The sequence below is a fragment of the Zea mays genome, chromosome 10, assembly GCF_902167145.1.
Source record: "Zea mays cultivar B73 chromosome 10, Zm-B73-REFERENCE-NAM-5.0, whole genome shotgun sequence".
In the NCBI taxonomy this organism is placed as follows: domain Eukaryota; kingdom Viridiplantae; phylum Streptophyta; class Magnoliopsida; order Poales; family Poaceae; genus Zea; species Zea mays.
The window spans coordinates 117,973,797-118,045,885 of record NC_050105.1 but is presented as its reverse complement, the minus strand read 5'-3'; the positions used below and the strand labels follow the sequence as shown (position 1 = coordinate 118,045,885).

Sequence of the window (72,089 nt, the reverse complement as noted above, 5' to 3'; positions counted from 1 at the left end):
GGGACCCCTAGGCGCATGGAGGAGACACACAAGCAACCTTAGAGCATTCTTGATCATCCACACTCAGTCTTTGTGCATTCGTTTGTCATTCTAAGTGATTCGAGCTCCGTTCTAGTAAGAACTTTGAGATAGTCTTTGAGCTTGATTCTTGGTCGTGTGTGTGCGCATTTTGCTATGGATTTGTGTGTGTTGCTTCCCTTCCTTACTCTGTGATTCTTTGTGAACATCAAAAGTGTAAGGGCGAGAGGCTCCAAGTTGTGGAGATTCCTCGCAAACGGGATAAGAAAAGAAAAGCATAACACTGTGGTATTCAAGTTGATCATTGGATCACTTGAGAGGAGTTGAGTGCAACTCTCGTCCGTTGGGACGCCACAACGTGGAGTAGGCAAGTTTTGTACTTGGCCGAACCACGGGATAAATCACTGTGTCTTCTCTGTGTTGAACTCTTTGTGATTATCGTATTATGCAAGACCTTCTCTCTAGCCACTTGGCGATTATTGTGCTAACACTTAACAAGTTTTTGTGGCTATAAGTTTAAGTTTCACAGGATCACCTATTCACCCCCCCCCCCTCTAGGTGCTCTCAATTGGTATCGGAGCCGTTCTCTTCAAGAAAGGGACTAACCGCCCGAAGAGATGGATCCTAAGGGCAAGGGGATGGTGATCAACGACAAGGAGAAGGAGACCTTCGTCAACGAGCTCAATAATGACAAGCCCACCGACTCAGGCTCGGGCCACAAAAGAAAAGACGGGAGGAAGAAGAAGACAAGGCGCATCAAGGAAATTGTCTACTACGACAGTGACGAATCTTCCTCCTCCCAAAAGGACGACGACAACGACTACAGGAAGACGGTCAATTCGAATTTTTCATTTGATTATTCTCGTATTCCACATAGTTCGAATTCGCATTTGCTTTCCATTCCTCTTGGCAAACCTCCACACTTTGATGGGGAGGACTACGGATTTTGGAGTCACAAAATGCGTAGTCATCTATTCTCTCTTCATCCAAGCATATGGGAGATTGTAGAGAATGGAATGAAGTTTGATAGCTCGGATAGCCCTATGTTTATTAATGAACAGATTCATAAAAATGCACAAGCTACTACTGTGTTGCTAGCCTCTTTGTGCAGGGACGAGTACAACAAGGTGAGCGGCTTGGACAACGCCAAGCAGATATGGGACACCCTCAAGATTTCTCACGAGGGAAACGACATCACCATGCTCACTAAAATGGAGTTGGTGGAGGGCGAACTTGGAAGGTTTGCAATGATAAGGGGCGAGGAGCCAACCCAAACATACAACCGGCTCAAGACCCTCATCAACAAAATAAGGAGCTATGGAAGCACGCGATGGACGGACCATGACGTCGTCCGACTATTACTAAGGTCCTTTACCATTCTTGATCCTCATTTGGTGAATAATATTCGTGAGAATCCCAGGTACACCAAAATGTCGCCCGAAGAAGTCCTAGGAAAATTCGTCAGCGGGCGAATGATGATTAAGGAAGCAAGGTACGTGGACGACGCCTTGAATGGACCGATCAATGAGCCGCAACCTCTTGCTCTCAAAGCAACAAGAAGCAAGGAGGCGCTACCTAGCAAGGTGGCACAAATTGAGGCGGCCGGACTTAATGATGAAGAGATGGCTCTCATCATCAAACGCTTCAAGTCGGTGCTTAAGGGTCACAAGGGGCAGCCAAGCAAGACCAAGACAAAAGGGAAGCGCTCATGCTTCAAATGCGGTAAGATTGGTCATTTTATTGCTAACTGTCCCGAAAATGAAAGTGACCAGGAACACGGGAGCAAGAGGGAAAAGAAGAAAAATTACAAGAAGGCCAAGGGCGAGGCACATCTAGGAAAGGAGTGGGACTCGGATTGTTCCTCCTCCGACTCTGACAATGAAGGACTCGCCGCCACCGCCTTCAACAAGTCATCCCTCTTCCCGAACGAGCGTCACACATGCCTCATGGCAAAGGAAAAGAAGGTATGTACTCGAGACGGTACTACTTATGATTCCTCTAGTGATGATGAATCTAGTGATGATGATGAGATAGATTACTCATGCTTATTCAAGGGATTGGATAGAAATAAAATTGATAAAATCAATGAATTGATTGATGCATTGAATGAGAAGGATAAACTCTTAGAGAAACAAGAGGATTTATTGTATGAAGAGCATGATAAATTTGTAGAAGCTCAAAGATCTCATGCTCTAGAAGTTAAAAGAAATGAAATGCTTTCTTGTGAATTATCTTCTTGCCATGAGACAATTTCTAAATTAAGGAGCATTAATGATGATATGAACGCTAAGTTAGAGATTGCTAGTAAATCTACCTCTTGTGTAGAAAATGCTATAACGTGCACTAGGTGTAAAGATATTAACCTTGATGCTTATAGTGAACACCTAGCGTGCATTTCTAAACTAAATGAAGAGGTAGCTAGTCTTAATGCCCAACTTAAGACTAGCAAAAGTGATTTTGAAAAACTAAAATTTGCTAGGGATGCCTACACGGTTGGTAGACACCCCTCAATTAAGGATGGACTTGGCTTCAAGAGAGAAGCCAAGAACTTAACAAGCCATAAGGCTCCCATTCCCGCCAAAGAGAAAGGGAAGGCCCCTATGGCTAGTAGTGTGCAAAAGAACCATGCTTTTATGTATCATGATAGGAGACAAACTAGAAATGCTTATAGGAATTATAATGCTTATGATGATTTTGACTCTCATGCCATGTTTGCGTCTAGTTCTTCCTATATGCATGGTAGAAATATGTCTAGGAGAAATGCTACTCATCATGTGCCTAGAAAGAATATTATTCATGCTCCTAGGAAAGTAGTGAATGAACCTTCTACAATTTATTGTGCTTTAAATGCTTCCTTTGCTATTTGTAGAAAGGACAGGAAAATAGTTGCTAGGAAGTTAGGGGCAAAATGCAAGGGAGACAAAACTTGCATTTGGGTCCCTAAGACAATTGTGACTAACCTTGTAGGACCCAACAAGAGTTGGGTACCTAAGTCCCAAGCCTAAATTTGCCTTGCAGGTTTATGCATCCGGGGGTTCAAGCTGGATTATTGACAGCGGATGCACAAACCATATGACGGGGGAGAAGAAGATGTTCACCTCCTACGTCAAGAATAAGGATTCCCAAGATTCAATTATATTAGGTGATGGGAATCAAGGCAAGGTAAAAGGGTTAGGTAAACAGGTGGGAGGAGCACATCACAACAAGAATGTGATGACCACATCAAGGCCCCTGGAGCTGCTACATATGGATCTCTTCGGACCCGTCGCCTATCTAAGCATAGGAGGAAGTAAGTATGGTTTAGTTATTGTTGATGACTTTTCCCGCTTCACTTGGGTGTTCTTTTTGCAGGATAAGTCTGAAACCCAAGGGACCCTCAAGCGCTTCCTCAGGAGAGCTCAAAATGAGTTTGAGCTCAAGGTGAAGAAGATAAGGAGCGACAACGGATCCGAATTCAAGAACCTTCAAGTGGAGGAGTTCCTTGAGGAAGAAGGAATCAAGCACGAGTTCTCCGCTCCCTACACACCACAACAAAATGGTGTGGTAGAAAGGAAGAACAGGACACTCATCGATATGGCGAGGACGATGCTAGGAAAGTTCAAGACCCCCGAGTGCTTTTGGACGGAAGCCGTGAACACGGCTTGCCACGCCATCAACAGGGTCTACCTTCATCGCCTCCTCAAAAAGACCTCATATGAGCTACTAACCGGTAACAAACCCAATGTATCTTACTTTCGTGTATTTGGGAGCAAGTGCTACATTCTAGTGAAGAAGGGTAGAAATTCTAAGTTCGCTCCCAAAGCTGTAGAAGGATTTTTGTTAGGTTATGACTCAAATACAAAGGCGTATAGAGTCTTCAACAAATCATCGGGTTTGGTTGAAGTCTCTAGCGACGTTGTATTTGATGAGACTAATGGCTCTCCAAGAGAGCAAGTTGTTGATTGTGATGATGTAGATGAAGAAGATGTTCCGACGGCCGCTATACGAACCATGGCAATTGGAGAAGTGCAGCCGCAGGAACAAGATGAACGAGATCAACCTTCTTCCTCAACTATGGTGCATCCCCCAACTCAAGACGATGAACAGGTTCATCAACAGGAGGCGTGTGATCAAGGGGGAGCACAAGATGATCACGTGATGGAGGAAGAAGCGCAACCGGCACCTCCGACCCAAGTTCGAGCGATGATTCAAAGGGATCATCCCGTCGACCAAATTCTGGGTGACATTAGCAAGGGAGTAACTACTCGATCTCGATTAGTTAATTTTTGTGAGCATTACTCCTTTGTCTCTTCTATTGAGCCCTTCAGGGTAGAGGAGGCCTTGCTAGATCCGGATTGGGTATTGGCCATGCAGGAGGAACTCAACAACTTCAAGCGCAATGAAGTTTGGACACTGGTGCCTCGTCCTAAGCAAAATGTTGTGGGAACCAAGTGGGTGTTCCGCAACAAACAAGACGAGCACAGAGTGGTGACGAGGAACAAGGCTCGACTTGTGGCAAAAGGTTATGCCCAAGTCGCAGGTTTGGACTTTGAGGAGACTTTTGCTCCTGTGGCTAGGCTAGAGTCCATTCGTATCTTGCTAGCATATGCCGCTCACCATTCTTTCAGGTTGTTCCAAATGGATGTGAAGAGCGCTTTCCTTAACGGGCCAATCAAGGAGGAGGTGTACGTGGAGCAACCCCCTGGCTTCGAGGATGAACGGTACCCCGACCACGTGTGTAAGCTCTCTAAGGCGCTCTATGGACTTAAGCAAGCCCCAAGAGCATGGTATGAATGCCTTAGAGACTTTTTACTTGCTAATGCTTTCAAGGTTGGGAAAGCCGATCCAACTCTTTTCACTAAGACATGTGATGGTGATTTGTTTGTGTGCCAAATTTATGTCGATGACATAATATTTGGTTCTACTAACCAAAAGTCTTGTGAAGAGTTTAGCAGGGTAATGACGCAGAATTTCGAGATGTCGATGATGGGCGAGTTGAACTACTTCCTTGGGTTCCAAGTGAAGCAACTCAAGGACGGCACCTTCATCTCCCAAACGAAGTACACGCAAGATCTGCTAAAGCGGTTTGGGATGAAGGACGCCAAGCCCGCAAAGACTCCGATGGGGACTGACGGACACACCGACCTCAACAAAGGAGGTAAGTCCGTTGATCAAAAAGCATACCGGTCAATGATAGGGTCTTTACTTTATTTATGTGCTAGTAGACCGGACATTATGCTTAGCGTATGCATGTGTGCTAGATTTCAATCCGATCCTAAGGAGTGTCACTTAGTGGTGGTGAAGCGAATTCTTAGATATTTGGTTGCTACGCCTTGCTTCGGGCTCTGGTATCCAAAGGGGTCTACCTTTGACTTAGTTGGATACTCAGACTCCGACTATGCTGGATGTAAGGTCGATAGGAAGAGTACATCGGGGACGTGCCAATTCTTAGGAAGGTCCCTGGTGTCATGGAACTCTAAGAAACAAACATCCGTTGCCCTATCCACCGCTGAGGCCGAGTACGTTGCCGCAGGACAGTGTTGCGCGCAACTACTTTGGATGAGGCAAACCCTCAGGGACTTTGGCTACAATCTGAGCAAAGTCCCACTCCTATGTGATAATGAGAGTGCTATCCGCATGGCGGAAAATCCTGTTGAGCACAGCCGCACAAAGCACATAGACATCCGGCATCACTTTTTGAGAGACCACCAGCAAAAGGGAGATATCGAAGTGTTTCATGTTAGCACCGAGAACCAGCTAGCCGATATCTTTACCAAGCCTCTAGATGAGAAGACCTTTTGCAGGTTACGTAGTGAGCTAAATGTCTTAGATTCGTGGAACTTGGATTGAATTGTAGCATACATGTATTTATGCTTTTGATCATGTTCCTTTTTGCATTTTGTTGCTTATTATGGTGCTCAAGTTGTACAAACACTTCCTGGACCTCACAAGTCCGTTGCAAAGTGATGCACATGTTTAGGGGGAGATGTGTTACAACTTGACCCTTTGAGACTAACCATGTGCTTGAGTTGATGATTTAGTCTCGAAGGAGGATTGAAAGGGAAAAGGTGGACTTGGACCATGAAAGACTTCCACTGCACTCCGATGAGAGGGTAACTTATTCCAAGTTCATCTCATGAAATCTTATTGCCTATTTGCTCATAATTGAAGATTTTGGTGAAGCAATGGGGTTAAAGGGCCAAGATTGATCCTGTTTTGGTGCTTGATGCCAAAGGGGGAGAAGATAAAGGCCAAAGCAATAAATGGATCAGCTACCACTTGAGAGATTTGAAAATAGTAGAGTAGAGCTTTTGGTTTGTCAAAACTCTTTCTTGTCTCTGTTGTCAAAAATTGGCTTCTTGTGGGGAGAAGTGGCGATTATGGGAAATAGGGGGAGTTTTTGAAAATCTTTGATCAATCTCTTTTGGAATGACTCTCTTTATGCTTCAACATGTGTGTTTGACTTAGAGATAGAGATTTGAGTTTGATTTGCAAAAACAAACCAAGTGGTGGCAAAGGGATGATCCATATATGCCAAATTGAATCAAAATAAATTTGAGTATTCATTTGAAGTGATATTGCACTTGTTCTAGTTGCTTTATGTTGTGTTGGCATAAATCACCAAAAAGGGGGAGATTGTAAGGGAAATGTGCCCTTGGGCCATTTCTAAAGTATTTTGGTGATTGAGTGCCAACACAAGTGCATAAGTGTGAATCTATGCCCATGGATGAACAAAGTGCAAATCAAGAGCAAAGGTATGTTTCTAAGTCTTAGTACATTGGTTTTGTGTACTAATATACTTGTCTAAGTATTAGAAACAGAAAGAAGAAGAAAAGAGAAGAGTTGGCTGTGTACAGCCAAGAGGCTGTTTTGGTCTGGGGCACCGGACTGTCCGGTGGTGCACCGGACAGTGTTCGGTGCGCCAGGCTGCCTCGAGCGAAGTGGCCGCTCTCGGGAATTTGCCGACGGCGTACGGCTAAAATTCACCGGACTGTCCGGTGTGCACCGGACTGTCCGGTGAGCCAACGGTCGGCCGGGCCAACGGTCGGCCGCGCGATCTGCGCGTGACACGTGGCCGAGCCAACGGCTAGAAGGGGGCACCGGACTGTCCGGTGTGCACCGGACATGTCCGGTGCGCCAACGGCTCCAAGTCTGCCAACGGTCGGCTTCGCCAATTAAGGAAGGAAATCGGGCACCGGACACTGTCCGGTGTTCACCGGACTGTCCGGTGCACCCGACGACAGAAGGCAAGGATGGCCTTCCAGATTTGCTCTCAACGGCTCCTAGCTGCCTTGGGGCTATAAAAGGGACCCCTAGGAGCATGGAGGAGACACACAAGCAACCTTAGAGCATTCTTGATCATCCACACTCAGTCTTTGTGCATTCGTTTGTCATTCTAAGTGATTCGAGCTCCGTTCTAGTAAGAACTTTGAGATAGTCTTTGAGCTTGATTCTTGGCCGTGTGTGTGCGCATTTTGCTGTGGATTTGTGTGTGTTGCTTCCCTTCCTTACTCCGTGATTCTTTGTGAACATCAAAAGTGTAAGGGCGAGAGGCTCCAAGTTGTGGAGATTCCTCGCAAACGGGATAAGAAAAGAAAAGCATAACACTGTGGTATTCAAGTTGATCATTGGATCACTTGAGAGGAGTTGAGTGCAACTCTCGTCCGTTGGGACGCCACAACGTGGAGTAGGCAAGTTTTGTACTTGGCCGAACCACGGGATAAATCACTGTGTCTTCTCTGTGTTGAATTCTTTGTGATTATCGTATTGTGCAAGACCTTCTCTCTAGCCACTTGGCGATTATTGTGCTAACACTTAACAAGTTTTTGTGGCTATAAGTTTAAGTTTCACAGGATCACCTATTCACCCCCCCTCTAGGTGCTCTCAGAGGCGTGATTGTTTCACCTGTTGGTGAGGACAATCCTAGGTTGAGCAGCACAGTCAACCTAGCCGCCGTGCTAAACACGGAGTTGGACCATGCATTAGACGAGCTGAGTAGGGCTCATGCTAAGATCGCCCTGCTGCGGGCTGAGCGCGTGGAGCGTCGTCACCTGGATGATGGTTCCCCCGCTCCCGTCGGGACTCAGCACCCATACCGCTCACCTCGGCGTGGACACCAGCCTTACGGCAATCCCGACTGCAAGACCAAGATAGACTTAGAACCATAGATCATTAGAGTCGGATCTTGTAATTAATACGAAATATATACGTAGAAGCTATAGCCTTAGCGTTAATCTCGTTCTTAGTCAGTCTTAGTTATACAAGTAGTTTGCTTATCCTATGCATTTATGTTTGTCATGATGAACTATGTTTGCTTTGGATCTTTGTAATGACTGTCACCAGAGTGTGGGTATCCCCTGCATTTTGGTTTACCTGTTATATATTAACGAAGTTAGTTATCTAGTTGGGAAGCCTTTTACTCCACTTTCCTCTTTATCTCTGAGAAGCTGTGTTGGTCTGTGTTGGAGATCAGTGAAGATGCTCATCTGTTCAGTGTTGTGGAGAATTCTATACTCTTTTCTTATGCTGCAAGATTTGCAAGATCAGTTCTGATGTGTGGTTGCATTCTGCAGATGTCAGAAAACAGGCGCAGAGGAGGAAGGCGTGCTCAGCAGGAGCAAGCCGCTTAGCAGGAAGAGGTACCCCAGCAACAGCAACTGCCACCCCCGCCCCCGATGTCCATCGAGCAGATGTTCCTAATGCAGACTCAGGCAGTTCAAGCCATCGGTCAGACTCTGGCCGCCATTCAGCAGCAGCAGCAACAGCCACCACCTCAACCTCAGATGCCTCAGATGCCCAGAGACAAGCATGCTGAATTCATGAGAGGTCATCCCCAACGTTTGCTCATTCTTCTAACCCCATGGATGCTAAAGACTGCCTGCGCACTGTGGAGCGAGAGTTGCATACCGCTCAGTGCGATGACAGGGAGAAAGTTTTGTATGGTCCCCGTCTGTTGAGAGGAGCAGCTCAGTCATGGTGGGAGTCTTATCTCGCCACCCATGCCAACCCCGACACCATCACCTGGGAAGAATTCGGAGGTAGCTTTTGTTAGTACCATGTTCCTGCAGGTCTGATGACAGTGAAGAAGGAGGAGTTCCTGGCCCTCAAGCAAGGGTCATCGTCTGTCAGTGAGTGCCGTGACAAGTTTCTGCAACTGTCTCACTATGCTCCTGAAGATGTCAACACCGATGCCAAGCGACAGTACCGTTTCCTGAGAGGCTTGGTTGACCCTCTACAGTATCAGCTGATGAATCATACCTTCCCGACATTCTAGCATCTGATTGACAGAGCAATCATGATAGAGAGGAAGCGCAAGGAGATGGAGGATCGTAAGCGCAAGATCAGTGGACCCCAGCCTGGGAGCAGCAATCGTCCTCGTTTCTCAGGCAATCAACCTCAGCAGTTCAGGCAGAACCAGCGTCCACCCTAGCATCAGCAGTTCCAAAAGCAGTATCCTCAGCACCAATATCAGAATCGTCAGAACAACCAGTCAGGAGGAGGTTAGTTCTAGAGGCAGAATCAGCAGACACCTCGTCTTCTTGCCCTAGCAAACCAGCAGAACAGTCAGGCAACACCAGCTCAGGTTGGAAACAGGGCATGTTTCCACTGTGGAGAGCAAGGCCAATGGGTGATGCAATGTCTGAAGAAGGCAACCCAGCAGCAGTCAGGCCCCAATGCCCCAGCAAAGCAGAATGTGTCTCAGCCTAGAGCAGGCAACCGCTCTCAGCCACGTCATAATCATGGGAGACTGAACCACTTGGAGGCTGAAGCAGTTCAGGAGACCCCCGACATGATAGTAGGTATGTTTCCAGTCGACTCCCATATTGCAGAAGTGTTATTTGACACTGGAGCAACGCATTCATTCATTACTGCATCATGGGTAAAAGCACATAATCTTCCAATAACTACCATGTCAACCCCCATTCAAATTGACTCAGCCGGTGGTAGAATTCGAGCCGATAGCATTTGCTTGAATGTAAGTGTAGAAATAAGGGGGATAGCGTTTCCCGCTAACCTCATAGTAATGGGTACTCAGGGAATAGATGTCATCCTAGGGATGAATTGGCTAGATAAGTATCAGGCAGTTATCAGTTGTGATAAGAGGACAATCAAGTTGGTGTCCCCACTAGGAGAGGAAGTGGTGACCAAGTTAGTCCCGCCTGAACCAAAGAAAGGAGGTTGTTATCAGATGGCTGTCGATAGCAGTGAAGCAGACCCAATTGAGAGTATCAAGGTTGTGTCTGAGTTTCCAGATGTGTTTCCAAAGGACTTACCAGGTATGCCACCAGAGTGGAAAGTTGAATTTGCCATAGAGCTTCTTCCTGGCACCGCCCCCATCTTTAAGAGAGCTTACAGAATATCCGGACTAGAGTTGGTTGAACTTAAGAAACATATTGATGAGCTATCAGAGAAAGGTTACATCTGGCCAAGCACCTCGCCTTGGGCCGCCCCTGTCCTATTTGTGGAGAAGAAAGATGGCACCAAAAGGATGTGTATCGATTATCGAGCTCTGAATGAGGTCACAATTAAGGACAAGTACCATTTGCCCAGGTGAGAGCACCTAGAGGGGGGGGGTGAATAGGTGATCCTGTGAAACTTAAACTTATAGCCACAAAAACTTGTTAAGTGTTAGCACAATAATCGCCAAGTGGCTAGAGAGAAGGTCTTGCACAATACGATAATCATAAAGAGTTCAACACAGAGAAGACACAGTGATTTATCCCGTGGTTCGGCCAAGTACAAAACTTGCCTACTCCACGTTGTGGCGTCCCAACGGACGAGAGTTGCACTCAACTCCTCTCAAGTGATCCAATGATCAACTTGAATACCACAGTGTTATGCTTTTCTTTTCTTATCCTGTTTGCGAGGAATCTCCACAACTTGGAGCCTCTCGCCCTTACACTTTTGATGTTCACAAAGAATCACGGAGTAAGGAAGGGAAGCAACACACACAAATCCACAGCAAAATGCGCACACACACGGCCAAGAATCAAGCTCAAAGACTATCTCAAAGTTCTTACTAGAACGGAGCTCGAATCACTTAGAATGACAAACGAATGCGCAAAGACTGAGTGTGGATGATCAAGAATGCTCTAAGGTTGCTTGTGTATCTCCTCCATGCGCCTAGGGGTCCCTTTTATAGCCCCAAGGCAGCTAGGAGCCGTTGAGAGCAAATCTAGAAGGCCATCCTTGCCTTCTGTCGTCGGGTGCACCGGACAGTCCGGTGTACACCGGACAGTGTCCGGTGCCCGATTTCCTTCCTTAATTGGCGAAGCCGACCGTTGGCAGACTTGGAGCCGTTGGCGCACCGGACATGTCCGGTGCACACCGGACAGTCCGGTGCCCCCTTCTAGCCGTTGGCTCGGCCACGTGTCACGCGCAGATCGCGCGGCCGACCGTTGGCCCGGCCGACCGTTGGCTCACCGGACAGTCCGGTGAATTTTAGCCGTACGCCGTCGGCAAATTCCCGAGAGCGGCCACTTCGCTCGAGGCAGCCTGGCGCACCGGACACTGTCCGGTGCACCACCGGACAGTCCGGTGCCCCAGACCAAAACAGCCTCTTGGCTGTACACAGCCAACTCTTCTCTTTTCTTCTTCTTTCTGTTTCTGATACTTAGACAAGTATATTAGTACACAAAACCAATGTACTAAGACTTAGAAACATACCTTTGCTCTTGATTTGCACTTTGTTCATCCATGGGCATAGATTCACATTTATGCACTTGTGTTGGCACTCAATCACCAAAATACTTTAGAAATGGCCCAAGGGCACATTTCCCTTACAATCTCCCCCTTTTTGGTGATTTATGCCAACACAACATAAAGCAACTAGAACAAGTGCAATATCACTTCAAATGAATACTCAAATTTATTTTGATTCAATTTGGCATATATGGATCATCCCTTTGCCACCACTTGGTTTGTTTTTGCAAATCAAACTCAAATCTCTATCTCTAAGTCAAACACACATGTTGAAGCATAAAGAGAGTCATTCCAAAAGAGATTGATCAAAGATTTTCAAAAACTCCCCCTATTTCCCATAATCGCCACTTCTCCCCACAAGAAGCCAATTTTTGACAACAGAGACAAGAAAGAGTTTTGACAAACCAAAAGCTCTACTCTACTATTTTCAAATCTCTCAAGTGGTAGCTGATCCATTTATTGCTTTGGCCTTTATCTTCTCCCCCTTTGGCATCAAGCACCAAAACGGGATCAATCTTGGCCCTTTAACCCCATTGCTTCATCAAAATCTTCAATTATGAGCAAATAGGCAATAAGAGTCTAAAGATGAACTTGGAATAAGTTACCCTCTCATCGGAGTGCAGTGGAAGTCTTTCATGGTCCAAGTCCACCTTTTTCCCTTTCAATCCCCCCTCGAGACTAAATCATCAAACTCAAACACATGGTTAGTCTTCAAAGGGTCAAGTTGTAACATATCTCCCCCTAAACATGTGCATCACTTTGCAACGGACTTGTGAGGTCCAGGGAGTGTTTGTACAACTTGAGCACCACAATAAGCAACAAAATGCAGAATGAACATGATCAAAGGCATAAACACATGTATGCTACAATTCAATCCAAGTTCCGCGAATCTAAGACATTTAGCTCACTACGCAACCTGCAAAAGGTCTTCTCATCTAGAGGCTTGGTAAAGGTATCGGCTAGCTGGTTCTCGGTGCTAACATGAAACACTTCGATATCTCCCTTTTGCTGGTGGTCTCTCAAAAAGTGATGCCGGATGTCTATGTGCTTTGTGCGGCTGTGCTCAACAGGATTTTCCGCCATGCGGATAGCACTCTCATTATCACATAGGAGTGGGACTTTGCTCAGATTGTAGCCAAAGTCCCTGAGGGTTTGCCTCATCCAAAGTAGTTGCGCGCAACACTGTCCTGCAGCAACATACTCGGCCTCAGCGGTGGATAGGGCAACAGAAGTTTGTTTCTTAGAGTTCCATGACACCAGTGACCTTCCTAAGAATTGGCACGTCCCCGATGTACTCTTCCTATCGACCTTACATCCAGCATAGTCGGAGTCTGAGTATCCAACCAAGTCAAAGGTAGACCCATTTGGATACCAGAGCCCGAAGCAAGGCGTAGCAACCAAATATCTAAGAATTCGCTTCACCGCCACTAAGTGACACTCCTTAGGATCGGATTGAAATCTAGCACACATGCATACGCTAAGCATAATATCCGGTCTACTAGCACATAAATAAAGTAAAGACCCTATCATTGACCAGTATGCTTTTTGATCAACGGACTTACCTCCTTTGTTGAGGTCGGTGTGTCCGTCGGTCCCCATCGGAGTCTTTGCGGGCTTAGCGTCCTTCATCCCAAACCGCTTTAGCAGATCTTGCGTGTACTTCGTTTGGGAGATGAAGGTGCCGTCCTTGAGTTGCTTCACTTGGAACCCAAGGAAGTAGTTCAACTCGCCCATCATTGACATCTCGAATTTCTGCGTCATCACCCTGCTAAACTCTTCACAAGACTTTTGGTTAGTAGAACCAAATATTATGTCATCGACATAGATTTGGCACACAAACAAATCACCATCACATGTCTTTGTAAAAAGAGTTGGATCGGCTTTCCCAACCTTGAAAGCATTCACAATTAGAAAGTCTCTAAGGCATTCATACCATGCTCTTGGGGCTTGCTTAAGTCCATAGAGCGCCTTAGAGAGCTTACACACGTGGTCGGGGTACCGTTCATCCTCGAAGCCAGGGGGTTGCTCCACGTACACCTCTTCCTTTATTGGCCCGTTGAGGAAAGCGCTCTTCACATCCATTTGGAACAACCTGAAAGAATGGTGAGCGGCATATGCTAGCAAGATACGAATGGACTCTAGCCTAGCCACAGGAGCAAAAGTCTCCTCAAAGTCCAAACCTGCGACTTGGGCATAACCTTTTGCCACAAGTCGAGCCTTGTTCCTCGTCACCACTCCGTGCTCGTCTTGTTTGTTGCGGAACACCCACTTGGTTCCCACAACATTTTGCTTAGGACGAGGCACCAGTGTCCAAACTTCATTGCGCTTGAAGTTGTTGAGTTCCTCCTGCATGGCCAATACCCAATCCGGATCTAGCAAGGCCTCCTCTACCCTGAAGGGCTCAATAGAAGAGACAAAGGAGTAATGCTCACAAAAATTAACTAATCGAGATCGAGTAGTTACTCCCTTGCTAATGTCACCCAGAATTTGGTCGATGGGATGATCCCTTTGAATCATCGCTCGAACTTGGGTCGGAGGTGCCGGTTGCGCTTCTTCCTCCATCACGTGATCATCTTCTGCTCCCCCTTGATCACACGCCTCCTGTTGATGAACCTGTTCATCGTCTTGAGTTGGGGGATGCACCATAGTTGAGGAAGAAGGTTGATCTCGTTCATCTTGTTCCTGCGGCCGCACTTCCCCAATTGCCATGGTTCGTATAGCGGCCGTCGAAACATCTTCTTCATCTACATCATCACAATCAACAACTTGCTCTCTTGGAGAGCCATTAGTCTCATCAAATACAACGTCGCTAGAGACTTCAACCAAACCCGATGATTTGTTGAAGACTCTATACGCCTTTGTATTTGAGTCATAACCTAACAAAAACCCTTCTACAGCTTTGGGAGCGAACTTAGAATTTCTACCCTTCTTTACTAGAATGTAGCACTTGCTCCCAAATACACGAAAGTAAGATACATTGGGTTTGTTACCGATTAGTAGCTCATATGAGGTCTTTTTGAGGAGGCGATGAAGGTAGACCCTGTTGATGGCGTGGCAAGCCGTGTTCACGGCTTCCGTCCAAAAGCACTCGGGGGTCTTGAACTCTCCTAGCATCATCCTCGCCATATCGATGAGCGTCCTGTTCTTCCTTTCTACCACACCATTTTGTTGTGGTGTGTAGGGAGCGGAGAACTCGTGCTTGATTCCTTCTTCCTCAAGGAACTCCTCCACTTGAAGGTTCTTGAATTCGGACCCGTTGTCGCTCCTTATCTTCTTCACCTTGAGCTCAAACTCATTTTGAGCTCTCCTGAGGAAGCGCTTGAGGGTCCCTTGGGTTTCAGACTTATCCTGCAAAAAGAACACCCAAGTGAAGCGGGAAAAGTCATCAACAATAACTAAACCATACTTACTTCCTCCTATGCTTAGATAGGCGACGAGTCCGAAGAGATCCATATGTAGCAGCTCCAGGGGCCTTGATGTGGTCATCACATTCTTGCTGTGATGTGCTCCTCCCACCTGTTTACCTGCTTGACATGCTGCACAAGGTCTATCTTTTTCGAATTGCACATTAGTCAAACCTATCACGTGTTCTCCCTTTAGAAGCTTGTGAAGGTTCTTCATCCCCACATGTGCTAAGCGGCGATGCCACAGCCAGCCCATGCTAGTCTTAGCTATTAAGCATGCATCTAGACCGGCCTCCTCTTTTGCAAAATCAACTAAATAAAGTTTGCCGTCTAATACACCCTTAAAAGCTAGTGAACCATCACTTCTTCTAAAGACAGACACATCTACATTTGTGAATAGACAGTTATATCCCATATTGCATAATTGACTAACCGATAGCAAATTATATCCAAGAGACTCTACTAAAAACACATTAGAGATAGAGTGCTCATTAGAAATTGCAATTTTACCTAACCCTTTTACCTTGCCTTGATTCCCATCACCGAATATAATTGAATCTTGGGAATCCTTATTCTTGACGTAGGAGGTGAACATCTTCTTCTCCCCCGTCATATGGTTTGTGCATCCGCTGTCAATAATCCAGCTTGAACCCCCGGATGCATACACCTGCAAGGCAAATTTAGGCTTGGGACTTAGGTACCCAACTCTTGTTGGGTCCTACAAGGTTAGTCACAATTATCTTAGGGACCCAAATGCAAGTTTTGTCTCCCTTGCATTTTGCCCCTAACTTCCTAGCAACTATTTTCCTGTCCTTTCTACAAATAGCAAAGGAAGCATTTAAAGCACAATAAATTGTAGAAGGTTCATTCACTACTTTCCTAGGAGCATGAATAATATTCTTTCTAGGCACATGATGAGTAGCATTTCTCCTAGACATATTTCTACCATGCATATAGGAAGAACTAGACGCAAACATGGCATGAGAGTCAAAATCATCATAAGCATTATAATTCCTATAAGCATTTCTAGTTTGTCTCCTATCATGATACATAAAAGCATGGTTCTTTTGCACACTACTAGCCATAGGGGCCTTCCCTTTCTCTTTGGCGGGAATGGGAGCCTTATGGCTTGTTAAGTTCTTGGCTTCTCTCTTGAAGCCAAGTCCATCCTTAATTGAGGGGTGTCTACCAACCGTGTAGGCATCCCTAGCAAATTTTAGTTTTTCAAAATCACTTTTGCTAGTCTTAAGTTGGGCATTAAGACTAGCTACCTCTTCATTTAGTTTAGAAATGCACGCTAGGTGTTCACTATAAGCATCAAGGTTAATATCTTTACACCTAGTGCACGTTATAGCATTTTCTACACAAGAGGTAGATTTACTAGCAATCTCTAACTTAGCGTTCATATCATCATTAATGCTCCTTAATTTAGAAATTGTCTCATGGCAAGAAGATAATTCACAAGAAAGCATTTCATTTCTTTTAACTTCTAGAGCATGAGATCTTTGAGCTTCTACAAATTTATCATGCTCTTCATACAATAAATCCTCTTGTTTCTCTAAGAGTTTATCCTTCTCATTCAATGCATCAATCAATTCATTGATTTTATCAATTTTATTTCTATCCAATCCCTTGAATAAGCATGAGTAATCTATCTCATCATCATCACTAGATTCATCATCACTAGAGGAATCATAAGTAGTACCGTCTCGAGTACATACCTTCTTTTCCTTTGCCATGAGGCATGTGTGACGCTCGTTCGGGAAGAGGGATGACTTGTTGAAGGCGGTGGCGGCGAGTCCTTCATTGTCAGAGTCGGAGGAGGAACAATCCGAGTCCCACTCCTTTCCTAGATGTGCCTCGCCCTTGGCCTTCTTGTAATTTTTCTTCTTTTCCCTCTTGCTCCCGTGTTCCTGGTCACTTTCATTTTCGGGACAGTTAGCAATAAAATGACCAATCTTACCGCATTTGAAGCATGAGCGCTTCCCTTTTGTCTTGGTCTTGCTTGGCTGCCCCTTGTGACCCTTAAGCACCGACTTGAAGCGTTTGATGATGAGAGCCATCTCTTCATCATTAAGTCCGGCCGCCTCAATTTGTGCCACCTTGCTAGGTAGCGCCTCCTTGCTTCTTGTTGCTTTGAGAGCAAGAGGTTGCGGCTCATTGATCGGTCCATTCAAGGCGTCGTCCACGTACCTTGCTTCCTTAATCATCATTCGCCCGCTGACGAATTTTCCTAGGACTTCTTCGGGCGACATTTTGGTGTACCTGGGATTCTCACGAATATTATTCACCAAATGAGGATCAAGAATGGTAAAGGACCTTAGTAATAGTCGGACGACGTCATGGTCCGTCCATCGCGTGCTTCCATAGCTCCTTATTTTGTTGATGAGGGTCTTGAGCCGGTTGTATGTTTGGGTTGGCTCCTCGCCCCTTATCATTGCAAACCTTCCAAGTTCGCCCTCCACCAACTCCATTTTAGTGAGCATGGTGATGTCGTTTCCCTCGTGAGAAATCTTGAGGGTGTCCCATATCTGCTTGGCGTTGTCCAAGCCGCTCACCTTGTTGTACTCGTCCCTGCACAAAGAGGCTAGCAACACAGTAGTAGCTTGTGCATTTTTATGAATCTGTTCATTAATAAACATAGGGCTATCCGAGCTATCAAACTTCATTCCATTCTCTACAATCTCCCATATGCTTGGATGAAGAGAGAATAGATGACTACGCATTTTGTGACTCCAAAATCCGTAGTCCTCCCCATCAAAGTGTGGAGGTTTGCCAAGAGGAATGGAAAGCAAATGCGAATTCGAACTATGTGGAATACGAGAATAATCAAATGAAAAATTCGAATTGACCGTCTTCCTGTAGTCGTTGTCGTCGTCCTTTTGGGAGGAGGAAGATTCGTCACTGTCGTAGTAGACAATTTCCTTGATGCGCCTTGTCTTCTTCTTCCTCCCGTCTTTTCTTTTGTGGCCCGAGCCTGAGTCGGTGGGCTTGTCATTATTGAGCTCGTTGACGAAGGTCTCCTTCTCCTTGTCGTTGATCACCATCCCCTTGCCCTTAGGATCCATCTCTTCGGGCGGTTAGTCCCTTTCTTGAAGAGAACGGCTCCGATACCAATTGAGAGCACCTAGAGGGGGGGTGAATAGGTGATCCTGTGAAACTTAAACTTATAGCCACAAAAACTTGTTAAGTGTTAGCACAATAATCGCCAAGTGGCTAGAGAGAAGGTCTTGCACAATACGATAATCACAAAGAGTTCAACACAGAGAAGACACAGTGATTTATCCCGTGGTTCGGCCAAGTACAAAACTTGCCTACTCCACGTTGTGGCGTCCCAACGGACGAGAGTTGCACTCAACTCCTCTCAAGTGATCCAATGATCAACTTGAATACCACAGTGTTATGCTTTTCTTTTCTTATCCCGTTTGCGAGGAATCTCCACAACTTGGAGCCTCTCGCCCTTACACTTTTGATGTTCACAAAGAATCACGGAGTAAGGAAGGGAAGCAACACACACAAATCCACAGCAAAATGCGCACACACACGGCCAAGAATCAAGCTCAAAGACTATCTCAAAGTTCTTACTAGAACGGAGCTCGAATCACTTAGAATGACAAACGAATGCGCAAAGACTGAGTGTGGATGATCAAGAATGCTCTAAGGTTGCTTGTGTATCTCCTCCATGCGCCTAGGGGTCCCTTTTATAGCCCCAAGGCAGCTAGGAGCCGTTGAGAGCAAATCTGGAAGGCCATCCTTGCCTTCTGTCGTCGGGTGCACCGGACAGTCCGGTGTACACCGGACAGTGTCCGGTGCCCGATTTCCTTCCTTAATTGGCGAAGCCGACCGTTGGCAGACTTGGAGCCGTTGGCGCACCGGACATGTCCGGTGCACACCGGACAGTCCGGTGCCCCCTTCTAGCCGTTGGCTCGGCCACGTGTCACGCGCAGATCGCGCGGCCGACCGTTGGCCCGGCCGACCGTTGGCTCACCGGACAGTCCGGTGCACACCGGACAGTCCGGTGAATTTTAGCCGTACGCCGTCGGCAAATTCCCGAGAGCGGCCACTTCGCTCGAGGCAGCCTGGCGCACCGGACACTGTCCGGTGCACCACCGGACAGTCCGGTGCCCCAGACCAAAACAGCCTCTTGGCTGTACACAGCCAACTCTTCTCTTTTCTTCTTCTTTCTGTTTCTGATACTTAGACAAGTATATTAGTACACAAAACCAATGTACTAAGACTTAGAAACATATCTTTGCTCTTGATTTGCACTTTGTTCATCCATGGGCATAGATTCACATTTATGCACTTGTGTTGGCACTCAATCACCAAAATACTTTAGAAATGGCCCAAGGGCACATTTCCCTTACACCAGGATAGAAGATCTGTTCGACCAGTTGAGAGGAGCCAGCGTGTTCTCCAAGATAGATCTGAGGTCAGGTTATCATCAGCTCAGAATTCGATCTTCAGACATTCCGAAGACGACATTCATTACCAAGTATGAGTTGTATGAGTTCACAGTGATGTATTTTGGTCTAACCAATGCACCGGCCTTCTTTATGAATCTGATGAACAGTGTATTCATGGATTATCTTGACAAGTTTGTGGTGGTATTCATCGATGACATTCTGATATATTCTTGAAACGAAGAAGAGCATGCAGATCATTTGAGGATGGTATTGCAGAGATTGCGAGAGCACCAGTTGTATGAAAAGTTGAGCAAGTGCGAGTTCTGGATCAGTGAAGTCCTGTTCTTGGGTCATACAATCAACAAAGAAGGATTGGCTGTGGATCCGAAGAAAGTGGCAGACATTCTGAACTGGAAAGCGCCAACAGATGCTAGAGGAATCAAGAGCTTTATTGGAATGGCCGAATACTATCGGCGATTCATCGAAGGGTTTTCGAAGATTGTGAAACCAATGACAACTTTGCTAGGCAACAAAGTTGAGTTCAAGTGGACCCAGAAATGTCAAGAGGCCTTTGAAGCGCTGAAAGAGAAGTTGACTACAGCGCCTGTCTTAGTCTTGCATGATGTGCACAAGCCCTTCTCGGTGTATTGCGATGCTTGTTACACCGGTTTGGGATGTGTGTTGATGCAAGAGGGAAGAGCTGTGGCTTACTCGTCCCGACAGTTGAAGGTTCATGAGAAGAATTACCCAATCCATGACTTAGAGTTGGCAGCAGTCGTTCACGCATTGAAGACATGGAGGCACTATCTGTATGGACAGAAATGTGATGTTTACACAGACCACAAGAGTCTGAAGTACATATTCACTCAGTCAGAGCTGAATATGAGGCAACGAAGATGGTTAGAGCTGATCAAAGACTATGAGTTGGAGATTCACTACCATCCAGGCAAAGCGAACATAGTGGCAGATGCTTTGAGCAGGAAGAGTCAAGTCAATCTGATGGTCGCTCGTCCGATGCCTTATGAGTTGGCCAAGGAGTTTGACAGGTTGAGTCTCGGATTTCTGAACAACGCGCGAGGAGTCACAATTGAGTTGGAATCTACCTTGGAGCGGGAAATCAAAGAAGCACAGAAGAATGATGAGAAGATCAGTGAGATCCGGCGACTGATTCTGGATGGCAGAGGCAAAGATTTTAGGGAAGATGCAGAAGGTGCGATATGGTTCAAAGACCGCTTGTGTGTTCCCAATGTCCAATCTATTCGGGAGTTGATCCTCCGGGAAGCTCATGAGACAGCTTATTCGATTCATCCTGGTAGTGAGAAGATGTATCAGGATCTGAAGAAGAAATTCTGGTGGTACGGAATGAAGAGGGAAATCGCAGAGTATGTGGCTATGTGTGATAATTGTCGGCGGATCAAGGCAGAGCACCAGAGACCGGCTGGATTGTTGCAACCGTTGCAAATCCCTTAGTGGAAATGGGATGAAATCGGCATGGATTTCATAGTCAGATTGCCTCGCACTCGAGCCGGCTACGACTCCATTTGGGTAGTGGTGGACCGCCTAACCAAGTCAGCCCACTTCATACCAGTCAAGACCAACTACAGCAGTGCAGTATTGGCAGAATTGTACATGTCTCGGATCGTTTGTCTTCATGGTGTGCCAAAGAAGATAGTGTCAGACAGAGGAACGCAATTCACCTCTCATTTCTGGCAGCAGTTGCATGAAGCCTTGGGCACACATCTGAATTTCAGTTCCGCCTATCATCCGCAAACAGATGGTCAGACCGAAAGGACCAATCAAATCCTCGAAGACATGTTGAGAGCCTGTGCATTGCAAGATCAGTCCGGATGGGATAAGAGATTGCCTTATGCAGAGTTTTCCTATAACAACAGTTACTAGGCTAGCTTGAAGATGTCACCATTTCAGGCGCTCTATGGAAGGGGTTGTAGAACTCCGTTGCAATGGGATCAGCCTAGGGAAAAGCAAGTGTTCGGGCCAGACATTCTGCTTGAAGCTGAAGAGAACATCAAGATGGTTCGAGAGAATCTGAAGATAGCGCAATCAAGGCAACGAAGCTATGCAGACACTAGAAGAAGAGAGCTGAGTTTCGAGGTTGGAGATTCTGTCTATCTGAAAGTGTCACCGATCAGAGGAGTCAGAAGGTTCGAAGTCAAAGGCAAGCTAGCACCCCGCTACATCGGTCCGTATCAGATTCTCGCAAGGCATGGAGAAGTGGCCTATCAGCTCAGCCTGCCAGAAAATTTGTCTGTTGTGCATGATGTCTTTCGTGTGTCTCAGTTGAAGAAGTGTTTGCGTGTGCCAGAAGAGCAGTTGCCAGTGGAAGGTCTGGAGGTCCAGGAGGACTTGACCTACACGGAGAAACCAACACAGATCCTTGAGACTGCAGACAGAGTCACCCGAAGGAAGACCATCAGAATGTGCAAAGTCAGATGGAATCACCACTCTGAGGAAGAAGCAACCTGGGAGCGTGAAGATGATCTGATGGCCAAATACCCTGAGCTTTTTGCTAGCCAACCTTGAATCTCGAGGGCGATATTCTTTTAAGCGGGATAGGTTTGTAACGCCCTGAATTTGGGGGTAGAATTTTTTCTTCTTTTCTCTCACCAAATTCGGGCGTTACTCCCTTTTCTCTTCCTGTTTCGCTCTTTCTTCCCAATTTCAAACCAGTATAGTGACAGGTGTCCGTGTCATGTATAAACCAAAACCTAAGTGTCGTGGGTGTTGCATCATGTCGAAGCGCATTTCTTTGTCTGATGTCGCGTGTTCGTCTTGTTCCGTCTCGGTTTTCAGTCCGTGATTGGAGTCTGTTTGATAGTCGTACGTGTCGTGGGTTTTGATCCGTGAAGTGGCCCGGCCCAACCCAGCCCAGCCCAGCCTGGCCCAGCCCGGCCCGCGCGCCCCCGGCGCCCCACACCCCCCATGCGCCCCCTCCTCCTCTCCCTCTCTCATTTAGAATTCCCGCGCAGCAACCTCTCTCTCCCATCTCTCTCTCTCTACCTCCTGTGGTGCCCTAGGTTTTGGAGACGGTGATCGCCGAAGTTGGATCCCGAGGTGAGCTCCCCTCCCCTCCCTTATCCTCTCTCTCTCCCCATCTCCCTCCTCTTCTCTCCCCCTGCGCGCGCCCTCTCTTCTTCCCCTGCGCGCGCGCCCCCGCCCCCTCCCTTGCCCGCGCGGCGCGGTGGCCCCGCCCTCCCCTGCTCGTGTGGCGGCGCGGCCCCCGCCCTCCCCTATCCGCGCGGCGCGGCGGCCTCGCCCTCCCCTGCCGGCGCGGCGGCGCGGCCCCGCCCTCCCCTGCTCGCCCGGTGCGGCCCCCCGGCGCGGCCCCCGGCGCAGCCCCCGGCGTGGCCTCTGCCCTGGCGCGGCGGCTCGGCCCCTGCGCGCGGCCCTTGGCCCCCTGCGCGCGGCCTCCCGGCCCCGGCGCGACTCGCGTAGCCTCGTTTACCCTCCCTAACGCGTTCCCGCGTGCGCAAACCCACGCGCGCGGTGATTATTTTTGGTTGTAGCTAATTTCAAACTCCGTTAGTTAGCGTGCTGCGTCGCGCGACAAATTTATCTAATTTCAGATCCTATGAACGTGTTGTGTCGTGCGCTTCGTCGCGCGACGATCCATTTTAATTTCAGGTTGTTTAATGTGTGACGTCGCGCGTGTAGTCACACGACGTTCCACTTTAAACTTAGTTCAGTTGACGTATGCTGTCGTGCGTTTCGTCGCGCGAAGCTTAACGTCTCTTTATAATTAATGCAAAGTGTCTCGTTGTGCGCTCGGTCGCGCGGCGAGTCGTTGATTTCCTTAATTCAATTTAAAGTGCTATGTCGCGCGTCTCGCCGCGCGACAATCCTTTTAATTTATCTTCAATCTCTTACAATGATTAGACATGAAACATGACTTTACTTTATGCTAAACGTAGTGTCCACATTAATGCCCTTCAATCGAACGAGTGGTTTAATTTATAATAATGTAACGCGATCGTTTCTCGACTGTCTTTTCCTCTTTCTCTCTTAACCGTAATTGCGAGCCCACGTGGAACGTCTGTTTATTTATTGCATCCTATTGTATGGTGTACTGTTCTTTTATACTAAATGTGTGGATGTATGTATGTTTGCGCTCGCATAGAGAACGATCCAGTTGAAGAGACCGAAGAACTCGCAGGAGAAGCCCCTGAGCAGCAGTCGGTTGGTGGAGGCAAGTGTCCCTTGACCTATCTCTGTCCTATACATTCTTTAATTCACCTCCCGCATTTCACAGTTATACCTAAGGATTGACTAGCTTTTGTTATCCATGTCCTTGTTTACCTATTTGGGTTGGATTATTATTACTTAGTCTTATGCTATTGCTCAACTCTAATCAATGAACATGATGAGAATTATCAATGATACGATGTTTTCCCTTCGTTTATTATGATGTTATACTTGTGGTCTTCAAGGGGGCTCGAGCGGTTTTTCGAGTGCCTCTCCGTAAGGACCTGTTTGTTGGATGACCGCCCGGGAAAACAGTGCAACCATGAGGGTGGAATGGGATGCCCTTAGCTGAATAGTTAGAGGAACCGGGGTATAGTTTGCTTAGCCGTCGTGCCGTTAATGGGGCTCGGTGTATGCGGCTCGCTCTGCCAAGCTTGGGTTCGCCCCTTGGGGAGGAGTGCGGTGCATTTAGGAAACCTAACGGGCGGCTACAGTCCCGGGGAATCTTTGTAAAGGCTACGTAGTGATACCATGCTAGGCCACCTAGGTAGTGGTCAATGGGGAGTAGCTCTCTCTGGGCAGAAAGGGAATCACGGCTTGTGGGTAAACTGCACAACCTCTGCAGAGTGTATGAAAACTGATATATCAGCCGTGCTCGTGGTTATGAGCGGCCAAGGGAGCTCCAGTGATTAGTGGTACTTGATCAGAGATGTTCGGTTTGCAGGTGACAATGAGATTGATGGTTCTTGGTTTTGACTCTAGAAATGGTAAGTGGTACTCTTTCCGTTTGGAAAGGAGTACGTTTGGGTTAATAACGTGGGTTAATTCTAAAACTTGGCTTTCTCTACTAGTAATAATAATCTGACCAACTAAAAGCAACTGCTTGACTTACCCCCACATAAAGCTAGTCCACTACAGCCAAACAGGATACTTGCTGAGTATGTTGATGTGTACTCACCCTTGCTCTACACACCAACCCCCCCATCCCCAGGTTGTCAGCATTGCAAAACTGCTCAGGAGAAGATGAAGCCGTGGAAGGAGACTTCCAGGAGTTCCAAGACTACGACGAGTTCTAGGTGTGGGTTAGCGGCAAACCCCTAGTCGGCTGCCTGTGAAGGCCGCGTTTATCTACGTTTCTTTTCCGCACTTTGATTATTGTAAAGACTATGTAGATGTCCCAGACATATGATGTAATCGACTATTATTCCCCTTTTAATACTATTTGAGCACTGTGTGATGATGTCCATGTTATGTAACTGCTGTGTACGTGAATTGCTGATCCTGACACGTACATGGTTCGCATTCGGTTTGCCTTCTAAAACCGGGTGTGACATGTACGGTCCTGGTGCACCGGACACTATCCATTGGCACACCGGACAGTCCGGTGCGCCAGACCAGGGCACCCTTCAGTTCCTTTGTTCCTTTGCTTTTGAACCCTAACTTTGATCTTTTATTGGTTTGTGTTGAACCTTTATGCACCTGTGGAATATATAATCTAGAGCAAACTAGTTAGTCCAATTATTTGTGTTGGGCATTCAACCACCAAAATTATTTATAGAAAAAGGTAAAACCCTATTTCCCTTTCAGTCTTCAACCTTATTTTGGCAAGATTGTTGGGTCCACGGAAAGAATATTGAAGACCTTGCTCCTCGACTGCTTGCAGTTGTGCCAAAAAAGATTAGGAACAACAGAACTGCGCTTGAGGCCTTGACAAACAGAAAATGGTTAATTGGTATTAAAGGGGCCTTGACAGTAGGTGTCTTTACCGACCTCCTTGGTCTTTGGGGTGAACTTCAAAGTATCCAGCTTCATCCAGACAAGGAGGACAAGCATATTTTCAGGTTTGCTACTGATGGAATTTATTCTGCTAAAGCAACTTATGATGGCCTCTTCATCGGGCCGACCATGGCTCAGTATTGGGAATTAATTTGGAAAACTTGGTCTCATCCCAAATGTAAATTCTTTATATGGCTTGCTGATCTTGGAAGATGCTGGACAACAGTCCGTCTGCAGAAGAGAGGCTTAAGCCATCCTGACAAATGTGTTCTGCGTGACCAAGATCAAGAAACCATAGACCACATTTTGGTGGGTTGTGTCTTTGCTAGGAGCTTTTGGTTTCAGCTGCTGGGACAGGTCAACCTATCTGGCTTTGCTCCTAAGGTGGGAGAAGCTAAAGCAATGGAATGGTGGAGCAGAAACAGTGAGTAGCTGCAGGGGATTGCTAAAAAGGGCTTAATTCCTTGATTACCCTTAGGCTTTGGACTCTCTGGAACCATAGAAATGGGTGCGTTTTTGACAGAGTTAAACCTAGTCTGTAGGGTGCTATTAGAAGAGCTGAACAAGAAATTATTATATGGAAGTTCGCGGGGGCCAAACACCTTGCCCTTATTACAACTCCCATTCCAGGTGCCCTTTAGGGATCTGGTAGAGAGTTCAGTTGCTAGCTTCATAAAGGAAGTTTTTTGAGCCTGGGGCTGGATGTGGACCATGTGGTGCCCTTTTTAGGTGGTCATCTTGTTTTGTTGTGGCCGGATGGCCCTGTTTTTTTTCTTCTTCTTTCTTTCTTTATTTCTTTTCTTTGATGTGGTTGTATTTGGTCTATTTTTAGACCCTTCTTCTTTTCTTAATTCAATGATACACAACTCTCCTGCGTGTTCGAAAAAAAGAATGAACTCAATGTCCTAGATTCTCAGAACTTTGATTGAAATCTTGCACACATAGCCCATTTATATACTTATGATCATGTCTCTTTCATTTGGTACAAATGCATATTTTCTTATTCTTCGTGTGCCAAGGCTAAGACTAACGTGCTTCAATGAGTATATCAATGATTAGTCTTAGATTGAAAGAGAAATGGAGTATTCGGCAAAGGCAAGGCTTCCACTACGACTATGTCGGTATCATTTATCCTTTGCCCTACTCATGAACTTTCATTCATATCTTTTTGGGAGAGAGTAATAGACCTCTAAGGTTTCTTCGTTTTTAGCGCTTAATGCCAAAGGGGAGAAATTAATAGGCCCAATGCAAAAGGACCGCACCATCACCCTGTTTTCTAAAAACTATTTAAAAAAGGGGGAGAGAATATTCAAACCACAAAAACCCTCTTGACAGCTAAGGGGAGAACTTCTTCAAGGGGAGCTTTTATTTAGCCAAAGGAAAAGCATTTGAAACAGGAGAAGAATTTTCAAAATCTTGAAAATGATTTTAGAAATCATATTCTTATACCATTGGCTATTTACAAAAGAATTTGAAAAGACTTTTTCAAAAGATTTGCAAAAACAAAACTAAGTGGTGCAAAAGTGGTCCAAAATGTTAAACTAGATCAAAGCAACCATGTATACTTAGAAATACTTTCAATTGGTTCAATTCAAAGTAACTCATGTACATCTGACAAATTACAAACTAGTTACATTTCTACACTTTGTATTTGCTTTGGTTTGTGTTGGCATCAATCACCAAAAAGGGGGAGATTGAAAGGAAAATGGCCTCAACATTTCCAGTAATCGATTTTGGTGTTTGACGTCCATCACAAACCATATGGGCTAACTAGTTTGTCTAGTGAATATTTTTATCAGGTGCATAAAGTACACATCAACATACAAAGAAAATTAGTTAGGGAATTCTACAAAGTTTAGAGCATACAAGTTAAGGTGCAGTCGGACACTGCTCGGTGTCCAAGCCGAAGCACCTCGCGAACTGGCCGCTCTCGGGTTTTCTTAGAGCCACTCCACTAAAATTCACCGAACTGTCCAGTGCACCACCAGACTGTCCGGTGAGCGATCGGAGCAACGGTCAACTTCGTCAACGGTCGACTGCAGTACAGTCTGACCGTCAGAAATTAGAGCCAGTCTGCAAAGTCAGAATGCACCGGACTGTCCGGTGCACCACCGGACTGTCCGGTGAGCCAATGGAGCAACGGTCAACTTCGCCAACGGTCGACTGCAGTAAAGTCTGACCGTCAGAAGTCAGAGCCAGTCTGTAAAGTCAGAACGCACTGGACTATCCAGTGCCGCAAGAAGATAGAAGAGTTCAACGGTCAACAGCTCCAAACCCCAACGGCCGGCTGATGTGGCACACACGGGACAGTGAACAGTGATGTGTCCGGCGCACCACCGGACTGTCCGGTGTGTCCATCGACAGCAAAGCCAGCCAATGGCTAAGAAGTGGTTGGAGGCTATAAATACCCCTCAACCATCTCCATCCAAGCCATCCAAACTTTCTAACCTTCACATTCAATACTAGAGCAAAGACATACACTTCAAGACACAATCAAAGGATCAAATCCTCTCCAAGTTCTAAAATTAAATCAAGTGCTTAGTGACTTGAGAGAGGGTGTTTTGTGTCTCTTTTGTTGCTTGGATTGCTTTCTTCTTCTCACTCTAATCTTCTAAGTGCTTTGTGAAGCTAACAAGAGACACCTAATTGTGTGGTGATCCTTGCGGGGTCTTAGTGACCCGTGTGATTAAGAAGAAGCACTCGACCGATCTAAGTGACAGATTGAGAGAGGGAAAGGGTTGTAATAGATCCGACCTTTGTGGCCTTCTCAACGGGGAGTAGGTTCCTTGGAACCGAATCTCGGGAAATAAATCACCGTGTTCATTTGTGTTGATCTTCACTCGATTTGTTTCTCCCCTCTCCTCTCTCTAAAGTTGCCTTGCTCATATTGTTTTGAGTTGGCTCCCAAAGTTATCCGCATTGATTGAGCAACTCATAGCAAGAGGAACTATCTTCCGCACTCCGAATTCAAGATTATTTATTTCTAAACCTACTCCGGGTGAAGTGCGAGTTCAAAGTTTATATTTTTCAGGTTTCGTCTATTCACCCCTTTAGGCGACTTTCAGCACTAGAGGAAAAACCACTTGCAGAGAGCAAAACACGACTCAAGCCTCGTGGTACATGATTCTCGGCTCCTAGTTCAATTTATGATTCATTTCGCCGCTTGATTCTCGGGTTTGATTGGTTGGAGCCACGAGAGCAGAGCGGTTCCATTATAAATTTCGAGAGGAGAGCAACTCTATTCCAGATTATGAGAGTGAAGTGGAATCGTTCAATTTTATGTTTAAGTCCACCACAACAAGAAAGAGAGAAGTGGAATGGTGAGATTCCACCAGTTTTTTTGGAGCAATCTCGTCCCAAACTTGATGATAATATTCCTGATTCAGAGTCGCTCACGCTCCAATCGCTCTGTTTGATCCATTCGCCCCATTCGCTCCCAACCAAGTATAGAAACCTCACCTTCCTCCCCAACCAAATGGAGGATACTCGATTATTCTCATCTAGGATTTTCGATTTCTTTCATCAAGAATTTAATTTTAAGTGGTGTCGAACACACCCATAATATATGATGAGCAAATTTAAAACGAGTGGCCATACTTGAGTTTGGAGACGGCTACAATGTGGGCGTGGCATGCCGTGGTGGACATGGAAACCGACCACTTGGATCAAGGATCGGGAGACGTCGATGTTAAATCAGTCATCTGGTGCCTGCCATGATATATACAACTCTTGAACTTCCACTTACCTACTACTACATACTCATCAGCTCATCTTTCCGCATGATCTGACCTTGCCATGCCTTTGAGTTCGCGGATGAAAAATGCGGCACGGAAGCATCATTGGGGATTGGATATGGCGATTTGCATTCTTTTATCTTGTCCAAAATAGTCTCGTTTGAAAAGAGCTCTAACTAACACTAAAACATTTGATGTTTTTTTGGAACTTGATATTTCTGCTCCATAAATCTGTGGATACATAGCTGTGGGTACATGAGGTTCCAGCTTCATTGTGAAGCTGTAGTTTATAACATGAATTTAAATAATTATATATATATATATATATTAGTCTAAATAATAAACGAAATTAGTTATCTAAATGTCTTTTAAAGGCTTACAACTCCAATTTTATGATTTTCTGAAGCATTTAACGATCTACTCCACCAAATTTTTTAGAGATGAAGCTATCCCAAACAATGCATTAAGCTGATTTTTTTCCTGTTCAATAAACAAAGGTGAAGCTCGGAGGAGTCGTGGGCTGACAATAAAAAATGTTGTTGTATGAATGAATTTTGTCGCGAAAATGTCTACATATCATCTTTCAGCTACTCCCCCTCGATTAATTAAAATTATAAGTGGTTTAAACCTTTTTAATATCCCTGTCCCAAAATATTCGTTATATAGTGTTGTTGGATTCCTATAATATTTTATATAGATACATTGTCATCCATTTGAATATAGGCACACAAAATATAGGGCTAAGACTGTTTGCAGCAACATTCTCTATATTCATCCCCTATATATGTCATTTACAGTCTGCTCTAAAAGATCATCTCCTCTATATCTTCTCTCTCTAACAATGTTCTTTATATCTCGTTATCTATACATAATTACATATATTATAAAAATATTATACTTTTAATTTTTGTATGTACGTATTTGTCATGCTCTCAGATGTATTATACATATTTTAGTTTTGCTAAATCTATTATTTAAAGTATTAAAGTGAATAGATGAGAAGAGAGAGAAACTCTCTATATATAGAGGATCTAACAACATCCTCTATATTTATAGGGTCGTTTAGAGGATGTTACTGTAAGCGTAGAGGACAAGAATCTTCTCTAAAATTTAAGGCAGACGAGGTTTTAGAGAACCGGTTGGAGAGTCTAAAAGGGACAGAGGGAGTATATAGATTTCATCATGTATCTAGACAATGTATCTATACAACATATGCTAGATACCTAGAAAAGCCAAAGCAGCTTACAATCTAGAATTATAACTCGGAATATAGAGATCATTTCTCAGGTCCAACCGAGATTTTTAGATTTTTTGTTTGTTTTGTGGTAGCTGGAGATGGCCAACATCGGGCCACAAATTGGCAGGCAGGATAGTACGTGATTTCATCAAAAAGCTTATGAGTGGGCATCCAGGCACTTCTCTCTCAGCGAGCACAAACCAACGTTCTTGTCGATTCTCTAAAGCAGCTGATACGAGAGCCACATCGCCTAAGCAAACAGGAGAAAATTATCACGAGCAATAGCAATTTGACACAGCGCCCAAGCTTTATCACTGGCCAATCCGTCCTTCTGCTGGCAGCAAATCAATCAATCAATTCACACGGATGGCACGAACGAAACATAAGAAACACTACTAACTAGCCAATGCACATCAATAGCTGGGTGTGGGCCCACCTGCGGGTGCATACACCACTGATAAAAAGCCTAAAACCATGGCCTCGAAGCAAAAGCATAGAATATCACAGGCCCTGAGCCCCGGACCTCTCCATAATGGCATAGAATATGCTGCTCCCACTGAAATCTGAAGCCCCGAAGAAGCTTAGCAGCTAAAGCCTGATCTCCAGTCACCATAGTGGTGGCGCAGCACTCTGCACTCCCAGCCATATGATCAGACCGGCCAATCATGTCCCTCTTCTTCTTCTTCTTTTTACAAAACCAACATTGAATGGTGATTCAGAAAAGGAACCCATAGCAGATAGCACCAGCTGGTATTTTCCATGGCACATTCCCCAGCAACAATTGGCACTGACACAGCAAGTAAAAAAAAAACTAGAAAACCTTCACATCTTTTTTTTCTCTAGCAACCAACAATGTACAAACCAGATTGGCAGTAAGATCTAATGCTCACAGTTTTTGTTTCTACTTTTTCTCAGCCTCCCTCTCATCATTTATGCAACGACTAAGAAGCAACCGAACATTCTAAAAATCATAATGAGTGACCAAACCTTCAGGTCTGAGCGGCACAAGGACAGAGCGAGCAGGCGCAGGCGCAGGCGCAGGCTCTGGCTCGGCAGCCCGGCTCGCCTCGGAGCAGCCGGAGGCCTTCTGCGGCACTCCGAACAGGGACTGCCGGCACGTCGGGCACGTCGACCGCGCCAGCAGCCACCGGTCGATGCACCTGACATGGAAGCCGTGGTTGCATTTGGGGAGGACCCTGACATGCTCCCCTGCCTCGAAGTCCGAGAGGCAGATCGCGCATGTCGGGTTGGCAGCATTGATCCTCAGCCCAGGCGAGTAGACCAGGACCGGCATGGCTCGGAGCGCCTTCCTCCTCAGCCCGCTCTGGACAAGCCGCGTCACCTGGTTCGGTTCAGGACCCACCACCACCCGGCTCGAGCACCGCAGCGCGCACCGGACGATGGAGTTGAGCCCGAGAGCGCAGATCAGCGCGCACAGGAGGACAGCCAGGATCATGACCACGTTCGCGTCGAAGTTGCTTCCGTCTGTGGCCGTGGCTCCATCTATTGGCTGGCTTGGACCAGAGGGATGCCCGGAGAAAGGGGTGTGCAGCAGTGTCCTTCTTGGGTACTCCATGTCCTTGTGCTGCAAAAAGCCCCAGCTTTATTCAGAGTCCTGTGGGTGCAAATCTGTAAGCTCTGCTAGTTGCGTAGGTATGTTCTTGTTTTTAGTCTGCCTCATGTAGAACCATAAACTGGTCTGTGCTCAAGTATTTATAGGCTCTTTGAGGCTGCAATAATACAGTACGCGGATTATTTTATTTGGTAATATGATATGCTGCCTCTTTCGCCCTTGTCCCTTTCGTCTCTGCCAGCCAATTGAGACAAAAAGCATTTGGCAAAGGTTGGAATGTGCACAAATGGAAGCTTCTTTGCTTGTGGCAAGTGGACTGCATCTCAGTGGTGTTTTTTTTTGGGAATCAGAGGGCCACACACAGCACAATCTCTTGTCTGCCTGATAATAATGTATAAGAAGTACATATGCAAAGCGTGGAGACTAGAACTCAGATTTGTCTGAGAAAATAAGAATGGCGATTTTTTAAAAAGGATAAACATATACTGACCATTTGTGCAGCTGCACCGGTTGCATCCTCTTCAAACCAGCTCTAAGGTTATGCTGGATGGCTGTAAATATTTCTTCTTCTTCTAGCCAGCTATAGGATCATCATGTGTGGCTGTAAACATTCTGGCTGGCTGCAGTCAGGTATTTGACCTCCGTTGGTGGATTCATGATTTCACAGGAACTGAGTCAGGTGCTGGCCCATGCAAAGCACACGTCATACTCACAATGCCTGCAAAGTGAAATGATGTGGCACCAAATGTTGTTCACTTTTTTGGCAATAAATTTATCTCTATAATATGCACCTATGCAGTCATACTTATCGAGCCAAGTAAAAGGGAAATAAATACCTATCCCTCGGTGCGATTCCTCTTTACTTTATGCAAACAAGACTCCTAACTGCAGAAAAAGAACATGCTGAATAAGTCGATCGTTTTGAATTAACTCGATCCATGTGTAAACTGATCGATGGCAACTTGGAATAAAATATATAGCCAAAGCCCACAGCGGCATTATTTAAACTATAGCTACAAGAAAGATAAGACTGCAGCTAATACTAAAAAAAAGTAAAAGGAATCATCTAGGCATAAACAAAAAGGAAATGGAGCAGCTCTATATTCGTTGCACACTCACAGAGCATATGTTTATCCTTTTATTGCTCTGAATTGATCCTGTCCACTTTGTGTGAACCATAGCCATCTAGCGAAATTGGAGTCTGATTTGTCAGCTTAAAACTGATTGGGCTATCAACAACATCCTAGTAGGTGGAGCACCCCTTGAATGAGTGGTTAGTCGACAAAAAGCAATTTAGGCACACAAAAGATATGTTAAACATGTTATCTCTGGAGCATTATATAAACTATTGAGTGTTGTTTCCTAAAAAAAAAGCTGAAAGCTTTTTTAATATGATGCCTACATACACAAGCTCAGCCGATAGCAAAGTCAATTACATATTGAGAACTCATTTGCTGGTGTAGCATGGAACGGATTGATCACAGTCACCAAGTTCCCAGGAAGGTTTTGACAGGCCACACGGTGGGGACGAGATTGCTTCTGTGTTCTTCGAACAGGAAAAACATTTTTGGACAAGGAATCTGGCATGGTTTCACGTTCCCAGGGACTATGGAGCTAATTTGTTAATATGATTTAACATATAACCACAGTACCCCCATTAAAAATGAAATTGAAGAAAGCACTTTTCTTTAGACAAGTGGACTTAATCACTTAAAACCTATGGTTGCTTTGATGAGGATTAAATAACATGGTGAAGCACTTTATTTCAATTTGAATCAATGGTTGTCACAAGTCACAACAGTTCTCTGACAAACATATAGCCTCTTATCAGTCATGATGCATTACTCTTGATTTCTAGTTGTATGCTCATGTGCAAAGATCAACACAAGCATATGAACTCTGTAAAATGTGAAAAATATAAAATTGTTCCTATTTCGGATATGCACAACGAACGCCTTGATCGAACCATTTGCCTAGTGCATCTACAGTGTGAAGTTGTAGACATCTATGTGTGAGTAATCAGTAATATGATTGTTCCAGGCTACACATAGTTAAGCTTATCTCAACCCATCACTTTCTGCTTTGGAACCTTAGATCTATCTAGTCACTCTTAAGTTACAAGCAGGGTTTAATACCTTATCCTAACTTAGTCAGCAGGAGAGATAGCATTCATTCAACAAAACGTGATTAAAGCAAACCAGGGAAAGAAATATAAAGGGGGGAGGGGGCAGACCTAGGCCAGAGGCTCCCACATGAGTAGGATCTGGAGAAGGGATAAACCGAGGCAAGTCTTCCCTCTATAAAATGTAAATGCAAAGATATTGCTTCGAACCCACAACTTGGTGACTCAGTGAGACAACTCTCACCACTACACCAGGTCTGTCCTTCAAACCAGAGAAATAAATAAAAACAAAACAAAAGGTTGACTACTGATCAGTGGTGCATCCAGATTACCCAATCGGGAAAAAAAACTCAAGAAAAACCTACATACATAGTTACAGGAATGCATCTGGCCATTTCTACCTTGCCTGCATTCTTGTGCAACATAGCCACAAAGATTAACAAGGTGAAAACCAAAACGATGAGATAAAATGACCTTGATATCTTTGCTTACCTACTAAATGATAGAGAATATAGGATAAGTTGGTCAGTGAGGGAAGAAAGAGAAAAGGGCGCATCGATAAATTCATATGTAAAGCTTATACTACCTCCGTTCACAAATATATGACACCGTCGACTTTTTTCCAAAATTTTGACCACTCACCTTATTCATAAAATTTCTTCAAAAATGTAAAATTTTAAGTCAAGCATAAACTACCTTAAGTGATAAAACAAATCAAAACTTGACCTGCGAGGGGTAAGACAGCCCCGGGTATTGTATTAAGAAGAAGACCTTCTCACACAGGTCAAGAAAACCCCCGAACCCCTGCCCCACCCATACACAGCGGCATCGAAGCCCATGTGAGAACGACCACGACCGGGGCTGAGCCTTAGACCTGTGCTTTGGCATGGGACAGACGAGGAGATTTTTTTTAACCACAGCCTAAAATTCGCTACCACGGGGAGTCGAACCCAGGACCTGAGGAGTGCTACTCAGACCACCTAACCGACTCAGCTAGATGCCTTTTCGCGATAAAACAAATCACAAAAAATAAATGATAAGTCATTATTATTTTGAATAAGACGAGTAGTCAAAGTTTTTTTAAAAAAGTCAACGGTGTCATATATTTATGAACGGAGGGAGTATTTCACAAAAAGTTAGGAAAACCTATATAGTTACTACAAAACAGAGAAAAGAGTTGTCAATTTCAATAGATAATGCAGATAATAAGCCATAAAGGTTGAGTAGGTCTTTATACTCCATTTTTTTTCTGAAACATTGTGTTTTTACATCCATATTAATATTCAAAAAGGACTTCTGAGTTCTGACAGTACCGAATAGAAAAGGTCAGCAAGGCCGCACTCTCTTACTTGCCAATTCTCATCTACTGACTGTACAAAATCAAGTGACCCAGCAATATATTCAGGACTGCTGCTGTCTCCTTACAGTGAGCTAGTCATATACCATACAGCAAGCCAAAAATTCAGTTGAAAGTGCATACATGCACAGTGTTTTGTTTCCCTCTTTCCCTTAAAATCATGTATATAGCGGATTGAGAAAACTGAATTAAAATGTATAGGGGATATGTGCTCTAGCAGATTGAGAAACACTCATCCATTTTATACGTGGTGTACACACGTGTATATCTCTTCTCCAGATTCCCTCTTCTCCTCTTGCTGCGGCCTGCGGATACAGCTTACCCGGTGCAGGGAGCAGTGCGGCATGGGGCATGTGGTGGCAACTTGCCCAAGGCTGGGTGGCGCAGGACTCTGCACGGCGTGACAGCCCGCACGCCAGCTTGCCTGGTCTTTGCGGAGATGCAGTGTCAGCGTGGGGCCCAGATATCAGTGAGAGGAGTAAGAAGAGGATTGAGAAAAATTGCTGCCTGATCCCTTTTATTTGAGGGAAAGAGAGGGGAGATTTTGAGGAGCCGAGAAATTTTCGGTGAAGGGGATTAGGCTATCCGCAGCGGTTCCCCCTAAATTTCTCCCTTATATCACTTCTACAACCATAAAATATAATTTCATATACCTACTTTTCATCCACTATCAATTTTTCTTCTACTAATAATTGGAGGCGGGCCCACAGCTATAGTGGAAGGGGAGGAGCCGGACGAGCGCTACAGCCGGAGGGAGAGAGAAGGGGACGGCCGCGTGGGGAGCGCCATAGGGGGGCGCGCTGCGGGCTGCCGCGCGCCCCTGTAGCCGCCATGCAAGGGGAGGGGGCGGGCGCGTGGCAGCCGCTGCGGGTAGCCTTAGAAATGGGTGCATCTGATCCTCTCTATTGTTGGTTATAGGGAAACAGGAATGGTTTTAATCAATCTGGTAGAGTTGCCCTAACACAAGATTTTATGTGTTGATCTAGAACAACTAAGGGGCTGCTTGGTTCTCTTGCCAGTTCCTGTTTTGCCTCGCTCCACTGGGATACCTGTTTCGCAGCAGAGTTGAAACTGGCTTTGCACGGGAAGGTTTTCCTTGGTTGCATCTGCATGGGCGAGTCAAATTCGCTCTCCCGAGCTAGCAAGATTTGCTTTGCTCTGTTTGGTGGTGTTCAACCAAAGCAATGGAAGAGGAAAAGAGAGATAGGACAAAACAGAACCAAACAGGTAGCTTTGCTTGCTTTGCCTATTCTTGCCTGGTGAGGAGAGCCGAGCATGCATTCTTGTGTGCAATAAAAAATTAAGTAAGCCACACTAATAGCTGTTTGAGAGAGAACCACTAAATATCTTGTGTGCTCGTTGCAATGCCCGGTCCATTACACCATTAGCTAATCAAGTGAAATACTCAGAGTTAAATGATAACATCTTAGAAGTATGGATAGCAGATTAGCAAGTATAAATTCGATGAAGGACACTACTGGATCCTTGATGTGGAATAACTATTCACAATAAAATATATACGCTGCTGGACGAAACAAATGCACAAGAAAAAACATAATGCCATCGCCTTGCCAGAACTCATAGACAGGTCTCTTAGGTAAGAATTGAATAGCAAGCATCCTAACCACCTAGACAATAAAAGATGCTCCCTTGCAAAGCATCGCACAACCCATTGCATCAAAGTAACCCAGTTTATTGCCCATCATCTTCCATGCAGAACTGCACATTACTCAAGAGATTGAACATGCATTCTTGTATACAGAGGTTTCAATTGTGAAAAATATATTTAGTACAAAATGAATATGGATATCAGCAGTAGCTCAGATGAAAGTAAACTGAGCAAACCAAATCTTTTCAAATGCTCAAACACAGGTGTTAAACTTACATGTTACATCGAGATTGAAGATATTTGAGGTGTGAATGACACATGTCAATTCCTATTGAGTGCCTCTTCAAATGAAGCTGAACATGGCGGGCAATGATCTTCAAATTTATATATTGTTTAAACTCAACTTTATATGTTCAGGATCATCCCAATCCAGACCCTCAATCAGTATATCATACTTGTGATCCATATGTGACTGCAAGCAATCGAGAACAACTAGGACATTGTTTACCTGGTTCTTTGATCTGTTTTCTGCTGTAAATGTATAAACTTTATTGCCAACTTCTATCCAACTGCACCCGATATTTGTTTTCAGCCCTCTCTCCTTCATCACTTTCCTCACTCTTGCCACATCATCCCAGCACCCAATGCTCCCATACAAATTCGCTAGCTGGACATGAGTTGCAGCACAACTTGGTTCCAGCTTTAGACGGTGCTCTGCAGCTTGTATGCCGATCGAAATGCTCCCATGCAGCCTACAGGAAGCTAGCAGGGAGCCCCATATGACACCATTTGGAGGCATGGGCATCGTCTGGATCAGATCCCATGCTTCATCAAGCAGTCCTGCACGGCCAAAAAGATCAACCATACATGAGTAGTGATCTATCTCTGGTATTACTCCATGTTCAATCATTGCCCTGAAGCAGCGTCGGCCCTCTGCCACAAGGCATGCATGCCGGCATGATGAGAGCACACCTAGGAAGGAGATTGCATCCGGTATTATATGTCCTTCCATTTCTCTTAGCAAGTATAGGCAATGCTCAGCAAGGCCATGCTGTGAATATCCAAAGATCAAGGAGTTCCAAGAGACCAGGTCTTTGCATGTAATGCTCTCAAATACAGCTCGTGCTTCACCAATGCTCCCGCATTTTGCATACATTGATATCAATGCATTGGACACATGCACATAGGAACCAAAACCCATTCTCATTTGTAGGGCTTGCACACTTTTACCAAGTACAAGAAATGCATGATTAGTGCAGACACTCAAGATAGTTGCAAATGTGATGTCATTTGGCTTGCACACAGACTGCCTCATCAGTGCAAATAAATGGAGACATGGTTCGACCTGATTATCTTGGGCATAACCAGAAATTAATGCTGTCCATGTCACAGTACTTTTTGCTGTCATATTTTGGAAAATCCGATGAGCAATTTCCAATTGGCTGCATCGTGAATAAAAACTGATCAGCGAGCTGCCAATGGGGATAGATGAGACATATCCTACTTTCACTAGTTGAGCATGGAACTGTACACCTGTGGTAAGAGTTTTCTCATCAGCACAGTAACTCAGTGCAGATGCCAAAATGGATGCATCTGAACTGATTTGTCCCCTCCTATGTAACTCCACAATTTGCATAAACATGTCTTCCTTTGTGAGTCTAGTTATGGAGGGGCAAACCGAGGTATTATTTGAGACAATGTTACCGTGTTTAGGCTGTGCTTGATTTGAGTTTGAGTTAGCAAAGCTCTCTTTACCCCTACGCATAGTGTGCAGTCTTGATTGGACTCCCGAGATGTCACCCATACAGCCATTGATAAGGCGGTGATGTGACGGAACTTCCTCTTGGTCATGATGATGCTTGGATGGTACAAGGTCCAAAATTCTCAATGCATTTTGAAGGTTAGCACACCTTTGCTTTCTTGATATCTCGAGTGTTGGGGATGTGCCGAAATTTGCCACAACTAGTTGAATCGTTGCAGCTACTGCTGGTATAACAGCATGGCCTTTGAATTGGCAGAGGTAGAAGAGATGTCTGTGCATGTCAGCAGTGGACCATCAAGAAAAATTCCCATGGGTGTGCACATTCCAAAGGCGCAAACAAGTTTGGTTTTATAGTATAACTGCATCATAAATTCAGTATAGTTAAGTCAAACTGTCAAAGATTAGGCTAATTGTGCTAGGCCAGTAATTGTTTAAGCAAAAGTATCAAACAGACTTCCATGGCTAGAAAATTACAAGTACTCTAGAAAAAAATTAGAGCATCACACAACATGTAATTTCAAAATGCTTGGCAGAGGCGCAGAGCTCCTAGAGCAACTTCCAGGCTGAATCCACAAGAAGCTCTGCCAAACACTTTTTTCCAGAGAAGTAATTCTACGCTGGTTCTGTAACGTGATTCTCTAGAATGAAATTGAGGGCTAGGAGCTGAAAAAAGTAGCTTCTCCTGATTCACTCCATGGCTCACAGGTAAAATAAGTGTGATAAGCTTATACGAAGGTAGGAAGAGAAAGAGGTCTGGTTTTATGATGCAGTATACCCTTTCCAGCCTAATATCTGGGCAGCTTCAGACCTTAGTTACTATTACAATTCAACAATTTGAATATTGTTTCATGAATTTTGGCAAAGTCTTAGTCAAGAACAATTTACCGAAGCAAGGTAGCATACATATTACATTTCGTAAGTCACAGAACTACATCAACTGCAAGTAAAAGGTACTACCAAATACCAAAGTATAATTAATGATGATAACAAGAGATTCACATCTTTCTTGGTTATTGGCTCCTTCCATGACTGATAAAAACATGTTGAATCAAGGTAAAGTTGAACTCAACATCTAGTCAATTGTGGGATCCTGGCCTTATCTGACAGATAGATTACCTTTATGCTGCTAGTGGTACGTGGAGTTGCATGCCAAAATAATCAAGATGGTACTGAAGGTCGCAAATAACTAGTCATTTTGGACTCAAAATGGCACCCCCACTTCTCACCTGAATCTAGAATTTGCCAACAGGGATCTAAAAAGGCTCAAAATAGTCCTAGGACACAACTCACAGGTACTCAGGACAGCTAAAGATCCAATACGCGCACGAGATGTTTCTGTCAATACGATTTTGGATGCTTATGTGCCACTCTGCCTCATCAGAATGAGATATTTGTCCTAATTGAATTGGCTGTAACACTTGACAACAATTCCAGCTTTCTATCACACTTTGCCTCCATAATAGCCAGCTAAGCCTACAGAGGATCTCAGGAGGAGGCGAAGGGAGGCTGACGCGAGCTCACCTAGGTGGCGCTTGGTGCTACCGACGAGGCGACCAGGCAGCGGCAACACCGGGCCGCGAGGACGTCGATCTCCCTCTCCCCGACGACCTTGTAGACTGCGTCGACCTCCTTCGCCCCTTGCAAGCCCTCCCAGGCTCCCACCACCAACTACCTCGGTGGCCCCAGTTCCTCCGGCGAAGGCTCCGCCGCTGCCTCCACAATGTGGGCTGTGGGCTGTGTTGTGGCCTGTGGCTAAGTTGGTTCGGCCGTTGGCACGAGTCGTCGAACCGGACATGCTGAGACACAGACAAAGCCCAGCAGAGGTATTCGGTGACCAAGGAAAAAATTGCGTTGCGTGGCCTCGTGGGTCGTTGAATTTTGAAACTAGATATCTTACTCACAATAATAACCTTTCTATAAATTACCTTTCTATGCGGCTTAGTTTCCCAGGTGATTTTATTCCTTTTGGTTGAAACATACCTTCGTTATCAATTATTTGTTGTCCGTTAGTTCATTTTTATACTAAACCACGATAAATAAAAAGAACGAAGAGAACACATGATAATGTTTTTTTAATCACGGAATATGTCTCTAAGATATAATTTTAAGAAAAAGAGATAAATCTAGACAAAAAATAAAAAAAAATTAGACCTCATGAACATACTTATAAAAGCTTCAAAAAAATATTTGACCCTAGGAAAATATCCCAAAAAATCTAAATGATGTCTCAATAAACGCGTTTCAAGAATTTTCATTACAAAGTACAAGATGCAACTAATAACAATTCAACATACATTTTTTATTGGATGTATTCATGATCCTTATTGATTTTTTAGGTAATGGATACTCATGATACTTATTGATGATAGGTGCATCTCATGTGTTTATTGTAAAAAGTTTTTGAAACAGGTTTAGACAATGATGATGATTATAAGGTGCTTCTCTATCCTAAATTCTCTTATCTATAGCCTTTAACAGAGTTCTCTATAAATATTCCAATGGTGAAGACCAGAAACATATAGGATGATCATTGTTGAGCACCAATTTGAGCGCGCGGACGGTCCGGCCCTGAGGCCGGACGGTCCGCGCCTGTGGGCCGGACGGTCCGCGCGTGTGCAGAACAGATTAGGGTTCCGAGTTTTGTGCTACGGTTGTTAGCTAAAATCATGGGATAAGCTCGGAAATTAGTTTGTAAAGGGTCCAGCCCCCCTCCTCTATAAATAGAGAGGTATACGGCCGATTTGTGATCAACAATCGAATCAATACAACTTCTATTCGCATTTATTTCCAGTACAATTAGGAGTAGTTCTAGTCTAGTTCTAGTTTAGCCTCTCGATCCCCAAATTCTTCGCCTCTCTTCGACTCTACGCCGATTAGAGGAGTCTAGGTCGGCCGGCCCGAGCCTAGACAACTCATAGGATCTCTCCTCCCCGACGGGGTCCCTCCTGGGAGCGAGATCCAGGCGCCGCCGGCGATCTTCCGCCGCCCCTGCGCACGCGCGGACCGTCCGGCCCCAGGGCGCGGACCGTCCGGCCGTCAGGCAGGAAACCCTAGCCCCTGCGCCAGGTCGCGGACCGTCTGGCCCCAGGCCGCGGACCGTCTGCGCCTGACCAGAGAGCACCACCACTGGTTCTTCTTGAGTATTTAGTGCTCCGAAAAAGCGTCAACATACTTTTTGGCGACTCCGCTGGGGACAACACATATAGATCTATCAAATCGGCCCTCAATGGCCGGTTCAAAAGATAGCTCTGAGGTTTCCACCAGCAATATCATCACACCGACATGGGAGACCTTGCCGGCGGAAGAACAGCTCCTGTTCGAGGAGCGCCAGGAGCAGCTGATCCAAGAAGCAAAAGCAAAGTTCTTGACCAACTTCAAAGTGGACAGGAACAACAAGGTCGTCCGACATCGGGCGACGGATCCGGCTTCGTTCCGACCCACACCAGATATCCCCAATGTAAGTAGCACCAACGAACTCCAATCTCTTAAAGCTTACATAGACGAACAACGAGAACAGTTGCAGCGTATCGTAGGGGATATACAAAATGATCATAAACATCTAGTGCGTGCGCTTGATAAGTCTACTACGGCAAATCTTTCTTCGCACGAGGTTGAATGGAGGAAATACACACATAATTCATCGGCTACAGGTTGGCACGACCAGTCACAACCCCTTTATGGGATGCCGATGGACATGTACCCTAGGCAACGACAGCCTCCCACGCACATCGACGATAAATTTGCTGATCTGCGCATGTCCGGACCGTCTGCACATGGGCGCGGACCGTCCGGGCCAGCGACGGCTGATCCTATTTTTAGAAGCGAATTACCGAGACCTGCACCCAAGCCGCCACATGCCATACGAACCCTAGATAACCCATTCAGACCGTCTGCGTATGACGCCAGACATCCCGAATATAATGTCGGACGGTCCGCGTATTTAACCGGACGGTCCGGCACAGTGTTTTTTAAGGAGGATGGATATCTCACTCCGTATCCGTCCCAGCTAGACTCCCCATCTCACCATACGACACAACAGCATCATAATATAATCTATCAAACCTGTGAGAGTGAGAACTTTCCGGCCCCTAGAAGGCCAGAAAGGAATGGCCAGTCCTATGAGCCTCATAGGGCATGCATTAACGCGTCGCAAAACCCAAACCAATGGGGAGGAAAACAACACACCAACATCCAAACAAACTCACCCATATTGGATCAAAGAGCCGGTGGTCTCCCACCGGCTGCCATCGATATAGTAAGGGAGGAAATAGCTGGGGCGTTCCGAGATAAGCTCGGAGTTAGTATAGTCCCCGAGGGGCAGTCATATCGGAGACCTTATGATAGCAAGTTTGACCGACTCCCATACCCACAGGGGACCAAAATACCCGAATTCGTAAAGTTTTCGGGTGACCAAGAAAAGAGCACGCGTGAGCACATAGACCAGTTCTTAGCACAGTTAGGAGAATTGACCGACATCGAAGCATTCCGTGTGCGTTTATTTTCATTATCTTTAACAGGGACTGCATTCACATGGTATGCCACGCTCCCTCCTAATTCCATTTTGTCGTGGGGAGATTTAGAACAAAAATTTCATGAACATTTCTTCTCTGGCGATTATGAGCTAGATTTAGTAGACTTAGTGGCTCTACGACAAGAAAAGGATGAATCAGTTAGTAATTATATCCGGAGATTCCGGGATACGAGAAACCGATGCTTTCAAATTCATTTAACAGATAAACAACTGGCGGAAATAGCCTTTGATGGATTGCGCTATTATTTAAAAGAGAGATTAGAAGGCATCCAGTTCTTTACTCTAGCACAATTACATCAGAGAGCTTCGGCTTGTGAAAGCCGAAGCAAAGAACTAGTCAAAACAGTTCATCATAATGTCCATATAGTAGAACACAATCAAAGTAGTTCGGACGATGAACCAAAGAAAGTTTACACTACCGAAATAGTTTGGCCCGAGCAGGCCAAATCTTCGGCTTGCTCCTCCTTGCAGTCAGTTCAGAATGAACAGCAGGAGGAGGTTAAGTTTACATTTAATGTCGGCAAATGTGATAAGATATTCGATGAATTACTAAAAAATGGTAACATTAAAATTGATTATATCGTTCCACCTGCCGACAAACTAAAGCGTCGCGCATTCTGCAAGTGGCACAACTCATTTTCCCATGCCACTAATGATTGTAATGTGTTCCGACGACAAATCCAATCGGCCATTAACGAGGGACGATTGAAATTTCAGGAGGACACGGAGCCCTTCCCAATGAATGTGATCGACTTTAATGGCAAAAAGGTCCTAATTCAGCCCAACACGGCCGATAAGGGCAAAGACAAAGAAGTCATCATCGGCAACGCACGGGAGGCCGATGGAAACAACAAAATTTCTTGTAGGAAAGTGATGGCCGAGAAGACTCCTGATGGAGGGGAGACACTGAAGGTAACCATCACAAACTCCAGCACTGGGGGCAAGCACAGACAAGGGGATATGCGCAAGAACCCATACTACGCATCACGGACGGTCCGGTGTCTAGGCGCGGACGGTCCGTAACATCACCGGACGGTCCGAAGCGTTCCGGCGGACGGTCCGGCAACGTCGAAGAGCCACGGCGACCATGTACCTTCAAATCACGATGACCAGAAAAAGGTACGTGGAAAACTAACACGTTCAAGGCAACTGGTCGGTTGGTAAAATCTAGCCCGACCTTGATCAATTATTGTCTAAATATGTGAAAAAGAAGGCTGGCCCCAGCGACCGGCCACCAAAGGGACCTCGCTTACCCACCCAGGTACGACGGCAGGTTAGGCCTATTGGACCACCACACCAATCGGAAAGGACGGGAGGTCATAATGTTCGATTAAGACCTAACGTACCTGCATGGACACCTCCACCACCATATCCACCTATGCCATATTCATACACATACATACCTCCACCATACGTCCCAAATCAAATGTGGGGCATGCCACCATACCCATTTGGGATGCCACAGTACCCCGCTTGGGGGGCACCCCAAACATCTGTATTCAATAGGTTGACACCTCCAGTACAAGACCGATTGAGAGCCCCTCAATCTGGTCCACGAGCACAGGCCTAGCAAGATTGTCGAACAATTCGGCCCCAAAGGCTGACTAATCCGGCAGGGGGCATACAGCTACAACCTCCAACAGTAAGAAAAAGGGAGACGTCATTAAAATAGGAACGACAGATGTCGTCGTACAACAAAATAACGAAGGGCCGATGATTTTTGGTGAATCGGCCAACACAAACAAAAAAGAAAGTACGACTGTCAATAAAATAGTCGATCCAAAATACTCCATGCCCCGATGGTGCCCATCGGGATTGACACGATCGCAAAAGCAAAAATTACAGCGCCTTAGAGCAAAGGAGAATCAGGAGAAGGAGGCGGAAAAAATATTCAATGACACACATCCGCAGTATCCGCCACCACAAAAGAGATGGAGACCAAAGGCCGTTGAGGAAAATCAAACGACCATAAAGACAGAAAATAAAACAGCAACTGTGCAGCTCTTTGCAGGTATAGCAGACAGTCCGGCTATAAAGACCGGACCAACCGTACAGGGCACGGACCGTCCGACCCCTGAGGCCGACTCATCCGCAATAAATCATGACACCTGCAACGACGTGCCAACACCCATGGAGGAAGATGACCTGCAAGGAGAAGACCTGGTCGACTATGAAGCTACACCAGAACACTTGGAAAATTAGGAAAAGCTAGGTGACAGATTGGTCAGGATCAGTATGACGCTCGACGATGTTGGGACCGACAGTTCGATCAAAGCTAAAGGGGTCACGTCCGAGACCAAGACCACTGCGTACCATCCTAGTAAGTGGCAAGATGCCTAAGAAAACCGATGTGATAACATCGAGTTAGTTGCTTTTGGTTCGCTCAGCTCCACCAAAAGGCAGGGGGGCATATGTTGAGCACCAATTTGAGCGCGCGGACGGTCCGGCCCTGAGGCCGGACGGTCCGCGCCTGTGGGCCGGACGGTCCGCGCGTGCGCAGAACAGATTAGGGTTCCGATTTTTGTGCTACGGTTGTTAGCTAAAATCATGGGATAAGCTCGGAAATTAGTTTGTAAAGGGTCCAGCCCCCTCCTCTATAAATAGAGAGGTATACGACCGATTTGTGATCAACAATCGAATCAATACAACTTCTATTCGCATTTATTTCCAGTACAATTAGGAGTAGTTCTAGTCTAGTTCTAGTTTAGCCTCTCGATCCCCAAATTCTTCGCCTCTCTTTGACTCTACGCCGATTAGAGGAGTCTAGGTCGGCCGGCCCGAGCCTAGACAACCCCTAGGATCTCTCCTCCCCGACGGGGTCCCTCCCGGGAGCGAGATCCAGGCGCCGCCGGCGATCTTCCGCTGCCCCTGCGCACGCGCGGACCGTCCGGCCCCAGGGCGCGGACCGTCCGGCCGTCAGGCAGGAAACCCTAGCCCTTGCGCCAGGTCGCGGACCGTCCGGCCCCAGGCCGCGGACCGTCCGCGCCTGACCAGAGAGCACCGCCGCTGGTTCTTCTTGAGTATTTGGCGCTCCGAAAAAGCGTCAACATACTTTTTAAAAAGTATGTTGACACCTTTTTGGAGGCGTCAATCACTTCAAAAGAACCGGCGACGGTGCTCTCTGACCAGGCGCGGACGGTCCGCGGCACAGGATCGGACGGTCCGCGACCTGGCGTGAGGAGGAGGTGCTCTCTGGTCAGGCGCGGACGGTCCGCGACACAGGGCCGGACGGTCCGCGACCTGGTACAGGAGCACGAGTTCCCTGCCTGACGGCCGGACGGTCCGCGCGTGCGCAGGGGCGGCGGAGGATCGCCGGCAGCGCCTGGATCTCGCTCCCGGGAGGGACCCCGTCGGGGAGGAGAGATCCTAGGAGTTGTCTAGGCTCGGGCATGCCGACCTAGACTCCTCTAATCGACGTAGAGTCGAGGAGAGGCGGAGAATTTGGGGATCGAGAGGCTAAACTGGGGCTAAACTAGAACTAGACTAGAACTACTCCTAATGCATAAGGTAAAAAACGAGTAATAGACTGGATTTGATCGATTGTTGGGGGTTTAATCGGTCGTAGCCCTTCATCTATATAAAGGGGGAGGTCTGGATCCGTTTCCAACTGTTTCCCGAGTTAATCCCGCGGTTTTAGGTAACAAATCCCGCGAGAAACTAGGAACCCTAACTGACTCTGCGCGCGTGCGGACCGTCCGCGCCACCACCGCGGACAGTCCGGACCGCGGACCGTCCGGCCTCAGGGCCGGACCGTCCGCCAGGCTCATTTTAGCCTTCAACATATGCCCCCCTGCCTCTTGGTGCAGTTTGACAAACCAAAAGCATATGAACTAAACCTGATGTAAGTCATCGGCTTTTCAAAATAGAGATCATTCAATAAAGCACCAATGTATAAAAGACGTTTTGGATTGTATCTTTCTCGGCCATGACCATTTGATCAATGGATCAAAATGAATAGAATGGAGGTGCCCCCAGCCTGGATAGACAAAGGGACTATACATGCACCATGGATTCATCGTCATGCTATTCCACATTTGGGTAGGACAATATACCGACGATGAATAAACGGGTAGAAAGTACCCTGGTCTCATAGGATGAACAGACGATGCTTGTCGCGTCGCCTTTTGGGCCGTTTTGTTCGGCCGTTTCGTTTTAGTAGGTGACCGGGGTTTCTTTGTTGACCGATCACGTGGAACGGTCTTTTTGCTAGCATTTTTGGAGAGCAACTGATCAAAAGTAGGGTCGGCTTTGATCAGCCGACTATATGTGCTTCGACCTTGCGTCTTATTCCTTGCTTCGTGTAGAGGTTGACGCCTTTGGTCATAGGTGGACTGTCCGGCTGAGTTAGCTGGACCGTTTGTCTGAGCACCAGATTGTCCGCACGTAAGTGCCGAACCATCTACGATGCTCGGGCTAGGCTGATGTGTTTGGTTCATTAACTGTGCCTGCCCCCCCGGCGTCTTTGGACTTTTTAGCCTTCTCGTCCGAAGCCTTTCGAGCAATCTCCTTTTGTGATAAATCTGTCATGCGAGGATCGCCAATGACGATGCCCTTGCCTTTGCCTTTATCGGCCATTTCGGGCCGAACCAAGACCTTTTTGCATGTGAGTTCTATTGTATTAACAGGAAAGGGTTGTGTGTCTACTTGCATCTCCTGAAAAGCCAATCGACCCTCATTTATGGCCGATTGTATCTGTCGACGAAAAACATTACAATCATTGGTGGCATGAGAAAAGGAATTATGCCACTTACAATAAGCACACCTCTTTAATTCATCAGGAGGAGGAATAGTATGAGTTAATTTAATGTTGTCGTTTTTCAGTAACTCGTCAAATATTTTATCGCATTTGGCAACATTAAAAGTAAACTTAACTTCTTCTTGTCGATTCTTTCGAATCGACTGTAAAGCAGAACACGCTGAAGGTTTAGCCTGTCCTAGCCAAACCAATTCGGCGGTGTAAACATCTGTGGATTCATCGTCCGAATTATCGTATCCCACTAGATGCATCTTATGACTAGCCGATTTTGATGTTTCCTTACTTCGACTTTCACAGGTCATAGCCCGCTGGTGCAAGTGCACTAGCGAAAAGAATTGAGTGCCATCTAATTTTTCTTTTAAGTAGGGTCGCAACCCATTGAAATCCAGCCCTGTTAGTTGTTTTTCTGCGACATGGATCTGAAAGCATTGGTTTCTAGTGTCCCGGAATCTCCGGATATAGTCATTAACCGATTCTTCAGGCCCCTGTCGGACTGAAGCTAAGTCAGCCAATTCTAACCCACGTTCTCCTGAGAAGAAGTGTTCATGAAATTTCTGCTCTAATTCTTCCCAAGAGTTAATAGAGTTTGGTGGTGAAAAAGAATTAGGCTTACACCTAGTTCCTATATAATTTTGGTGGTTGAATTGCCCAACACAAATCTTTGGACTAACTAGTTTGTTCTAGTGTATAAGTTATACAGGTGCAAAAGGTTCACACTTAGCCAATAAAAAGACCAAGTATTGAGTTCAACAAAAGAGCAAAGAAGCAACCGAAGGCTCCTCTGGTCTGGCGCACCGGACTGTCCGGTGTGCCACCGGACAGTGTCCGGTGCACCACCGGACAGTGTCCGGTGCACCAGAGGACTCCAACTCCAACTCCAACTCGTCACCTTCGAGAAAATCTAGAGCCAGCGTGCTATAATTCACCGGACTGTCCGGTGCACACCGGACAGTGTCCGGTGCTCCAACGGGACGCGGCTCTAGAACTCGCCAGCCTCGGGATTTCGCGGAGGATGCTCCGCTATAATTCACAGGACATGTCCGGTGTGCACCGGACTGTCCGGTGCATCCTCGGAGCAACGACTCCTTCGCGCCAACGGCTACCTGCAACGCATTAAATGCGCACGCAGCGCGCGCAGAAGGCAGGCGCGCCCATACCGGCGCACCGGACACTGAACAGTTCATGTCCGGTGCGCCACCGGACATCGAGGCGGGCCCAGAAGTCAGAACTCCAACGGTCAGATTCCAACGGCACTGGTGACGTGGTTGGGGCACCGGACATGTCCGGTGTGCACCGGACTGTCCGGTGCGCCATCGACAGACAGCCTCCACCAACGGTCAAGTTTGGTGGTTGGGGCTATAAATACCCCAACCACCTCCACATTCATAGCATCCAAGTTTTCCAGCTTCCAACCACTATACAAGAGCTAGCATTCATTGCAAAAAGAGATCAAATCCTCTCCCAACTCCACACAAAGCATTAGTGATTAGAGAGAGTGATTTGTAGTGTTCATTTGAGCTCTTGCGCTTGGATCGCTTCTTTTCTTTCACATTCTTTCTTGTGATCAAACTCTCACTTGTAATTGAGGCAAGAGGCACCAATCGTGTGGTGGCCCTTGCGGGAAGTTTGATTCCCAAGTGATTTGAGAAGAGAAGCTCACTCGGTCCAAGGGACCGTTTGAGAGAGGGAAGGGTTGAAAGAGACCCGGCCTTTGTGGCCTCCTCAACGGGGAGTAGGTTTGAGAGAACCGAACCTCGGTAAAACAAATCCGCGTGTCTCACTTCATTATTCGCTTGCGATTTGTTTTGCGCCCTCTCTCGCGGACTCGATTATATTTCTAACGCTAACCCGGCTTGTAGTTGTGATTATTTTTGAGAATTTCAGTTTCGCCCTATTCACCCCCCTCTAGGCGACTTTCAATTGGTATCAGAGCCCGGTGCTTCATTAGAGCCTAACCGCTCGAAGTGATGTCGGGAGATCACGCCAAGAAGGAGATGGAGACCGGCGAAAAGCCCACTACAAGCCACGGGAGCACTTCATCGGAAGAGTCCCGCACCAAGAGGAAGGAGAAGAAGAAGAGCTCCTCCAACAAAGGGAAGGAGAAGAAATCTTCTTCTCATCACAAAGAAAAGAAGGAGAGATCTTCCTCTCACAAGCCACATCGGAGTGGGGACAAGCACAAAAGGATGAGGAAAGTGGTCTACTACGAGACCGACACTTCATCAACATCGACCTCCGACTCCGATGCGCCCTCCGTAACTTCTAAACGCCAAGAGCGTAAGAAGTTTAGTAAGATCCCCTTACACTATCCTCGTACATCTAGACATACTCCATTACTTTCCGTTCCATTAGGCAAACCGCCAACCTTTGACGGTGAAGATTATGTTAGGTGGAGTGATTTAATGAAATTTCATCTAACCTCACTCCACAAAAGTATATGGAATGTTGTTGAGTTTGGAGCACAGGTACCATCCATAGGGGATGAGGATTATGATGAGGACGAGGTAGCCCAAATCGAGCACTTCAACTCCCAAGCCACAACCATACTCTTGGCCTCTCTAAATAGAGAGGAATACAACAAGGTGCAAGGGTTGAAGAATGCAAAGGAAATTTGGGACCTCCTCAAGACCGCGCACGAGGGTGATGAACTAACAAAGATCACCAAGCGGGAAACGATCGAGGGGGAGCTCGGTCGCTTTCGACTTCGCCAAGGGGAAGAGCCACAAGACATGTACAACCGGCTCAAAACCTTGGTGAACCAAGTGCGCAACCTCGGGAGCAAGAAATGGGATGACCACGAGGTGGTTAAGGTTATTCTTAGATCACTCATTTTCCTTAACCCCACTCAAGTTCAATTAATTCGTGGTAATCCTAGATATACTCAAATGACCCCCGAGGAAGTTATCGGGAATTTTGTGAGCTTTGAATGTATGATCAAGGGCTCCAAGAAGATCAACGAGCTTGATGAACCCTCCACGTCCGAAGCACAACCGGTGGCATTTAAGGCGACGGAGGAGAAGAAGGAGGAGTCTACACCGAGTAGACAACCAATTGACGCCTCCAAGCTCGACAATGAGAAGATGGCTTTAATCATCAAAAGCTTTCGCCAAATCCTCAAGCAACGGAAGGGGAAGGATTACAAATCCCGTTCCAAAAAGGTTTGCTACAAGTGTGGTAAGCCCGGTCACTTTATCGCTAAATGTCCATTATCAAGTGACAGTGACAGGGATAACGACAAGAAGGGAAAGAGGAAAGAAAAGAAGAGGTACCACAAGAAGAAGGGCGGTGATGCCCACATGTGCCACGAGTGGGACTCCGACGAGAGCTCCACCGACTCCTCATCCGACGAAGACGCCGCCAACATCGCCGTCACCAAGGGACTCCTCTTCCCAAACGTCGGCCACAAGTGCCTCATGGCAAAGGACGACAAAAGGAAGAAGGTAAAATCAAGATCCTCCACTAAATATGAAACCTCTAGTGATGAGGATGATGCTAGCAATGAGGAGGATAACTTGCGCGTTCTTTTTGCCAACCTTAACATGGAACAAAAGGAAAAACTAAATGAGCTAATTAGTGTCATCCATGAAAAGGATGACCTCTTGGACTCCCAAGAGGACTTCCTAATCAAGGAAAATAAAAAGCATGTTAAGGTTAAAAATGCTTATGCTCTAGAGGTAGAAAAATGTGAGAAATTATCTAGTGAGCTAAGTACTTGCCATGATACTATTACCAACCTTAGAAATGAAAATGCTAGTTTAAATGCTAAGGTTGACTCACATGTTTGCAATGTTACAATTCCCAATCTTAGAAATAATAATGATGATTTGCTTGCTAAGATTGAAGAATTAAACATTTCTCTTGCTAGCCTTAGAGTAGAAAATGAAAATTTAATTGCTAAGGCTAAAGAACTAGATGTTTGCAATGTTACAATTTCCGATCTTAGAGATAATAATAATATCTTGCGTGCTAAGATCGTTGAACTTAATTCATGCAAACCCTCTACATCTAGTGTTGAGCATGTTTCCATTTGTACTAGATGTAGAGATGTTGATATTAATGCTATTCATGATCACATGACTTTGATTAAACAACAAAATGATCATATAGCAATATTAGATGCAAAAATTGCCGAGCATAACTTAGAAAATGAAAAGTTTAAATTTGCTAGAAGTATGCTCTATAATGGGAGACACCCTGGCATTAAGGATGGCATTGGCTACCAAAGGGGAGACAATGTCAAACTTAGTGCCCCTCCTAAAAGATTGTCAAATTTTGTTAAGGGCAAGGCTCCCATGCCTCAGGATAACGAGGGTTACATTTTATACCCTGTCGGTTATCCTGAGAGCAAAATTAGGAAAATTCACTCTAGGAAGTCTCACTCTGGCCCTAACCATGCTTTTATGTATAAGGGTGAGACGTCTAGCTCTAGGCAACCAACCTGTGCTAAGTTGCCTAAGAAGAAAACTCCTAGTGCATCAAATGAGCATGACATTTCTTTTAAAACTTTTGATGCATCATATGTTTTAACTAACAAATCCGGCAAGGTAGTTGTCAAGTTTGTTGGGGGCAAACACAAGGGGTCAAAGACTTGTGTTTGGGTACCCAAAGTTCTTGTATCTAATGCCAAAGGACCCAAAACCGTTTGGGTACCTAAAGTCAAGAACTAAACTTGTTTTGTAGGTTTATGCATCCGGGGGCTCAAGTTGGATACTCGACAGCGGGTGCACAAACCACATGACAGGGGAGAAGAATATGTTCTCCTCATATGAGAAAAACAAAGATCCCCAACGAGCTATCACATTCGGGGATGGAAATCAAGGTTTGGTCAAAGGTTTGGGTAAAATTGCTATTTCACCTGACCATTCCATTTCCAATGTTTTTCTTGTTGATTCATTAGATTACAACTTGCTTTCCGTTTCGCAACTATGTCAAATGGGCTACAACTGTCTATTTACTGATGTAGGTGTCACTGTCTTTAGAAGAAGTGATGATTCAATAGCATTTAAGGGAGTGTTAGAGGGTCAGCTGTACTTGGTAGATTTTGATAGAGCTGAACTCAACACTTGCTTAATTGCTAAGACTAACTTGGGTTGGCTCTGGCACCGCCGACTAGCCCATGTTGGAATGAAGAATCTTCATAAGCTTCTAAAGGGAGAACACATTTTAGGACTAACAAATGTTCATTTTGAGAAAGACAGGATTTGTAGCGCATGCCAAGCCGGGAAGCAAGTTGGAACTCATCATCCACACAAGAACATCATGACTAGTGACAGGCCACTGGAGCTCCTACACATGGACCTATTCGGCCCGATCGCTTACATAAGCATCGGCGGGAGTAAGTACTGTCTAGTTATTGTGGATGATTATTCTCGCTTCACTTGGGTATTTTTTTACAGGAAAAATCTCAAACCCAAGAGACCTTAAAGGGATTCTTAAGACGGGCTCAAAATGAGTTCGGCTTAAGGATCAAGAAAATAAGAAGCGACAACGGGACGGAGTTCAAGAACTCTCAAATTGAAGGCTTCCTTGAGGAGGAGGGCATCAAGCATGAGTTCTCTTCTCCCTACACTCCACAACAAAATGGTGTAGTGGAGAGAAAAAATCGAACTCTATTGGACATGGCAAGAACCATGCTTGATGAATACAAGACACCGGATCGGTTTTGGGCTGAGGCGGTCAACACCGCCTGCTACGCCATCAACCGGTTATATCTACACCGAATCCTCAAGAAGACATCCTATGAACTCCTAACCGGTAAAAAGCCCAACATTTCATATTTTAGAGTTTTTGGTAGCAAATGCTTTATTCTTGTTAAGAGAGGTAGAAAATCTAAATTTGCTCCTAAAACTGTAGAAGGCTTTTTACTAGGATATGATTCAAACACAAGGGCATATAGAGTCTTTAACAAGTCCTCAGGACTAGTTGAAGTTTCTTGTTACGTTGTGTTTGATGAAACTAACGGCTCTCAAGTAGAGCAAGTTGATCTTGATGAGATAGGTGAAGAACAGGCTCCATGCATCGCGCTAAGGAACATGTCCATTGGGGATGTGTGTCCTAAGGAATCCGAAGAGCCTCCACATGCACAAGATCAACCATCCTCCTCCACGCAAGCATCTCCACCAACTCAAAATGAGGTTGAAGCTCAAATTGATGAAGTAGAAGATCAAGCAAATGAGCCACCTCAAGATGATGGCAATAATCAAGGGGGAGATGCAAATGATCAAGAAAAGGAGGATGAGCAAGAACCAAAGCCGCCACACCCAAGAGTCCACCAAGCAATCCAACGAGATCACCCCATCGACACCATCCTCGGCGACATTCATAAGGGGGTAACTACTAGATCTCGTGTTGCACATTTTTGTGAACATTACTCGTTTGTTTCCTCTATTGAGCCACACAGGGTAGAGGAAGCACTACAAGATTCGGATTGGGTGGTGGCGATGCAAGAGGAGCTCAACAACTTCACTAGAAATGAGGTATGGCACTTAGTTCCACGTCCTAATCAAAATGTTGTAGGAACCAAATGGGTTTTCCGCAACAAGCAAGATGAGCATGGTGTGGTGACAAGGAACAAAGCACGACTTGTGGCCAAGGGATACTCCCAAGTCGAAGGTTTGGATTTCGGTGAAACCTATGCACCCGTAGCTAGGCTTGAGTCAATTCGCATATTATTGGCCTATGCTACTTACCATGGCTTTAAGCTTTATCAAATGGATGTGAAAAGTGCTTTCCTCAATGGACCAATCAAGGAAGAGGTCTATGTTGAGCAACCTCCCGGCTTTGAAGATAGTGAGTACCCTAACCATGTCTATAAACTCTCTAAGGCGCTTTATGGGCTCAAACAAGCCCCAAGAGCATGGTATGAATGCCTTAGAGATTTCCTTATTGTTAATGGCTTCAAAGTCGGAAAGGTCGATCCTACGCTATTTACCAAAACACTTGAGAATGATTTGTTTGTATGCCAAATTTATGTTGATGATATTATATTTGGGTCTACTAACGAATCTACATGTGAAGAGTTTAGTAGGATCATGACACAAAAGTTCGAGATGTCTATGATGGGGGAGTTGAAGTACTTCTTAGGATTTCAAGTAAAGCAACTCCAAGAGGGCTCCTTCATTAGCCAAACAAAGTATACTCAAGACATTCTAAACAAGTTTGGAATGAAGGATGCCAAGCCCATCAAGACACCCATGGGAACTAATGGGCATCTCGACCTCGACACGGGAGGTAAGTCCGTGGATCAAAAGGTATACCGGTCGATGATAGGTTCTTTACTCTATTTATATGCATCTCGACCGGATATTATGCTTTCCGTTTGCATGTGTGCAAGGTTCCAATCCGACCCTAAGGAATCCCACCTTACGGTCGTAAAACGAATCTTGAGATATTTGGCTTATACTCCTAAGTTTGGGCTTTGGTACCCTCGGGGATCCACTTTTGATTTAATTGGTTATTCGGATGCCGATTGGGCGGGGTGTAAGATTAATAGAAAGAGCACATCGGGGGCTTGCCAGTTCTTAGGAAGATCCTTGGTGTCTTGGGCTTCAAAGAAGCAAAATTCGGTCGCTCTTTCAACCGCCGAAGCCGAGTACATTGCCGCAGGTCATTGTTGCGCGCAATTGCTTTGGATGAGGCAAACCCTGCGGGACTACGGTTACAAATTAACCAAAGTCCCTTTGCTATGTGATAATGAGAGTTCAATCAAAATGGCCGACAATCCCGTCGAGCATAGCCGCACTAAGCACATAGCCATTCGGTATCATTTTCTTAGGGATCACCAACAAAAGGGGGATATCGAGATTTCATACATTAACACTAAAGATCAATTAGCCGATATCTTTACCAAGCCTCTTGATGAACAAACTTTTACCAAACTTAGGCATGAGCTCAATATTCTTGATTCTAGGAACTTCTTTTGTTAATTTGCACACATAGCTCATAAGTATACCTTTGATCATGTCTCTTTTATATATATGCTATGACTAATATGTTTTTCAAGTCTATTTCAAACCAAGTCATAGGTGTATTGAAAGGGAATTGGAATCTTCGGCGAAGACAAAGGCTTCCACTCCGCAACTCATCCTTCGCCGTCACTCCGTGTCGCTCTCTATCCTTGGGGGAGAGAGCAAAGCAAAAGGCCTCCTACTTTGGTATAATCTTCACCCTTTTAGTTATGACCAAAGGAGGAGAAAGTAATTTGAAGGGCTCTAATGACTCCGTTTTTGGCGATTCATGCCAAAGGGGGAGAAAGGATTAGCCCAAAGCAAAAGGACCGCACCACCACCAATTTCAAAAACTTAGTGTTTTCAAAGAGTATTTTTCAATTGGTATCTTATTGAGTTCAAAAGGGGGAGAAAGTAGTATTTCAAATTGAATCATCAAAACCCTCTTGAACACTAAGAGGATGATTTCATTTAGGGGGAGTTTTGTTTAGTGAAAGGAAAAGCATTTGAAATAGGGGGAGAAAATTTCAAAACTTGAAAATGCTTTGCAAACTCTTATTCATTTACCCTTGACTATTTGCAAAAGAACTTTGAAAAGATTTTTGCAAAAACAAAACATGTGGTGCAAGCGTGGTCCAAAATATTAAAAAAAACAATCCATGCATATCTTGTAAATATTTATATTGGCTTAATTCCAAGCAACCTTTGCACTTATATTATGCAAACTAGTTCAATTATGCACTTCTGTATTTACTTTGGTTTGTGTTGGCATCAATCACCAAAAAGGGGGAGATTGAAAGGGAATTAGGCTTACACCTAGTTCCTATATAATTTTGGTGGTTGAATTGCCCAACACAAATCTTTGGACTAACTAGTTTGTTCTAGTGTATAAGTTATACAGGTGCAAAAGGTTCACACTTAGCCAATAAAAAGACCAAGTATTGAGTTCAACAAAAGAGCAAAGAAGCAACCGAAGGCTCCTCTGGTCTGGCGCACCGGACTGTCCGGTGTGCCACCGGACAGTGTCCGGTGCACCAGAGGACTCCAACTCCAACTCGTCACCTTCGGGAAAATCTAGAGCCAGCGCGCTATAATTCACCGGACTGTCCGGTGCACACCGGACAGTGTCCGGTGCTCCAACGGGACGCGGCTCTAGAACTCGCCAGCCTCGGGATTTCGCGGAGGATGCTCCGCTATAATTCACAGGACATGTCCGGTGTGCACCGGACTGTTCGGTGCATCCTCGAAGCAACGACTCCTTCGCGCCAACGGCTACCTGCAACGCATTAAATGCGCGCGCAGTGCGCGCAGAAGGCAGGCGCGCCCATACCGGCGCACCAGACACTGAACAGTTCATGTCCGGTGCGCCACCGGACATCGAGGCGGGCCCAGAAGTCAGAACTCCAACGGTCAGATTCCAACGGCACTGGTGACGACTATCCGGTGCGCCATCGACATACAACCTCCACCAACGGTCAAGTTTGGTGGTTGGGGCTATAAATACCCCAACCACCTCCACATTCATAGCATCCAAGTTTTCCAGCTTCCAACCACTATACAAGAGCTAGCATTCATTGCAAAAAGAGATCAAATCCTCTCCCAACTCCACACAAAGCATTAGTGATTAGAGAGAGTGATTTGTAGTGTTCATTTGAGCTCTTGCGCTTGGATCGCTTCTTTTCTTTCACATTCTTTCTTGTGATCAAACTCTCACTTGTAATTGAGGCAAGAGGCACCAATCGTGTGGTGGCCCTTGCGGGAAGTTTGATTCCCAAGTGATTTGAGAAGAGAAGCTCACTCGGTCCAAGGGACTGTTTGAGAGAGGGAAGGGTTGAAAGAGACCCGGCCTTTGTGGCCTCCTCAACGGGGAGTAGGTTTGAGAGAACCGAACCTCGGTAAAACAAATCCGCGTGTCTCACTTCATTATTCGCTTGCGATTTGTTTTGTGCCCTCTCTCGCGGACTCGATTATATTTCTAACGCTAACCCGGCTTGTAGTTGTGATTATTTTTGAGAATTTCAGTTTCGCCCTATTCACCCCCCCCCCTCTAGGCGAATTTCAGGTGGCAAAGCTGCGTACCATGCAAATGCAGTATCAGTAAGGGACAACGAGAATAAACGAACGCGGTAGGCTTCCCCATCAGCCAATTCTCCCAAGTGTGCTATGAATTGGCTTATATGTTCATGTGTGCTTTTTCCCACCTTCACTAGAAAACTTAGAGAAGTCTGGTATTCTAGTCCCCTGTGGATATGGCACAGTGTCGAATTGGTGGCTATAAGGCTTCCGATACGATTGCCCTGTACCTGGCACACTAACACCGAGTTTGTCCCTGAACATCCCGGTTACCTCGTCTCTGATCCTCTCCGCCATATCTAGCGACCATCCATTGAGTTTGTGGGTGGAGATTTCAGGTTGCCTGACGTTACTCTGTCGGCTTTCCTCCCAAGGATGTTTGAGGTGTGTGTTAGGTGTCCTATTAATGTCACCAGCTCCTGCCCTATACCCCTCAGGCTCTCTTGTGGCCGAATAGTATTCAGCCCTATGTCCATGAGGTGGTATGGTATGATTATAATGTGTTGCTGGTGGGGCACCATAATGCTGCTGCGATGAATGCGGGAACTGCGCGTATTGCGTAGCTCTCGGCTCTGCGTATGCATATCCGGACGGTCCGGCGTAAGAGGCCGGATGGTCCGTGACCTGGCCAAATGGTCCGAAGGTATATCCGGATTGTCCAGCCGTATATGGTGCCACATGGGTAGTCTCGTACCCAGACCGTCTGTCATAAAGAATAGGACGGTCCGTGATCGGGCCGAATGGTCCAGGGCTGTACCCGGACGGATCGGCCATATATGGCGCGACTTGGGCAGTCTGCGCATGGACTCGTGTAGAGTCGGATGGTCCAGCGTAATACGTCGGCCGGTTCATGCCATATCCGGACGGTCCGGCGTAAGATGGCGGACGGTCCGCAACATATCCGGACGGTCCGGCGTGATGCACCGGACGGTCCGTGATGGGGCCGAAGTGTTCAGGGTTGTACCCTGATGGTCCGGCCATGTACGGTGCGACCTGAGTGTTTTGTGTGCGGGCCTGCATCTGGTCGGACGGTCCGACGAAATACGTCGGACGGTCCGCGGTATAACCGGACTGTCTGAGATGATGCTCGGACGGTCCGGTCGCGTCCAGTACCTGTCGCGTGCCTAGTGGTTGCGGCTGTGATGGTGACACAAAAGCGTGCATCGGCATACCATATGATGGCTGGGTCAAGGGTGACCCATTTATAGCCGATGTGCTTGACGTGGGTGGCACTGTATTAGACTCTCGCGATGGAAAGTTAGGAGCAGCTGATTTCTCGTATGCACGTAAATGCATTTTAATAGATTCATCTACATATTGCTTTAACTGATCTCCTCGCTGATCCATGAAAAGTCGTAAGAGATAGGTCTGGATTACTTACAGCGGGACCCTGAAGTGGAGGTAGGAGAGATTCCATATCGATCTCCCCTTGACGGACGATCTTCTGGTGGCGATCTACCGTGAAGTGTGACAAGTACTTGTCCGCCGCCTCCTTGCGCCGTTCGGAGAGTTTATGCAGCAGTTCCGCATCTTCCTTGTCGCGTTGTTCGTTCCATTGCCGCATCACCTCCTTCTCATCGCGCATTACGAGGTCTTCAAAGGGCCTTTGGTCATCAGCCGGGAGCGCCTCCATGGCCGGCTTGATGATGTTGGTAGTGGAGATCTTGGTGTGATCCTTAGAATCGGCCATTTATGGGCCGATTTTTAGCAGATCTAGACACCTATTCCCCAGCGGAGTCGCCAAAAAGTATGTTGACACCTTTTTGGAGGCGTCAATCACTTCAAAAGAACCGGCGGCGGTGCTCTCTGACCAGGCGCGAACGGTCCGCGGCACAGGACCGGACGGTCCGCAACCTGGCGTGAGGCGGAGGTGCTCTCTGGTCAGGCGCGGACGGTCCGCGGCACAGGGCCGGACGGTCCGCGACCTGGTACAGGAGCACGAGTTCCCTGCCTGACGGCCGGACGGTCCGCGCCCTGGGGCCTGACGGCCGGACGGTCCGCGCCCTGGGGCCGGACGGTCCACGCGTGCGCAGGGGCGGCGGAGGATCGCCGGCAGCGCCTGGATCTCGCTCCCGGGAGGCACCCCGTCGGGGAGGAGAGATCCTAGGAGTTGTCTAGGCTCGGGCAGGCCGACCTAGACTCCTCTAATCGACATAGAGTCGAGGAGAGGCGGAGAATTTGGGGATCGAGAGGCTAAACTGGGGCTAAACTAGAACTAGACTAGAACTACTCCTAATGCATAAGGTAAAAAACGAGTAATAGACTGGATTTGATCGATTGTTGGGGGTTTAATCGGCCATAGCCCTTCATCTATATAAAGGGGAGGTCTGGATCCGTTTCCAACTGTTTCCCGAGTTAATCCCGCGGTTTTAGGTAACAAATCCCGCGAGAAACTAGGAACCCTAACTGACTCTGCGCGCGTGCGGACCGTCCGCGCCACCACCGGGGACAGTCCGGACCGCGGACTGTCCGGCCTCAGGGCCGAACCGTCCGCCAGGCTCATTTTAGCCTTCAACAATTATATCAGGCGTTCTTGCTTTGGGATTGTATAGTTGGTTTAGGCTATCTCCGCCAGATCTGATATCCAATCATTTATTCTATCTTCTATTTCAAATTTCAGTCTGTAAATAAGATTAAACATCTACAACTTGGAGACAGTCTTAGAGCTCAGAAGACATCTGGTCTCTTGTCTCATGATTCATGCGTCATGAGTGGGTGGAGTGAACTAGACGTGATGCTCTACGGGTCAAATCTATCATGGCTCTGGTCAGCGGCAACGTGGACGTGCTCCATCCAGCCTTTTTTATTTTATCCTATTGACTAGTGCGCATGCTGTACCCATCTTGATCCTGTGCATTAGGCAATTCTACAACTTGTTTCCTGATAAGCACTTCTATCGTCTCATGAAAACCTAGTACGTACGCATTACCAGGTGCAGACCAAATGATTCGAGTGAAATCATTTGATGTGATCGTCGTCGTTCAGCTTCTTCGTAAACTATGATCTGGGCAGCAAGCAACAATCATTATTGCTTCCAGTTGCATCCTTATCATTCCTGATCATCATCTCTCTCAAAAGAAATCGGAAACCTTTCAGAAAGAGCAATGAAACACTACCAATTTCTTTAGCCTAAAAATCAATCCTTTGGTTAAATTGTCCACTATGCCTGTTCTGATCATGTCTGTACAGATTATTCTTCATCTCACCTCGTGAACTAATTCTTGTTTGTTTCTCTACCGACTTACATCCAAAGAAAAGAGGAGGGGGGAGTGGAAATCAATAAACATCACAGGAACAAGAACACATTCCCCTGTTCCATGCGATTTAATTGATTCACTGAATTGAATCCATTTCATCATGTCAAAACAGCCACCCAGGATCGCGGCAAACCACTCTCGTCCGCTTCGGTTCCTCAGAACGGCATGATGTGGGTGGTCTTGGAGTCGTAGCCGGCGAGACAGCTCTTGGCGTTCACCCTGTATATCTTCAGCAGCTCCAGCGCCATCTGTCTCGCCGCCGGCGAGCACCCGCTCTGCATCAGGAGGAGCAGCCTCGTCAGCCCGCCCTCGGCCGCCGCAGCCGCGTCCGCCGCCCGGCGGTCCTGGTACCGGTGGCAGACCGCCCAGAGCACGGCCACGGCGGCCTCCGCGCCGTCGCGCCCAGCCTTCATCATCTTGCCCACCACCGCAGGGATGGCGTCCTCCGCGTTGGCGCACAGCGCGGCACGGCCCTCGGCGCAGCCCACGGCGGACTCGAGGACCCGGAGCGCCTTCGCGGACGCGCCGGACTCCGTCGAGGCGCGCAGAGCGCGCACAGCGGCCGGGACCGCGCCAAGGCGCACCATCTCGCCACGCGCGGCACGGCACGACCCGCAGATGGCGGCCAGGCAGGAGAGGCCGGCGTCCACGGCGTTCCTGTCCAGGGCGCCCGTCTCGTCGACGGTGCCCACGAGGCGTACCAGCTCGGCCAGCAACTCGGACGATTTGGTCGCCGCCGCCTTCGCCTCGCCGGCCGCATTGGCGAGCAACAGCTCCGCCAGCTTGGCCGCGTCGATCCTCGCCTCCAGGTCGCTCCCGCCGCGCATCACGCGCGCCAGCGACGCGGTCGAGGCCGCCGCGTCCGCGGCGAGGCCAGTGGCCACCCGCTTCTTGTTCGAGTCGTCGATGCCGTCCGAGGCCAAGATCAAGGCTAGCACTCTCGTGGCCGCCTCCACGCCTTCGACGCCGGTTTCCTCGGCTCTTCTCCGAAGAACTGACGCGACGGTCTCGGCGGCGCGGCCGGCGCCCACAAGCGCGTTCTTTTCGAAGTCGTCGACGTCGTCGTCGGAGAGATAGGCTGCCAGCTCGCGGAGGGCCGGCGAGGGGTCCACGCCGGACGAAGCCACCTGGCGGACGAGGCTCGCGGGAGAAGAAGTACGTGCCGAAGAGGAGTCGGCGACTCCGGCGCCGCCGGCGGCGGTGGGGGAACAGGAGGCGGCGGAGGCGGCCCAGTGGGCGATGAGGCTGCGGAGAGTGAGGTTGGGGACGAGGTCGGTGGAGGGGAGCGGGAGCATGGTGGCCGGGCACGTGGTGTTGCCGGAGTCGAGCCACTGCTGGATGGAGGCGCGGTCGTAGGTGACGCCGGTGCAGAGGCTAACGGGCGAGCGCATGACGTCCAGCGAGATGGGGCAGCGGAAGAAGCTGGGGATCTTGACCTCCAGGCCCTGGTGCTGCGGGGGCAGCCTCATGGCCGTCTCCTTCCGGACCATCGGAAGCTGGCGACGGCTGCCGGAGGACGAGGGAATGCGGCCAGAAAGGGAAAGGGAGGAAGAGGTGGTGGGGGTGCTGGTATAAGGAAGGAGAAAAGCGATGGTGGTGCTGGTCGTCGCGTCGGCGCCTCCCCGGCTCCCAGTCCCACACTGCTCTACCGTGCTCGACAGTTGCCACTATACAATTCACGTGTAGCCCTTGAAAGACTGCGTATTTTCCTTCCACGCTTAAAGTTTATATTTTTTGTGCCATTTTCCTTGTATATATTTTTTTCTTAACGTGGAGCGTATGTATATTATTATATAATTAAGAAATAAAATCCATGTAAGTTATATATTTGTAAAACGAAACACAGGCAGCACTCTCATCCCCTATGTACACATGTAGGAATGCCTCTTTCTCTTTGCTAAATAATACATACAGAAATGCACACTCTATCTATATGAACGTATTTAATGGGCAACTCACATTTCAAAATGAGGACACAATCTAGGACTGTTGACTTGTACTTCTATTAGTATGGCAGAATCCATAATGATTTATTATCCTAGTATTCTTAGGCTATTTTTGAGTGGTGTTTTATATGAGTTTTTGAAAGCTCTCTTGTGGGTTTTGGTGTTTGGATGACAACCCAATTAAAGGACTAACAAGTGTGCTAAGTGTTGAACAGGTGCTTAATGCAAAGCTAACAGGGTTCAACACAAGTGAATAAGTGTGGTGGTCCAAAGACTGATTTATCTATAGATAATGAACACTGCTTAAGTGAGACTCGGTGTGCGTAACTCAGAGACAACCGATCAAGCCAAGGATGAAGGCAAGAAGAGCTTCGAGGTACCGAGTGCATGGGAGAAGGTCAAGGAGACCAGGAACCCAAAGCCAGGGGTGAAGAAGAAGACTTGCAAAGTCAAGGTTGATCGAGTTAAGAGTTATAATGCATCAAGGATCACTACATAAGGACATGACTTACAATCAATGAGGTAACATCTACAGTTATGTGGTGTAAGTCATAAGGCTCAAGATCAAGCTCGAGAAATGAACAAGGGAGTTGGAGCTCAGATATGTCAATCTAGATCAAGTCAAGTTGACTTAATGGTTTAGAGTCCAACATCGACCTCAAACATGCCAAATTGGATAAAACGGTGAAAAAGGTTAAGTATGTAAGGTTTGAGTATTCAACCATGTTGCATACACCTCTTACTACAAATTTGGTGTTTTGGTTTGCTCTCTAACTCTTTCTGTAGAGAAAGTACCATTCTGAGCTCTGCTGGAGGAGAAACAGAAAAGCTAGGAGAAGAACAAGAAAGATGTAAGTTTCTAGGACTAAATCAATTGGATTATACTCTAAATGTGTTTGTTTAAGTCTCAGGAAAATCCTCTCAAAAGTTGAAGTCAAACGGAGAAAGAACGGAGGAAAAATCACTGAGTGTGCTGTTGGCTGGTGCACAGGACAGTGAATAGTAGCTGTCCGGTGCACAGGACAGTGAATAGTAACTCTGTCCGGTGCACAGGACAGTGAATAGTAACTGCGTCCGGTGCATAGGACAGTGAATAGTAGCTGCGTCCGGTGCACAGGACAGTGAATAGTAGCTGCGTCCGGTGCACAGGACAGTGAATAGTATCCTGTCCGGTGCACCAACGGCTAGTTGTTCTAGAGAAGGAAACTGCCAATCAGATCCGTTACTGTTCACTGTCCGGTGCGCCACCGGACAGTCCGGTGCACCCGCAACCAGGGAAGGCTGGGAGCTTCCAAATGAAGCTCCAACGGCTCCTAGGCCATTTGGGACTATAAAAGGGACCCCTAGGCGCCTCAAACAAGAACACAAGTGCAGCCAACAAGTCCATACACCATTTGGATCAATTCTTTCTCTCCCTCTCTTGTGTATCTCTCTAGTTTGTGTAGAGGCGAAGTTATAAGCCTTTAGAGAGAGGGGAAGTGTTGCTGAGAGCTAGAGCAAAATCTTGAGCGCATTGTTACTCTGTCGGAGTGCTGTTGAGAAGATTGTAAGCAACCACGACATCGTTGTAACTGATATCAACATAGTGGAAAGCTCTATCTGTCGCCCGACAGATCTGAGCAAACGGAGGAAGGAGTTGAAATAGACTCCAAGCCAAGGTGTGGCTAACTCCAACGAGGACTAGGCAAGCATTTCAGGCTTGGCCGAACCTCGGGATAAATCCCTATGTCTGTGTGCTCTGCTCTGTGCTGTGTGTTGTTTCTCTGTCTTATTTGTTTATACTTGCACTTCAATATTTATATGTGCTACAAGCTGTCTTCGAAGTGCAGGGTATTTTAAGACAGGAACTTCAATTCCGCTGCAACCTACTCGAAGGGTCCTTCATTCCACTGCGATCCAGCCTTCGAGTAGAGTAAGAATTTCCAGTTATAAAGTGATAATTTTTATTCGCCTATTCACCCCCCTCTAGGCAACATCTAGATCCTGTTCCCGGGCAAAGGGAACTTTCAGTTTTATCTTTATTAAATGTCCTATCATATAAGTAAGTATTATGATTTGTCAATAATTTAATAAGGAGAGAGATAGAGTGAGTTTTATGGGACTTGAGAGTTTCGTTCATTTAGATGAAACTCAAAACACACGGTTTAATAAACAAAAGATGGTGTGACATTCTTAGAAATGGTGTAATGAAACTATGAACTAGGAATAGCGTTATAGCCACGAGTGTGGGTAGGGAGGAAAACGGACGGGAAAATCCCGTTTCGTCTGGTATCGTATTCTGTTTTTACCCGAATCGTCTTCGTACTTGCGGGAAAAACAGGAAGAAGGAGGAAACGAGATGGTATATTGCGGGAACGGAAGCAAAAACGGTTCAGTGTTTTTCTGTCCGTATTTTCAAAATCCCATTTTTGTTGGGATATTCCCATTTCCATAATCTCGTTTTAGATATCACAAAAATCATTATAGAAAAAACCGCCTTAGCCCTACCCTCTGTTGCATGCTTGCATAATGTTTGATATTATCATGTTAGCATGTTACAATTGTATATAGTATTCCCTCTTATTTTATGTATCCACAAGTTTGGGGTTGGTGATTGAAGAATGTTGACGGAAAAATGTTACCTTTACGCAAGTTGTTGATGTTTTAAAACATATGTTTTTGTGGCGACTTTTAAACTTGTAAAGTTGTGATTTATACTATCATAAACTCAATATTGTAGTTTGCTGAGTGATTGCACAATATTGCATATTCCGGCCAAAGTTTTTGGTTACCATCCATTTTTGTTGCATATCTATTCGTTTTAATCCGTTTTCGTGTAACCGTATATTTCACAACCGTTTCCGGTTCCGTCTATACCGCTCCCGCTTTCGTTTTTAGTAAAAAAAATGGTAACGAAAATGAGAGAGGGTTTTTTCCCAACCGTTTACGTCTGTTTTCATCCCTAAGTGTGGGTGGTTTTTTGTCATGAGGTGCATGGTATTAAATTTCTTATGCTCTATCAGAGCAAGTATAACAACACAACAGACTAAGTAGACTAAATATTGACATAGATGAGAGATAAGAAGCGGACTATAAACTTACAACCGACATAGACACAAGAACTAAGAAATTATGTGAGAGAAATATGTGGATCATGTATTAATAGTGAAGAGCTAACTACTCCTGCCGTCCACATAGGTTTGTCTTTCTAGGTTTCTTCTAAGACAAACTATTTAAACTTTGACCAACAAAATATATAAGATTAAATTATTTTAATACAAAATAGTTACATGTTATTATAGTTGAAGTCATGATGAATCTAGTAATTTTACTTTTATGTTGTAAAATTTTATGAAACATCTGGTATAACTAGTCAAAGTTGATAATGATTGATTTAGAACAAACCTAAAATGACAAACTCATATAGACGAAGGGAGTATTATACAGATAAGATGCAAAGATTCTTTTAGTCAACAGTCGTCTATTATTAGTCTGGCTCTAAAACAAAAATTCATTAATGACATAAATACGTGCTTGTGTGATCAATGTTTTAACCCAGACCGTATTGATATGCTACTCTGTAAATTTTAGAGTTGCATTAGACCAAACTATTTTAGGGTTGACTCGATTTGTAAGAAAGAGTATGAAGATTTATGATATTAAATTAAAATGACTAGATATATTATAAATATATTTTTATTTTTTTCTATTTATTGCAATAAATATTGCTATAATTTTTATAAATTCTATCAAATAAAAATTGACTTAAGATAAATCTATTAATTAGTTTATTTAGTGAAGGAGGGAGTAGATACTCTCTATTGAGATTATATAAAATGTAGTAACACCTATGTATTAAAAAACAGTATCATTAAGTCCTTTATGGAGTATGTCTTGGTAGTGAATTTATTTTGAAATATTTGGGTGTTATTTAGAAGCTTAGTCTAAAGTTAGTGAATTTTGACTTAGAAAAAGCTCGAATCGAACTAAAAAATCAGTAAAGTGAGAGAGTATGAAGAATGTGTTTGGTAGGGCTCCATTTCAGCTCTTGCTCTAATTCCCTTTAGAAGAGCTCTACCCAACGCTATTTCCGAGCCAAAGCCTCCAAAATAGTTTCGGCTCCTAAAAAAAGTCCTCCTAAAGTGACGCCTAAAGCTAAAGATCTTATGTATCACCACAATATATGAGGTGTGGGAGATAGTACATACTACGGGCATGTTTATTTGAAATATGTCTAGATTATATAATGTAACTTATTTTGAACTAAAATTTAGTTCAAAATAAGTTATATTATATAATTAGAGTAGATTATAATCCCAAAACAAACAATTCCTATGTCTAACAGAAAAACCCTTTGTTGCATATATACACCCTCCCTACGCCTCTAAACCGACTGAAATCACACACGCTGATATTCTGAAAAAAGTTCGAGCTCGACGAGCTAGCTCGGACTCGCAGTGGCTTGGCTTGGATCGGAGCGACTCGATGCTTAGAACGAGTCCAAGTCGAGCATGTTTTATGACTCGAGAAAAGAGCGAGCCGGCTCGGCTCGTCTCGCTGCACCTCGCGAGCTGGCTCATGGCTCGACCAAATAACAATTTGTTACCTAAAATCCTGATCAGCTAGTGTTAGTACCAAATAGATTTTAGTTTATGTTATATGAGATTAATGTGCAAAATAACCCATTTTCAATATTATATTAGTGTTTGACACCAAAATGAGCCGGCGGACTGTCCGGCCCTGAGGCCGGACGGTCCGCGGTCCGGACGGTCCGCGCCTGTGGGCCGGACGGTCCGCGCGTGCGCAGAACAAATTAGGGTTCCGAGTTTTGTGCTATGGTTGTTAGCTAAAATCATGGGATAAGCTCGGAAATTAGTTTGTAAAGGGTCCAGCCCCCCTCCTCTATAAATAGAGAGGTATACGGCCGATTTATAATCATCAATCGAATCAATACAACTTTTATTTCGCATTTTATCTTAGGAGTAGTTCTAGTTTAGCCCTAGTTTAGCCTTCCAATCCCCAAATTCTCCGCCTCTCCTCGACTCTACGTCGATTAGAGGAGTTTAGGTCGGTCTACCCGAGCCTAGACACCACCTAGGATCTCTCCTCCCCGACGGGGTCCCTCCCGGGAGCGAGATCCAGGCGCCGCCGGCGATCTTCCGCCGCCCCTGCGCACGCGCGGACAGTCCGGCCCTAGGGCGCGGACCGTCCGGCCGTCAGGCAGAGAAACCGAGCTCCTGCACCAGGTCGCGGACCGTCCGGCCCTGCGCCGCGGACCGTCCGCGCCTGACCAGAGAGCACCGCCGCCTCGCGCCAGGTCGCGGACCGTCCGGCCTTGGGCCGCGAACCGTCCGCGCCTGACCAGAGAGCACCGCCGCTGGTTCTCTTGAGTAATTGGCGCCTCCAAAAAGGTGTCAACATACTTTTTGGCGACTCCGCTGGGGACAACACATATAGACCTATCAAATCGGCCCTCAATGGCCGGTTCAAAAGATAGCTCTGAGGTTTCCACCAGCAATATCATCACACCGACATGGGAAGCCTTGCCGGCTGAAGAACAGCTCCTGTTCGAGGAGCGCCAGGAGCAGCTGATCCAAGAAGCAAAGGCGAAGTTCCTGGCTGACTTCAAAGTGGACAGGAACAACAAAGTCGTTCGGCAACGGGCGACAGATCTGGCTTCGCTCCGACCTACTACGATTACCCCAAATGTAAGTAGCACCAACGAACTCCAATCTCTTAAAGCTTACATAGACGAACAGCGAGAACAGATGCAAAATATCATAGGGGTTATGCAAAACGATTGTAGGAGACTAGTACGTGCATTTGATAAATCTAGTATAGCAAATTTTCCTTCACACGAGGTTGAATTAGGAGATAATACATGTAATACATCGGTTAAAGGTTGTCACGACCAGTCACAACCCCCTTATGGGATGCCGATGGACACGTACCCTGAGCAAACGCAAATCGGCAGTAAACCAGCCGATCTACACATGTCCGGACCGTCCGCTCGCGAGCGCGGACCGTCCGGGTCAGCCACAGCCGGGCCCATTTTTAATGAGTTACCTAGACACGCACCCGAGCCACCACATAGGGCACCGAATTTAAACTATCCAGTCGGACGGTCCGCATACAACGACGGACGGTCCGCATATAATCACGGACGGTCCGGGTACGTATCTGGACAGTCCGCGCATGAGTCTTTTGAGGGGGATTATTACCTGAATCCTCGCCCGTCCCAGCGACACTTCCCATCACATTATGCAATGCACCAGCCCATTAATTCAGGATCCAGAGCCCAGGAAAGCTTTCCGGCCCCACCTAGAAGGCCGGAAAGAAACGATCAAACATATGAGCCATATAGGGCAAATGGAAATGCACCACGTAGCTCAAACCAATGGGGGGAACGACAACATACTAACATGCAACCAACCCCACCTATGTTTGACCAGAGAGCCGGTGGTCTTGCACCGGCTGCCATTGGTATAGTGAGGGAAGAAATAGCCGGGGCGTTCCGAGATAAGCTCGGAGTAAGCATGATCCCTGGGGGGCAATCATATCGGAAGCCTTATGACAGCCGATTTGATCACCACCCATACCCACAGGGAACTAGGATACCCGAGTTTGCAAAGTTTTCGGGTGACCAAGGAAAGAGCACGCGTGAGCACATAGGCCAGTTCCTAGCACAATTAGGAGAATTGGCCGACACCGAAGCATTCCGTGTGCGTTTATTTTCATTATCCTTAACAGGGACTGCATTCACATGGTATGCCACGCTCCCTCCTAATTCCATTTTGTCATGGGGAGACTTAGAGCAAAATTTTCATGAACATTTCTTCTCTGGTGATTATGAGCTAGATTTAGTAGACTTAGTGACCCTACGACAAGAAAAGGATGAATCGGTTAGTGATTATATCCGGAGATTCCAGGATACGAGAAACCGATGCTTTCAAATTCATTTAACAGATAAACAACTGGCGGGAATAGCCTTTGATGGATTGCGTTATTATTTAAAAGAGAGATTAGAAGGCATCCAGTTCTTTACTCTAGCACAATTACATCAGAGAGCTTCGGCTTGTGAAAGCCGAAGCAAAGAACTAGTCAGAACGGTTCATCATAATGTCCCTATAGTAGAACACAATCAAAGTAGTTCGGACGATGAACCAAAGAAAGTTTACACTGCCGAAATAGTTTGGCCCGAGCAGGCCAAATCTTCGGCTTGCTACTCCTTGCAGTCAGTTCAAAAGGAACGACAGGAGGAGGTTAAGTTTACATTTAATGTCGGCAAATGTGATAAGATATTCGATGAATTACTAAAAAATGGTAACATTAAAATTGATTATATCGTTCCACCTGCCGACGAACTAAAGCGTCGCGCATACTGCAAGTGGCACAACTCATTTTCCCATGCCACTAATGATTGTAATGTGTTCCGACGACAAATTCAATCGGCCATTAATGAGGGACGATTGAAATTTCAGGAGGACACGGAGCCCTTCCCAATGAATGTGATCGACTTTAATGGCAAAAAGGTCCTAATTCGGCCCAACACAGCCGATAAGGGCAAAGACAAAGAAGTCATCATCGGCAACGCACGGGAGGCCGATGGAAACAACAAAATTTCTTGCAGGAAAGTGATGGCCGAGAAGACTCCTGATGGAGGGGAGACACTGAAGGTAACCATCACAAACTCCAGCGCTGGGGGGCAAGCACAGACAAGGAGATATGCGCGAGAACCCATACTACGCATCGCGGACGGTCCGGTGTCCAGGCGCGGACGGTCCGTAACATCACCGGACGGTCCGGAGCGTTCCAGCGGACGGTCCGGCAACGCCGAAGAGCCGCGGCGACCACGTACCTTCAAACCACGACGACCAAAAATAGGTACGTGGAAAACTAACACGTTCAAGGCAACTGGTCGGTTGGTAAAATCTAGCCCGACCTTTGATCAATTATTGTCTAAATATGTGAAAAAGAAGGCTGGCCCCAGCGACCGGCCACCAAAGGGACCTCGCTTACCCACCCAGGTGCGACGGCAGGTTAGGCCGATTGGACCACCACACCAATCGGAAAGGACGAGAGGTCATAATGTTCAATTAAGACCTAACATACCTACATGGACACCTCCACCACCATATCCATCTATGCCATATTCATACACATACATACCTCCACCATACGTCCCAAATCAAATGTGGGGCATGCCACCATACCTATTTGGGATGCCACAGTACCCCGCTTGGGGGGCACCCCAAACATCTGTATTCAATAGGTTGACACCTCCAGTACAAGACCGATTGAGAGCCCCTCAATCTGGTCCACGAGCACAGGCCCAGCAAGATTGCCGAACAATTCGGCCCCAAAGGCTGACTAATTGAAAGGGAAATGTGCCCTTGGGCCATTTCTAAGTATTTTGGTGATTGGGTGCAAACACAAGTGCTTAAATGTGAAAATATGCTCATGGGTGAACAAGGTGCAAATCACAAGTAAAGGTATGTTTCTAAGCCTTAGTACATTAGTTTTGAATACTAATATATGTGTCTAAGTGTTAGAAACAGAAAGAAGAAGAGAAGAGAAGACTTGGCTGTGTACAGCCAAGGGGCTGTTTCGGTCTGGGGCACCGGACTGTCCGGTGGTGCACCGGACAGTGTCCGGTGGTGCACCGGACAGTGTCCGGTGCACCAGGCTGCCTCGACCGAACAAGCCGCTCTCGGGTTTTTC

General features: G+C 46.2%; 3 protein-coding genes across 3 annotated transcripts; all 3 read right to left on the bottom strand.

Annotated features, from left to right (window-relative positions):
* Positions 1 to 31,269: 31,269 nt before the first annotated feature.
* LOC114574133 (uncharacterized) lies at positions 31,270 to 34,257 on the bottom strand. Its single transcript, NM_001369646.1, has 4 exons — positions 33,150 to 34,257; positions 32,867 to 32,915; positions 32,521 to 32,748; positions 31,270 to 32,042 (listed from the first exon to the last, which is right to left on the bottom strand). The coding sequence occupies exons 3-4, from the start codon at positions 32,521 to 32,523 to the stop codon at positions 31,419 to 31,421; spliced, it is 627 nt and encodes a 208-aa protein (NP_001356575.1). The 5' UTR covers positions 32,524 to 32,748; positions 32,867 to 32,915; positions 33,150 to 34,257; the 3' UTR covers positions 31,270 to 31,418.
* A 2,946-nt stretch (positions 34,258 to 37,203) lies between these two features.
* LOC100193547 (uncharacterized) lies at positions 37,204 to 40,661 on the bottom strand. The gene is made up of 2 exons (NM_001138658.2): positions 40,402 to 40,661; positions 37,204 to 39,239 (listed from the first exon to the last, which is right to left on the bottom strand). Exon 2 carries the CDS (start codon positions 39,157 to 39,159, stop codon positions 37,501 to 37,503), a length of 1,659 nt encoding a protein of 552 aa, NP_001132130.1. The 5' UTR covers positions 39,160 to 39,239; positions 40,402 to 40,661; the 3' UTR covers positions 37,204 to 37,500.
* Positions 40,662 to 61,312: 20,651 nt separating this feature from the next.
* Positions 61,313 to 63,097, bottom strand: LOC100284248 (photoperiod responsive protein). The gene has a single exon (NM_001157143.2). It carries the CDS (start codon positions 62,931 to 62,933, stop codon positions 61,599 to 61,601), a length of 1,335 nt encoding a protein of 444 aa, NP_001150615.2. The 5' UTR covers positions 62,934 to 63,097; the 3' UTR covers positions 61,313 to 61,598.
* Positions 63,098 to 72,089: the final 8,992 nt, after the last annotated feature.

What these genes read in the sequence shown, in the direction of transcription:
- LOC100193547 (NM_001138658.2), bottom strand. Translation starts at nt 39,159, where the DNA reads ATGCACAGACATCTCTTCTACCTCTGCCAATTCAAAGGCCATGCTGTT.
- LOC100284248 (NM_001157143.2), bottom strand. Translation starts at nt 62,933, where the DNA reads ATGGTCCGGAAGGAGACGGCCATGAGGCTGCCCCCGCAGCACCAGGGC.